The following is a 66312-nucleotide window of genomic DNA, read 5'->3' on the forward strand; positions in this document are numbered from 1 at the left end:
AGTAAAAAGGAATCCTTCAATTATTACACAAAACCTCTAGGGGGGTCTAGGGATAAAATAGCTTGTGTAGATGTCCATTAATTAGTAAGTCATGTCCAACATTTTTATGCAGTGGATAAATGATACCCTATATTACATGCTCAGGGACCAGATTATAGTAAAATAATGATGCCTTACAAAGGAGGAATACCTCAAGTGATACACTTGTGGAACACAATGGAACCTCTCAGTTCTTTCACCCCACCCGGGCAGTCACCCCTGCTTGATACCCTTTAAGGGGTGGTTCACCTTTAACTTAACTTTTTAGCTTTCAAATGAGGGTCACAAACATTTAGGGGCCGATTCATGAAGCTCGAGTGAAGGATTCGAATTAAAAAAACGTCGAATTTCGAAGTATTTTTTGGGTACTTCGACCATCGAATTGGTTAAATTCGATCGAATTCGATCGAATTCGAACGATTCGAACGATTCGAAGTAAAAATCGTTCGACTATTCGACCATTCGATAATCGAAGTACTGTCTCTTTAAAAAATACTTCGACCACCTACTTCGGTAGATAAAACCTACCGAAGTCAATGTTAGCCTATGGGGAAGGTCCCCATAGGCTTGCCTGTGATTTTTTGATCGAAGGATTTTCCTTCGATCGTTGGATTAAAATCCTTCGAATCGTTCGATTCGAAGGATTTAATCGTTCGATCGAAAGAAAAATCCTTCGATCGATCGATCGCAGGATTTGCGCAAAATCGTTCGACTTCGATATTCGAAGTCGAACGATTTTAGTTCCCAGTCGAATATCGAGGGTTAATTAACCCTCGATATTCGACTCTTGATGAATCGGCCCCTTAAGATATGTAAATCCGGCCCTGAACCCAATTGCTTATATTGCAAACCAGAGAGCTGCTGAATAAAAAGCTAAATTATTCAAAAACCACAATTAATAAAAAATGAAAACCAATTGCAAATTGTCTCAGAATATCCCTCTCTGCATCATACTAAGCTAACTCGAAGGAGAGACATGTTGGAAAGCACCTTTTACACCTATTACATAAAGTAAGGAGATTCAATACAAACATGCAATGCCATTAAAGTACATTGTGTGATTAATGTACCTTCAAAGTTTCTGGAATTCTATTATGGCCATTCATTTAAGTAATTTTGCTTTTGACTCCACAATAATTATAGCAACTGACCTCGGCTGCAACCTTACCTTTTATAGTAATCAGCACAATAAGGCAAAACTTTCCTCGGCTTCATAACTCTCGTTATCGTGCAGCCTCCCTTCTCTACATCACTGACAGAAGCTACACAAAGCAGAAAATTGGGTCGCCTCGGGCAGGTGCTTTCTGTCACTTGGGGGGGGAAGGCACTCTGGGGTGTTCACTACTTTGTTTTATTGGCATTTCTTTGTTTTGCTGTGAGCTGCATGTGTAAGTATAAGAAACAGATGACTTGGGAGCCGAGAAAGTGAATATTGAGCTCAAGTTCCAGTCCTATCATGCATATGTAAACTGAACTGTGGCCAAACCACCTACAGAGAACTGTTTCACCCATGTAATGCTCATCAGTGCAGGCAAGGGTTTCTGCTCAAGATCAACGAGGCACTTAAGCACATGGTTTTACACTAAATTAAACATGAAATACTCCCCATGTACAACTAGGGCCTGTCTTCTCTGTTTTCTCTTAAACAGACAGCAAGCTTATCCTCTGCACAGAACATCCATCTTCTTGCCCTGCTATATTGCTTACAGCAGCCCAGGCATTCTCCATAGGGAAAGTAAATTCACTGAAACTCATACAAGCCCTGATAGGTTATCCTGCTTAAAAGATCAGCATTCCTGTATGAGGGAGAACTGGGGCAGAGGAATTCTGGAAATAGAGGAATTGTTACTGGTATGACTTTTAATAAAGGCAAAAAGTTACTTCCCTATGTGCTAGTGTATATGGACACGATGGGGGTTGTTTACTAAAATCTGGTCTGGCTTTTTAGGTCAAAACTCAAATTTTTCTTTTTTCTTTTTTTTTTAATTTAAAAAACTCGATTTCAGATTTATTAAAGCCTGATTTAGTAAAAAAGCCTGAATCTGAAAATCTACCATCTCAGACTTGCCGATGTTGTGCAATGTCAGCGGTCCCTCTCCTATTTTGAAGTTTCTATGGTCTGCACTAGAATTAGGCCAAAAATCCAATCATTTTGGGCATAAATTAGAACAACTCAGGCTTTTTGTGAAAACCCCCCAAAAAACTTGTACGATTCGAGTATTTGCTAGACTGATTAAACAGATTAAATCGAGCTTTATTGAAATATATAAGGTAAAATCGGGTATGAGAGTTTGGTTGTGATTTTTTTATTTTAAAAATTAGATAAATTTGGGTTTTAGTAAATAGCCCTCCCCGTGTCCATATAGCACCACAGAGCAAATTAGTCCTGTCACTTCTCCAATGGGCAGGAGATATACAACAGGTTCTAGTTTTGAGCATGTCACCAACTTTGAGTCTATTGAAAAGACAGTTCTACAGTAAGAGGGAGGTGCTCTTCTACTAAACTCAAGCAACGACAAAAGGTAGGAAGAATCATTTCTCTGGAGAAAAAGGATATGGAAAATCCAGCATCTCAGACTTGTCGAGGTTGCATATAAGTCAATTGGAGAAGTCCCAATGATTTTTTGATGCGCGCTGGGTTTCATGCAATACCCCAAAGTTTTCTGAGTTTTTGGGCAAAAAACATAAGAAAAAATCCAAAAGAAAAATCCAAAAAAAATCGTGAAAAATCCTACGAAAAGTCAGAAAAATCTTGAAAATCTGGTTTCTCAAGATTTTTCAGGAAAGTTTATTAATAAATAAGCCCAAAAAACCCGTGTGGATTTGGTCAGAGTTTTTTTCAGAGAATATTGAGAAAAATTCGGACTTTGATAGATAACTCCCTAAGGGTCGCCCCCTAGGATTGAGTGCAAACAAAAAAAAAAAGGGCACACATACCTGTACATGTTAGATCACATGAGTCAATTACTGGACAAAGTTTTGTCTTTTACTCCCACGTGTCTTCCTGTTGCAGTTAGAGCTGCACTATTTCTGGCCAGGTGCTCTTTGAGGCATCACACAGACCATGTAAAAAATGTTAAAGGACAATATTTACTTAAATATGTATTCCAGTTTGTTAAGGTTCTTTAATAGGCAACTTAATATGTTATGAACTATAATCAGTTCTGATTTATTCATTCTTTGGGTATAGTTTTCCTTTAAATTAGCTCTTCTTGTCCAATTTACTAGAGTTTATGTACAGAGATGGTGGAGCTTATATTCTATCATAGGTTGTAAATCACCCATGTCCAGTTAGCTCCAGCCAGTAATTAGTTTTGATCATCCTACTAGAAGTCAGAGAATATAAGCAAGAAACTGATTGGTTGCTATGGGTAACTGCACTGATGCATTTTAGTATCTCTGTTAATAAATAAGCCCCACAGGCTTAACTGATTTATATTTCATTTCAAAATATTGGTTTGGAACCAATAATCTCCTGTAAGGTTTGGGGGGATGGGGAATGGCCCTAAAATGATTCTGCTTCTAGTAGCTTCTAGACACAGCACTGTTTAATATTATGTTGTTAAAGGACAAGGAAAGTCTAAAATAGAATAAGGCTAGAAATGCTGTTGTTTGTATTCTAAACATAAACATGAACTTACTGCACCACTAGCCTACTCAAACAAATGATTTATGCTTTCAAAGTTGGCAACAGGGGGCTGTCATCTTGTAACTTTGTTAAACATCTTTTCAAGACCAAGACTGTGCACATGCTCAGTGTGGTCTGGGCTTCTTAGGGATCGTCATAAATTATCAAAACAGGGAAACAAACAAAGCTCTCCCTGCTGTTATATAAGTATGATTGTTTCCCGGCCAGCAGTTAGGGACCGTCTGACAATTCCTATCCACAGCAGTAAATAAAGGGAGAATTTCACTGCATACAGTCAGGTTTCTTATAAAAACCGTACACATTTTTTAATTAAAGTATATTGGAGATAGGTTTCTTTTTCATTAAAGAAAGTAAAAACTGGATTTTATTTTTTTGCCTGTACATGCCCTTTAAAGGGAAACATTTTCACAGTATATTAAATGTATATATTCATAAACCCTAAAATAAATATGCTGTTGCTTAATGGATTTTACTGTAATATTAATGGAAAGTCATAGAAGAGGTATGAGACAGGGGCACCCTTTATTTCCACCGAACTCTAATCTGCAGCTGATCCTCTACTTATAATATTAGAAGACAATTCAGGCATTAAGGGGTGAAGGAAATTTAAAGCATGGCCTTTGTCGATAGATACATATCAGATGTCAGGCGGTCCCTATCAGTGATTACAGATCATTTCCAAAAATGTCTCTGTTTCAAAAAGAAAATGTGTCAATGTTAATTAATGGTGAACCTTCAGTTCTAAATAGTATCAGTTGTCTAGTAGTATTTGGTCCATGAGCTAAATAATCAGCATGGGGCAATATGTCTATCCCCATGTGTGGCACAGCTTCCAAACAGCCCTAAAACTGACTTTTGTATGGGAATGGGCAGCGTATATTTTTGGGCGAGCCCTTTAGCTTTACGTCGGTGTACAAAGTGGCTGTAAGTTGCGCCGGGAGATGTCGACAGTCTCTTATCTCCGTGCGTGTCTTGTCTAGGAAGTTGGTGCGCAGGCGCGCACTTCCTGCTATTGCGTCTGCTATGATGCTGAGCGTTGTGACATCACGAATAGGTGCCAGATTCGAATTTGGTGCCAAAACAGCTTTAAAGGTCCAGTCCTCCATTTTGTGAGTGCCCAAACGGTTTCAGTTCTACTGTTCCTGCCTAAAGCTGGCCATAGACACAACAATCCAATCGTACGAATCGTGGATTCGTACGATTTTCGGACTGTGTGTGGAGAGTCCCGACATTTTTCGTCCGGCAGAGATCGGTCGTTTGGTCGATCGAGCCTGCCGATAATATCTCTGCATGTATTGCCGATCGTACGATTTTCAGAGGGAGACTGTCACTAGCTTTATCAGACATAACTATCGTACCTTGCTGTCAGAGGTATAGATCTGTTCTTTTACTACTTTATTTGATCGGAATGGTAAGACATTGATCTCAATGATTAGTGGCTGGTCGGGAGATAGGAAAGTCTGATCGTACGTTGATTCGTACGATCGAATCTTTGCGTCTATGGCCAGCTTAAGCGTTTATTGTATTTGAATTCCTGGTTTTTGACTTCCACCTGACTTTTGACTCCAATTATTGCCGCCCGCCTTGAACCGTTGCCTGATTCTCGACTATGTCTATTCTTCATTCTTGCCGGTATCTCATTTACGGCTTATTGTTGTCACGCACTCTTCCTTGTGTTTTCCGAAGCAGAAAGCCCGGTGCCCCAAAAGGGCGTTGGTGAACACCGGAATTCGCAGGTTTACCCTGTGCATTGTGAGTGTACCCACCACCAAGCAATGTTCCTGATAACTAGAACGTTACAGTGACTGACGTCAAACATGTCAATAAAATATTTGTTTTTTATTTGACTAATTTAAGTTGTCATTTTTAGTTATATATTCTCTGTGTGTGGGCCCTTGTCTGTTTTATTGCTAGCATGAATTTATAAAATGAAAGCGAGGACCATTTAACACACACTTATATCGTCATACATTTCATTCAGGAAATAAAATATTAGGGCTGTACTATATTTATAAAGCCAAGAGTATATGTGTGGTTTATTTTTAGTGAGCTACTTACACAGTACATACTTTTGCACTTTATTGCTTACATTTCATTATATCCTCTCCCTAAGCTACATTACATTTGTGCCTTTCATATAATCATCTCTCTGGCTCTCTTGAAGAGATCCCTGACCCGGGATTATTGCAATATAGATGTTTTCTTTCTCCTTTCCATCTATGAGGGAATTCTATTCTAAGGAGAGGGTTGAGCTGAGCTTTATTATTGTCTTAGTATGTTAATAAAAATACATCTAAACTGCAGGGGGATGTGTGGCATAGGGTATAGCACCTATCATTTAAACTGATATAAGAATTACACTCATAGTAAAAAGTTCCATTTGTACAATGTGAATGTTTAAATGTAATACTGACATCCTGGGGGTTATTTAGTAATGCACCACTCACCCCTTAGTGCTTATTTACCCAACACTTGCTTCTAGGGTATTGCTGCCGTGCACCTCACATCAACATAAACATCTTGTATGGGTGCTCACCTTGTGCTTACCCTGCCATAAGGCTCCCTTACACCCTGTCCACTCTGGAGCACCCTAACTTGTTTATAATTCAGAGGCACAAGAAGGCAGATTCGAGCCTGAATAGGGACACCTACATTCCACCCCAGTCTACCCCTCATGAATACAGGCAGAATGATTACTTTTCTCCTATCAAGAAAGCTTACGGGCAATCAATGTGATAAATTTCTTAATCTCCTGCATCGTCACTGGGCATTACAGGTAAAGGTGTCATACTAATAATTAGATCAGAAATGCAACACTTGAAATGCAACATAATGCAATGCTATACTGGTGTTAATTTTATTGGCTAACAGATAATAATCATAGCAAGCTTTCAGAACATTGCAGTGCCTTTTTTGAGCTGAGTAAATGGGTATTGACCTCAGGCACATCTAGTGGTCACATTACCTAGAACAGGAGTTCCCATACTTTACTAATGCAAGGTCTGTTTTAAGTGATGTTGTCCCATTATGATCGACATCAATAAAAGCATTGTTAGCATTCTGTTCCATTGAAAACATTATTAAATATTATATTGATTTATGAGCAAATATATATTGCCGTGTTTAACAACTATTTATTATGTAACTTTATTAAAAGAACTGTAATAAATATCTTAAAGGACAAGGAAAGGCAAAAAAATAAAATCCCATTTTTACTTTCTTTAATGAAAAAGAAACCTATCTCCAATATACTTTAATTAAAAAATGTGTACCGTTTTTATAAGAAACCTGACTGTATGCAGTGAAATTCTCCCTTCATTTACTGCTGTGGATAGGAATTGTCAGACGGTCCCTAACTGCTGAGCAGGGAAACAATCATACTTATGAACAGCAGGGGGAGCCCCCGCCTTACTTACCAGCCATGCAGAACTCAAGCAGCTTTGTTTATGACAATCCCTAAGCAGCCCAGACCACACTGAGCATGTGCAGGGTCAGGGTCAGGCAAAGATGTTTAATAAAGTTACAAGATGACAGCCCCCTGTGGCCAACTTTAAAAGCATAAATCATTTGTTTGAATAGACTTTGTGGTGCAGTAAGTTCATGCTTATGTTTAGTATACAAAATACAGCATTTCTAGCCTTATTCTATTTTAGACTTTCCTTGCCCTTTAATGGAAAGAAAAAAACAGGAGGGTGATTTACTGTTGACAGTGTCTTGAGATCTATTGATCACCGGCTAAAGGTCTACTGGTAGATCACAATATACCCTTTGGGCACCCCTAACCTAGAAGATGCTGTTCTAATATATATATTTTAGTTTCAGCACTATCAGCCCTCCAGTTGTTCTTCAAACCCACAAAATGTCACCCAGAACCTGTAAGTTCTGTGCAATATTGAATGTGCCTACTTGGCACATTCAATATTGCACATAGTCAATGCACTACACTGTACAGACCCACTTGTAAATGTATATCCATTGCACATATACATTTGTAAATTCTAATTATACATTTTTATACATATGTCAATCCCTGATAAATAAACCTGTAAATTTTGTTCATATCTTTTGCATATTCATAATAACTGCAGCAACCTGTACATTTTTTCATCTGCTCGTAACTCCTGATTATAGTTAATACAAACTGTATATTATGTTCATATGACTGTAAATCCCTCTGTAAATATTATCCAGTTCATTCTTGTACATATCAATTATAATTTATACCTTATCCTGCACTTACTGCTTATTGCACTCCTGGTTAGACCTAAACTGCATTTCGTTGCCTTGTACTTGTACTTGTGTAATGACAATAAAGTTGAATCTAATCTAATCTAAAAGTGCTATTTCACTGCTGAATACACTGATTATTTCAATACCTAAGGGTCAGGGCACACAGGCAGATTCGGGGAGATTAGTCACCCGGCGACAAATCTCCTCTTCTTCGGGGCGACAATCTCCCCGAACTGCCTTCCCCCTACCTTCCCGCCGGCTAGGAGGAAGGCAGTTCGGGGAGCTTGTCTCCCCGAAGAAGAGGATTCTCCCCGAATCTGCCTGTGTGCCCTTACCATAATGATGAAGAAGGGGATTGACGATTAAATCCCATTACTTGCTCCACTCAACAATTTCCATGGGATGAGAGAAAGTCAGCTATAATTTCTTGTCTATTTGTTTTATTAAGTGATACAATATCTATAGTTTATTTATACAAATCAATAAACCGTGAGACTGCCTCTTCTCTTTAGTCTGTCAAGATGCTTTCAGCCAATCAAGAACCTGAATGCATGGTGGGTTTTTGACATTTTGGGGATAACAGCAAGATCATTTTATTCTCACAGTATGCGTATAAAGATTATAACAGGAGAAAGTTTGCTGGGCCATCTACAAAGGTTCATGCCCAAGGTTAAAACACCGGGGCAGCAAGCTGTCTTCTGATCTAGGAGCAGGAGATTTTCACTGCCATTTGAATCTCCCGCCAGCCCAGTCCCCAGTAGAGGCAATTATGCAGAAGCAGCAATGGTGGTAGATGCAAGTAGCAGCAAGATGCATGCAATGCCTTCCCCCTCACCCAGTTCTGTGTGTAAGTAAGCAGCAGGAGTGGAATTAGGGCTAGGCAGAAGAGGCATGTGGCTATGGCACAATGGTGGGGGGTGCTAGGCAGCATCGAACCAGAGGACTGGGGACACACTGGGCTGTAACAACAAGGGCCCTCCTGGCAGCCACCAGTGGTCGCCTTCCGACTTCCAAACTAATTCCACCACGCTCTCTCCATGTATATGCACCCCCCGTCATGCTGCATCACGTTTTATCATGCGCTGATAATCAGGGGCAGCTGATTAAAGGAACAAGCTTTTGACTGCCGGGGCCCACCGGGTTTTTTTGCTGTGTCCCTTTGCAGAAAAAAGTCGCTGCTGAAAAATTTGCTGCAACAAAACAGTTGCATGACAAAAAAAAAAACGCCCATTGAATTTAATTCATTTGGACAAAAAAGTTGCCAAAAGAAAAAAGCGCCCATTTACTTTAATGCATTTCGAGAGGAAAAAATGCTGCATGTGTCAAAAAATTGTCACCCATTTTTCATTATTTAGCTTTGCTGAAAAATGTGCGAAACTGCAAAAAATTTTTTGAAAAACTGCAAAACAATAAAATATGCACTAATAAAAAATAATAAAAAGAACACACAACGCTAAGGGGAGCTTACCCCTTTTAATGTGCGAGGAGCTTCTGCAGGATCAGTGTTTTGTCGAGCAGAACCCTCACTTTGTTAGGATTACTGATCAGTCTGCTCTGATGGTGAGGCCATTGCTAATGCAATTAGAAGTGCTAAAATTTTATTTGTCTAATAATAGTCTAATGAATGCCTATGCAGAAGGTTTTATCCTAGGCTACTGTTACAGTGTTAAAGCCTTTGTGGCAGTATTACATATTGCTGTTTCACACATGCCGATATGTGCACACAGAAACCAACCATTTTGAGCTCATTTTAGCTTTAATTTTTTTTTACTGATTTACCTGGATCCTTTTCAAAGGATCTGGACAAAAATTATGAGTTTGGCAAGCTTGTTCTGTATAATTGATGCATTTTTTGGGGTTTGCTTTGGTATTCAGCTGAATCATTTCAAGTGCACTTTTATTCAACCAAATCCAAATATTATGGATTCAGTGTATCCTACTAATTATTAGATAACCTGCTAGTTGCTACATGGCCTAGTGACTTGCATGAATTATATTTCCCCATCATGCCACGTTTTTTCAGCTCGTGTGCCAGGTGATAATGGCTATCAAGAGGTTGGCACAACTACAGTAAGTGGTATTCATTTGGATTGGTTCTTCACCCAACAAGGTGCTGTTCAACCCCCTTGGCAGAACTCCTTATACATCTGGCTAGTCAAATGGAGCTGTGTATCTGTACATTAACTAATATACCTTAGCCAATGTTGGCACATGCTTAATAAACCTGATGTAATAGGAAGCAGTGCAACAACTAACCTAGTAAATCTGTGACCACTTTGTAAATGATGTCTGGTGTTGCAAAGTGCATCAATTTCCACAGCTACTAGGTACTGTATAACTAAACTGCTGTCTGTTCAAGGAATTCCTGAGTACTATATGTTAGTCCAGGGGTCCCCAACCTTTTTTACTCGTGAGCCACATTTAAATGTAAAAAGAGTTGGAGAGCAACACAAGCATGAGAAAGTCCATGGGGATGTCAAATAAGGGCTGTGATTGGCTGTTTGGTAGCCCCTATGTGAACTGGTAGCCTACAGGAGGCTCTGTTTGGCTGTACACCTGGTTTTTATTCAACCAAAACTTGGCTCCAAGCCTGGAATTCAAAAATAAGCTCCTGCTTTGAGGCCACTGGGAGCAACATCCAAGGGGTTGGAGAGCAACATGTTGCTCGCGAGCTACTGGTTGGGGACCACTGTGTTAGTCTATCTGCCAAAGTTAATAATACCTTGGGTAGTGTGTACAATATGTAATTCTGCTCCTGATATACAGGTGTAAGTCATAACATAGAGAAAGGCACCATTTGTGTTTCTATCAGGCTGCAAATAATTGTAACTTATTGAGTTTCTGCTAGCTCCAATTCCGTTGCATCAGTGTCAGCCCATTGTATAAATACACTAACCAAAAGAGAATTCCCCAATTCCTGTTAATATTCACAATATTATGTGAATATTAGATCCAAACATTACCTGAAGATTTCAGGGCTCCTCTCAGAAGTTCAGGGACCCCTTGGAACCCACTCCGCGATGTGGTTAAACATAAATTCAGTGAGAAGTTTGTGTCACAGATCATTAGTGGTGATTTTATCTTTCTCCTGAAAGCCCTGTGCCCAAGATTGCAGTGACCAAGGCAGCATTTGAACCCTCCAAATTCAGGTTGCTGCCACGGGTACTTCTGTATCGGGACTCTGGATTACATAAAGATCCAGAGTCTGTTAGAGTCAAAGTGTCACTTCAGTAAGAGGAGATTATTTAGGAGAAGTAGAAAATGTGGGGAATGGAGTGTAGCAGGGCAAAGGACAGGGGGGTAGAGGGTGACAATATTATCTTATGCAATAGAAAGTTTTCTCCGCACACTGCCTTTGTCCTGCATAAAGGTATATCTACATGTAATAAATATGATTTGTTCATAGTACCGATGTACTATATGCTGCTCTTTGTAAAAGTTATACTATATTATATTTCAACTAAATAATACATTATGTAATCCAATTTATAAGGAATAAGTCATTCAGCTGTTTTGCTGCCTTTTTTTATTTTATACATATGTTGTACTGTATTGGATCTGTTATCCAGAAGGCTCCAAATTGCTGGAAGGCTGACTCTCCAATTTATCAAAATAATTTAGGTTTTTAAAAATGATTCCCTTTTTCTTTGTTTGAAAGCCTTGTACTTTATCCAAACTACTATATAATTAATCCATATTGGAGACATGATTTTCAAGTAGATTTAAGGTTTGGCGATCCGAATTACAGAAAGATCCATTATCCAGAAAACCCCACGTCCCGAGCATATTGGAGACAAAACTAGTCTATTGGGTTTATTTAATGTTTACATGATTTTCAAGTAGATTTAAGGTTTGGTGATCCAAATTACAGAAAGATCCATTATCGATAAAAAACCCCATGTCCGAGCATTCTGGATAACAGGTCCCAGATCTGTAGCTTTTTCTACAGGTCATTACTCTACGTAGTCTACTCTCTAAGTGGATTAACCTATTCTTGTAAGAGCTCTAGATCTCTTCCGGAAAGTAACAAGGCCGGCATTCATTCTAAGGCTCTCTTATGTCTGTGCTCCCTGCAGTTTGTACCTTGTGCCATAGAGTCAAAAGCAGACACAATCAGTAATTTCATGCAAGGCACAAAGCATGTACTGATAAAGTAATATTGTGAAAAGCTTTTGGAAGGAAGTGATTCCTTCCTTCCTGCATGTTATGGCAGTTACAGTATATTACAATACTAACTGTACATTGCTAAAGTCCATATTTCAGTGGCTTGGCTTGATAAGTAATAGAGACATGACTTCAATGAAGTCCCAACAAAACTTTTTTAAAGTTAAGTGCTCTAGGACTTACATTAAGATCAATATCTTGGAGAAGGGGTGCCCTGAGAAAAGGAATGACAAGTGGCACTATTCTTTTAGCCTTGTTGTCAGACTGAGTGTATCTAACCTGCCCCACCTAAAGTTCAGTTTTGGTGAGATTTATCGATTTTCTCTCGCAGATATGCCTAGAAGCTCAAATTTGAAAATGCGCAGGTGATACAGACAAAATGGTATATTGGTACATGGGGCATTTTCTCCACTGAGTAAAAACTGCAGGGGGATAAAGGGCAATCTAACCAGCACCAGGAACCACATACTCATGTGTATAGTTACAGGAATGAATATGATCTGCCCTCAAAGCACATGGGCAGATTTTGTTCATTAGTTCATAATTGGCTGACCCCAAGCCACCAATCAGTTGCTGCTGGGCTAGGGCTATAAAGGCCAGGTAATAGATTTTCCCAGCCCAGGTTCTTGCATTAGGTTGGAGTTTTTGTATTGTGCACATATAAATACTGGTCCTCCCTGCAATATACAATAACCACTGATATCAAGTTCCTACAGGCACATGAAAATAACTTTTCATTGCCAATATATATTCATATGGTATTTGATTCGTCTGAATCAAATGTTTTACCCATGCCGTTTGCCATTTCAATGAATAAAAATGAAAATTTTTGAATGCTTTGTAGCCTGTGGGGAGCTCCATTTCCCAGTGGGTGACAAAGGGCCATATGTGCTATCCCCCTTACAAACAGACAGTCATGACAGTGTTTGTATAGATAAACTGCCCAGAACTAATCTGAAGTGTGTAAGCACTGAAGTTAATTTTTATTTTTTGTTTTGTAAAAGGGAACTTTTTTTTAGGATTGTATACTATTTATGCAAAGTATAAGGCATGTTCAATCAATAATCATTTATTTAGGAGGAAGAAAATATCAGCAAAGTGTGATGGTGCCTGTATTTTGTTTATTATTGGGTAATGTCCCTAGCAGGCATGTATTGTACCGAACACTAGTGAGTGCCCAGCACAGTACATAGGGGCAGATTTACTAAAGGGCGAAGTGACTAACTTTGCCAGTGTTAAGTCTTTCAGGCGGCATTCATTAACGGATGCAGGTGAAACTTCGCCAGCGTTCAGCGCCCTGGACGCAACTTTGCATTTCAGTAAATTAGCGTTGTCCTGACGAATTTACGCCTGGCGAAGTGTTGCGATGGCTGCAAAGCAGGCGCTGGCAAATTTTCGCCGGTTAGTAAATTTGCCCCATTGTGTCCAAGACAGGACAAAACATCCACCCATTTATTAATGGATGCAGGCGAAACTTCGCCAGCGTTCGGCGTCCTGGACGCAACTTTGCATTTTAGTAAATTAGCGTTGTCCTGACGAATTTACATCCACCCATTTATAAACGGATGCAGGCGAAACTTCGACAGCGTTCGGCGCACTGGACGCAACTTTCCATCTCAGTGAATTAGCGTTGTCCTGCCAAATTTACACCTGGCGAAGTGTTGCGATGGCTGCGAAGCAGGCACTGGCAAATTTTCGCTGGTTAGTAAATTTGCCCCATTGTGTCCAAGACAGGACAAAACATCCACCCAAAGTTGACTTAAGTCCAACCAGTAAATTAACATTCCATGATATATTTACAGCACAGTAAAAGTTGTGCTTTTAAAGGACATACTGTATGCTCACAGGTGTTTGGAGCTATTTTCAGATTTCATTGAAGGTAGGTGACCACATTAAATTTATGCCCTACTATACAGTGAAGGGAAGATACTGTATATGCTGGCAATACATTTTTTTACAAACAGTGCCTGTTTATGACACACTTCCACACTACAAGAATATGACTACAGTGTGCTCCAAATGTTGTTTCAAATTGAGATGAAATGTCATAAAAGTTGTAAATAGAATACAAATTCTCAAATTAAGATTGGTATTGTTTACATTGTAAATCTAAATTGCACATTGCTTTTGCTTGAAGGTGCCATCATGTCAGTTATTAAGAAAGAATTTAAAGGGGCCTTTGTGGCGTGTATAGCTTGTATTTCTTTACATCTCATTTAACTTGTCTGACAGGCTACTTTAATCTTCATGCATGTTGCTAGGCAGAAGGAGTTCACATGTATAGAGATGTCCAGGTAAAATATAAAGCTTCAGCATTGGACATGCCCACCACATAGTAGGCAGATGGTTGCAGTGGTGGTGGTGGAACGTATTGATGGTGGTGGGGGGCGAGAGGTGTTTGGTGGTGGGGAGGGGTGGACAGTGGAATTCAGGTCCTCTGGTGGTCTTAAGGGTCTCCAGCCTGATACTGTGCAGCTGTAGGGGAGTCAGTCTCCTGGACTCACCAAAGTGAAGAGAAAAAGTAGCTCAAATGGAACCCAGAGGCCTGTAGCAATTCAGAAAAAGAGGATGGAAGTTTGCACACTGCCTTAGGGTTAGTTCACACGAGGAGATTCGGGGAGATTTTGTAGCCTGGCGACTAATCGCCTTGTCTTCTGAGCGACAATCTCCCCGAACTGCCTCAGTGTGTCTTCCCATATGCTATAATGAAAAGTCGCCTGCGCTAAAGCACACGCGGTGATGCATTTTCCAAAGTCCCCCAAAGTTTCCTCCGTGAGGCAACTTCGGGCGACTACGGAAAACGTAAGGTCGTTATGGAAATCTATAGACCTAACATACTCCATGCCCCAGATTGTTCTATGGCGAAAATTAGCCCCTTTAGTGAATTTGCCCCACTACGTGGATGGAGCACAAAAATAGTTTGTAATCCAATGTTTGTAATTGCTTTTGCATAATAAATATTTTCAGTTTGAGGACGATTTTTTTCCATACAAATATCTGGCATGTCAATGGGGTCCAATGTGGCCGTCATATGCAAACATTTCATGAATTAATTTAAAAAAAGTTTGTATACACCAATACATTTTTTAAGACTTTTAAAAAAAAAGAATAAGAATGAATTAGAGAGCATAGATCAGCGTTAATACAGGCAAGAGAAAACAAGTGGTGGCGGTCCATTTTATTGAGTGTGGACATACGTAGGGTGAATCAACTCAGATTTCAAATTGTTGAGGAGGAAATCAACTTTATAAGGAAGAATTTTAAATAAGGAATTTAGAAACATTGAAGGGCAAATTTACTTAAGGTCGAATATCGAGGGTTAATTGACCCTCGATATTCGACTGTTGAAGTTAGATCCTTCGACTTCAAATATCGAAGTAGAAGGATTTAACGCTATTCGTTCTAAACGAAAAATCCTTCGATCGAACGATTAAATCCTTCGATTTTAATCCATCGATCGAACGATTTTTGTTCGACCAAAAAAAGCTAGCAAAGCCTATGGGGACCTTCCCCATAGGCTAACATTGACTTTGGTAGCTTTTAGGTGGTGAACTATGGGGTCGAAGTTTTTTCTTAAAGAGACAGTACTTTGACTATCGAATAGTCGAACGATTTCTAGTTCGAATCATTCAATTCGAAGTCGTAGTCGAAGGTCGAAGTATCCCACTCGATGGTCGAAGTAGCCAAAAAAAAAACATTCGAAATTTTTTTCCTCTATTCCTTCACTCGAGCTAAGTAAATGGGCCCCTGAATCTTAAAATGGATTGTAGGAGAATATGCAATGTGTTATTTAGTATCTGTTGTAACAAACTGATTGCAGGTCAGCTACCAGGTAAAAGCATGACTGAGCCGTGTGCAGCAGGAAATAATGCTAGGTAGAGGGCCACCCTAAATATTTTAGGAAATCATAAGAAAATGAAACAAATGAATGAAAAATGCAGGTTTCCTATTTAAGCCATAAAGCATAATAATAACATTTCCTACAATATTTCTGATATTGTAGTCAGAGGTATGCCAAGTAGAAATACCATTTGCAGAGTCCTGCATTTCATTAGTCTGAATGGAACACATGGTTACAGGTGGATTTAGTGGCGGGTGTGGAACTACATGAAAATTTATTAAAATTCATCTCCGAATTAATTGGAAAAAATGCAGAAAGTGCAGTGTGTACCAGGGATAAACACCTACTGCATAGGACCCACAACCAAGGCACAGAGAGGCAGACCAATTGAATGGATCATAAGTTTATCAGTTGTGAAGCTGATACTCTAGTGGCCCGATATAGCACCTGTATATATTAAAGGGGTGATTCACCTTTAAGTTAACTTTTGGTATGTTTTTTTTTTTTTGCAATTTTTCATTTATTTGCCTTCTTCTTCTGACGCTTTCCAGATTTTAAATGGGGTGGGGGACACCTTCTAAAAAAAACAAATGCTTTGTAGGGCTACAAATGTATTAATACTTTTTACTACTCATCTTTTTATTCAGGCCTCTGCTATTCATATTCCAGTCTCTTATTCAAATCAACGCATGGTTGCTAGGGTAATTAGGACCCTAGAAACCAGATTGCTGAAATTGCAAACTGGAGATCTGCTGCATAAACAGCTAAATAACTCAAATACAACAAATAATAAACATGAAAACCAAATGCAGATTGTCCCTAAAAGTTAACTCAAAGGTGAAACCCTTTAATATTGTGAGAAGCGTGCAAAGAGTGATAATAATAATTTGATGAAGGAAGGGTACAGGCTTTGGGGACAACTTTAATAGTATTATAATATCCATCAAAATGTTTTGTAGCTTTGAATACATACATCAAAAAATAATGAAGAAGTTCTATACAAAGAGGAGCAATGTAGCAACTATATATATGAGTTTTTAATTTTCTTACATATTTTATTGTCAATTTTAAGACTAAAAATGGGCACGTCTTAATATAGTGCAGTGGCAGCCCTTGGTTCTTTTCAGGTCTGGAAATTATATTTTCAGCTTCTTCTGTTTCTACTTCAAAGTCTTGCAATAAAAATATATTGATATGTATATATACAGCAGGCACATGTGGGTCCAGTGGCCCAGGGTCAGCAGTCTCCCACAATCCAGTCCTGTTCCAATCACACGTCACATTCCACCCTGACACTGGGAAATGTCTCTGCCAGTCTGACCCGAGGGACTCCTGTTACATCTGGTGAGTGATAAAGGAAAAGTAAAGGGCTGGAGGAGGCGTGTGATAGAAACGAGAGGCTGAGTTATATTGCAAAGGTGTTATAAGAACTGGGTGGGTGTGGGTTTTTGTGATGAAGCAGATACTTTTCTAAAAACAGGGTATAATTTTTGGATGTGTAAGGGTCAGGGCACACAGGCAGATTCGGGAGATTAGTTGCCCGGTGACAAATCTCCTCTTCTTCAGGGCGACTAATCTCCCCGAACTTCCGCCGGCTAAAATGTAAATCGCCCGCGGGATGGCACTTGGATCGCTTCATTTTCTGAAGTTGCCCGAAGTTGCTGCTTCGGAAAACAAATTGCTCCGAGTGCCATCCCGCCAACGATTTACATTTTAGCCGGCGGATCTCCCCGAATCTGCCTGTGTACCCTGACTCTAACGCTGGCCATAGATGTTCAGATTTTATCCTTATGTCCAGGGGCGATCTGTGGGCTGCTGCCGCCTGAGGCAGCAACCCCGATGCCGCCCCCCCCTCCCGATCCTCGCTTAAAAGTTTAGCGTCGGAGCGGTTAAAAGGTGTTGCATCGCTAGTGTAATGAGCGCGTACTGCGCTTTCTGCACTAGCACAGCCGAATTTCTGGTTTAAAAAACGGAAATTTGGCTCTTTTTGCCGCCCCTTGTAACTGCCTGTTCCCTGCCGCCTGAGATAAGGTGTATACCTTCCCTCATGGCAGGAATGGCCCTGCTTATGTCTAACAGATGATCGTTCTTTGCAATCTCCTCACCTACAACGAACCACTCAGGTTAAATAAAGTAGTAAAAAGAACAAATCAGACGATGTTCTGGCCATGAATTCACAGAAAGCAATGGTACGACCGATCGCCATGATATGGAAATGTCGGGACAATCCACACATGGTCTGAAAATCGTACGAACCGTACGAATCTCTCCAGTGGCGTAACTAGATATTACTGGGCCCCACAGCAAATTATTTTTCAGGCCCCCAAAATGTTTAGAGGTTGACTTGTTTCTCCAATATTTATTGAAATTGTATATGAATTAGGGCCTCATGGGGCCCCTATACCTCCTGGGCCCCCCTGCAGCCGCAGGGTCTGCTTCCTCTATAGTTACGCCCCTGAATCTCTCATACTTTATCTTTGTGTCTTTGGCCAACTTTACTCTAGTGTTATAAGGAAAAAGGATATGCTGGTAAAAGGTAAACAAGGAATGTTCAGGATGTGGCTATTATATTTTATGCACACAGAATTTTGGTTGCGCTAAATTTAATAAAGATTCTGGTTGCTTTGTAGAGTTCTGATTGGTCAGAGAATACAGTGACCATATATTTTGGAAATCAGAATGAACAATTAGCTTTGCGAGTTGTTAAATATCTATTTAAAGGACATTTCGGTGCCCTTGAATGGTTATTACCCTAAATACAGATTCCCTTATATAACAACATTATGGGTAGAACAGGTATGGGATCAGTTATCCAGAAACCCGTTATCCAGAAAGCTCTGTATAAGGGAAAGGCCGTCTCCCATAGACTCCATTTTATCCAAATTTTGCTTGATCCAAACTAAAATATAAATAATCCTTATTGGAAGCAAAACCAGCCTATTGTGTTGATTTATTATTTAGATGATTTTCTAGTAGACTTAAGGGATGAAGATCCAAATTATGAAAAGATTCATCATCCGGAAAACCCCAGGTCTCAAGCATTCTAAATTACAAGTTTAAGTGTAGAAAACTTTTTTTTTTTTTTTACAGTCCAATTTTTTTTCCCACTTTTTATAGCATGGAAAATTGAGCATCATGGGGGACTAGAAATATAGAATTCTTAGAGCAGGTCTCAGGATCTAGGAAGGCATTATTTACAGACATCTGGTAGGCAATGACAATGACGATACATGTTATTCATGACTCTGAAGGGTCAGGAAGTCCCCATTGCATGGTTCTCTAATGAAATAAGACAAGTTTGGGCAGTTAGAAAGGGTTAAAAGTTGATCTGCTGCACACGGTAAATAAAGGATATTGATAAAAGGATGCCCATTATTGAGGCAGACTGCATTTTCAAGAGATAACAAGGGCTGTTATTAATCTGTACGTGTGGCCAGGTTTTTTTTTTCATTTTCTGCTTTATTTTGGCCGCATTACATACAAAATGTGCTTTGATTTCTGCTGGCAGTGCACTGGGCAGTTATGTGAGTTATGTGAGAAAATGTCGGTATTTTTCCCATTTATAGTTTCAGCAGGTCATTTCAAGCCTGATCTTCATATTCAGCTCAACACCACCCCCTGGAGGCTCTTTTAGTTCTTTTTTTTTTAATAAACATGGCCCTTAATTAAGAAAACTGTAGGGTCACTTACTTAATGCACGGCTGGGTTTAAAGTGCAAAAAAATGGCAAACCGGTATGTTCTTTACACTTTGCAGCCTTGTATTTTTAGAAAAAAAAATCTGCAGGTTTATGTGCTCCAAAATGAAGTGCACAGACCAGTGTTCCCCCTGTGAATTCAGCGCTGCCAGCACTGTATTCATGAAGACAGGGTTGGGAAAGGCACACATGCCCCCCCCCACCTGTCATTAAACATTAAGTTAGGGAGTGCAAGTGAGTACAGGCCAGATCTAGAGCTAGGCAGAAGAGAAACATGCCTACAGTGCAATGGGGCAAGTCATACCTTCCAACATTTTGGAAATAGAAAGAGGGACAAAAAGATTTGCCATTTTTCTGACCCCCCCCTAATTACCATGTTCATTTTGGCAAGTCATGAAAGTTTGAACACATTTCTGTGTTATTACAGTTTTGCTAATGAAGGTAAATTGCCTTTAAGATGCAAGTCACAGTTTCCCCAAGAGACCTGCTTATCTTAAATAATTACAATTGTTTGTAACAAATGTGTCTAAGTGCGTCTGCCCCGTAATCTGGTCTTTTAGAGTTTTAGAAACTTTTTATCTTTTTCTGGCTGTTCAGTGCCAGAGAAAGTCGGGACGTTTCAGTAACAATCCGGGTTGAGCTGTCGAAATCGGGACTGTTCCATGAAAAACTGGACAGTTGGGAGTTATGCATTAGGGTTGACAACTTTTTTGTTGGGTGATGATTTCAATGGATGGAGCGATGAAAGTGGATTTTGAAGGGATCAAAATGGAAAAGGTAAGATTTTAGCGGGCATTGGGGCAGAGCAGGGGCAGTTATTTTACTTGCTAGGCTCGTGAAATACTGGCTGGGTGGCAACCCTAGTGACCATGCTACTTACAATTTAAATTGGGTTGTCAATAAAAATTAGATACATTTTAAAATTGTTATCCCCACATTCCTCCAACCATACACTCTGCGAATTTTTTTGACCACGCCTATTTTTGTGACCCACAATTTGAGCCACGTGAAATCACATGATCACAGTGTCAGACTGAGGCACCGGGGACTGCAACTTCAAGGGCCCTCGATGCGGTACTTTCATCTGCGTGGCTGTGTTCGGGGGGAGGGGACAGTGAGGGCGGGTCCAGAGATTAAATTTATAATTTATATCATAAGTGGCCTATAACGAGTCTTGTGAAATTGCAATATGCAGATCATTTTATCTTGAGACACCATTTTATGATATTTTGTGTGCTCTCTCACTGATCACCTGACAGGAAATGCAGGTTCTACCTGTTACAGGAAGCAGGGTGGACATAAAAGACTAGGGTTACCACCTGTCCGGTTTTGACCCGGACAGCCCAGTATTTTGAAGGGCTGCCAGGATTCCCCATGATTGACACAGCATCACGGCCCTGTTCCCTCTATGTCAAGGCCTGCCCCCTATATGGTATGGCCCCGCCCCCTGCCCGGTCTCCTCCAGTTGAAAAGGTGGCAAAACTATAAAAACACAGCTCTGTCCATTCATTTTGTGATGTAATCTAGCATGTATGTGTATCCTTGGCTTGTGTAGTGGCAAACTTAGTAATGGGAAAATGGAAGAAAATTTGTGAAACCACATCAATTTAGGATGCACGTCCGAAAAGTCGCTTGTGTCAATTTTGACACCGGCGTTAAAGTCAATGGGTGTCCGAATAGTGTTGAAATGCTACGATTTTGACGTGCGCACCTTTTTTTTGCCAAAACACGGAAATTCACCATGAATTCGCACCAGGCGAATTTATTCGCCCTTCACTACCCACACTTACTTGAGTACCTTAAATGGCAGTGTTTCACTATTGGATTATCCAATGGCACATAATCATATTCTTAATTTATATGGAAGAGTGTTTTATTTATGAGCTATTTAGGTGATATATTTTTACTGAGACCTGCAGTGTCTGGGATATAGTTTTGCCTCTTTATATGTAATATAATTCCAGCACAATGAAAATAAAAAACAGCTCAGTCTTACAGTCAAACATCATTTCAACTCCGAAGTATAAAAAAACCTTAGTGCTGAGGACCTTGCTCGCAAGAGCTTATGTGATTTATATTTGATCGCTACAAAACAAGCTTTGTTTATGAGTTACAAAACTTTTTAAGCCAAGGTAGAATAAGGGTAAAAAGGTTTTCAGGTAGAAATAATCTGATGGATCTGTAACCAGCGGAGATTTAGAGATTTGCTTTTGAGATTTGTGCTAAAAGCCATGCCTGGCGAGGATACACCACTTGTGCCCTTAGCATTAGAGCTGCCACTATCTACAAAACACATAGCAGCCTTTTCTCTCAAATTTCATTTTAACTAATCCGGACTAATAAAATATTGTCCAGGTGGCAACCATATAATTTACACAGAAGTTCTACACAGGGGATCATACTATACCACACAGAGTAGAGAAAAAAATGACAAGAGCAATGCAAGACAGTACTTTAAAAAGGTGGTTCACCTTTATGTTAACGCTTAGTATGTTATATAATGACCAATTCTAAACGACTTTTCAATTGTTCTTCATTATTTATTTTTTATAGGTTTTTTGTTATTTGCCTTCTTCTTTAGACTTCTATTTAAATGGAGGTCACTGAAACATATTCTCTGTAAGGACTCTTACAGACGAGCGTTTGAATCTGCGCTCCCCTGCGTTCTGTTTTTATGCGTTCAGCCGCAGGGGAGCGTAGGAGTAGACGCATTCAGTTTTTTTCAATGGGGCTGTACTCACACAGGCGCATGTAGGCGCCGAACGCAGGTTGAGACTCAACATGCTGAATTTTTCCTGCGTTCGTGCCTACATGCGCCTGTGTGAGTACAGCCCCATTGAAAAAAACTGAATGCGTCTACTCCTGCGCTCCCCTACGGCTGAACGAATAAAAACGGAACGCAGAGGAGCGCAGCTTCAAACATTCGTCTGTAAGAGCCCTGAAGCTGGCCATACATGATTCACTCATTTACCAAGGTCGCCAAACAGGCAGATCTCTCCCCGATACGTTCACCTTGAGGTGGGGGATATCAGGCTAATCAGATCATGGACCCAACGATTGGATCACAACGAGGAGAGGAGCATACGGGTAGATCGAGGACCACATCAATCAACCGATGCACTCCTCATCCGACGAGACTTTTAAACATGCTTGATCGACACCCGGCTGACTTTCAACAAGATATCGATCGGAGAAGCCCATCCGAGGGCCCCACACACTGCCCAATAAGCTGCTGACTTATGTTTACTAACAAGTTAGATAAATATCTCTGGACATCTCCGGAGATGTTGCCCATGGCAATATCAGCAATTAGATTTAAACACTCACCTACAAGTTGGAAAACAAAGCAAAGATCTGATTGGTTGGTATGGTCAACATCTCCGGAGATCTCTGGAGATATTTATCTCCAATGTTAGTAAGCATTTCCCTAAAACTGTGTATGGGGACTTTAAGGCTACAACTGTATTGTTATTGCTACTTTTTATTAATTATCTTTCTATGGCGGCCCCCTCCTAATCATATTCCAGTCTCAATGCGAGTAATTTGGATTGCTGAATTGCAAACTGGAGAGCTGCTGAATAAAAAGCTAAATAACTCAAAAAACACAAATAATAAAAAATGAAAGCTAATTGCAAATTGTCTCAGAATATGGTTCCCCACAATATACTGAAAGTTCGAACAGAGATTCAGTCCTAAGCCCCAAGACCACACTAGATTTTAATTTGAGATTACAGTAACATATTTTCCCAATAGGCATTGCTTTGTATTTGCATTAAATCACAGTTTGGCTGTAGCTGGGCTAGGAGGGAGGATTACCTTAAAACCCCAATGTAGGGTTGGGTGAGGTAGAGGGGCACCTGCACACATGTTTATATCCACTATGTTGAATTATGGGACCAGCAAGAAAAAAATCCATAGATGTTTTGTAAGTTACTTAACAATACGAACAATTAGTGAGTCATCCACATTAGGGTCAACAATGTATTTTCCATATATTATCTTGGCTCCAGAACTACTCGCCGTGCTTCCAATTACCGTCATTGGAGTAACTCTCATCAATCCACAACATATTATAGTGCTAATCAAAAGCCTGGTGTGCTAATATGAGCTGCTTAACTGAAATGCCTGCATCCTTAACTATTTGTATTCTCTTGCTGAAAGGAGAAATTGACCCACAAAGATCTCTAACTGCCCTACAAATTGATTTCAACCTCTACTGTGAAACAAGCCATTGAAAATTTTGCTAAGAGGGCAGCAACCCAGCAACCAGAGTAGATCAATTGGGCCACTCAGTGAAATTCCACTTGCATTAAAGTTATCTGAGAGAAAGTCAGATTGGTCCTTTAAAAGGGGCTGTTCACCTTTTAGCTAACTTTTAGTATGATGTAGAGCGGAGGTCCCTAACCTTTTTTACCCGTGAGCCTCATTAAAATGTAACAAAAAGCTGGAGAGCAACACAAGCATGCAAAAATGTCCCAGGGTGCCAAATAAGAGCTGTTGACTATTTAGTAGCCCCTATGTTGTCTGGCAACCTACAGGAGTCTCTGTTTGACAGTATATCTGTTTTTATGCAACTAAAGCTTGCCTCCAAGCCAAGAATTAAAAAAAAAAAAACAGGTGCTTTGAGGACTCTAGGAGTAACATCCAAGGGGTTGGAGAGCAACATGTTGCTCATGAGTAAGGGCTCATCAGCCGCAGGGGAGTGCAGGAATAGACGCATTTCATTATTTCAAATGGGGCTGTACTCACACAGGCGCATGTAGGCGCCGAACGCAGGTTGAGACGCAACATGCTGCATTTTTTCTGCTTTTGGCGCCTACACGCGCCTGTGTGAGTACAGCCCCATTTGAAATAATAATATGCGTTTATTCCTGCGCTCCCCTGCGGCTGAATGCAGAAAAACGGAACGCAGGGGAGCGCAGGTAAAAACGCTCATGTGTAAGAGCCCTTACTGGTTGGGGATCACTGATGTAGAGAGTGATATTCTGAGACAATTTGCAAATGGTTTTTATTTTTTGTGTTATTTGGCTTTTTACTCAGCTGCTCTCCAGTTTGCAATTTTAGCTGGTTGCTAGGCTCCAAATTATCCTAGCAGCCATGCATTTATATGAACCACAGAATGGAATATGAATAGGAGAGGGCCTGGATAGGAAGAGGAGTAATTAAAGTAGCAATAACAATACATTTGTAGCCTTACAGAGCATTTATTCAGCAGCTTTCCAGTGTGGTATTTCAGCAGCTATCTGGTTGCTAGGGTCTTATTTACCCTAGCAACCAGACAGTGGTTTGTGTGAGAGATGGGAATATGAATAGGAGAGGTAAGTAATAACGAGTAACAATAAACCTGCAGCCACACAGGGCAATACCTGGTGGCTGCTAGGGTCAGTGACCCCCATTTGAAAGCTAGAAAGAGTCAGAAGAAAAAGATTCCCAAACTATACAAAATAAATAATAAAGACCAAGCGAGAAGTTTTTTAGAACTAGTGAAAGGTGAACCACCCCTGGGTGCAGAGCTATACTGTCCAATGGTCTAGAGACAGTCCCAGATAATGGATCCCACAATGGGTAGGTTTGTCACCTCACCCCTTTAATACCGGCTACATATGGAATTCACATGTTGCACGGCTAGTTAGCCATTAATTTAGCTACATAGCTGCACATATGAGTAATTGTAAGTACAGGTATGTGACATGTACCCCAGAATGCTTGGGACCTGGAGTTTTCCAGATAAGGGAATAATTTGAATTGAATAATGTATAACTCCATACCTTAAGTCTTCTTATAAATAATAAAAGATGAAATAAAACTAATAGGATTATTTTCCATTCAGTATAGATTATTTATATTTTTTAGTTAGGATGAAGTATAAGGTACTGTTTTTATAGGGGAAAATTATTTTTTTTTTTATTTGAGTTATTTGATTATAATGGAGTCTATAGGAGATGACATTCCCCTAATTTGGAGCTTTCTGGATAAGAGGCTTCTGGATAAAGAATCTCATACCTGTATCCCATTGTACTAAGCACAGTTATAGAGGGAGATTGTTTGTTATATCACATTCTAGGCTTTCCGTTGCATCTCTGTGTTTGCAAACTGGTGATACAGAAGTTCTTTTCCAATATGACTTCTGCTTGCTCTCTCCCTTCAGTAAATATTTAAAGATTTGTATTTATCTGTCAGATGGTTCCCTGTTATCTTTTGCAGATTAATGTGGTTTATATGTACATAAGCTTATCTGACTTGTCAGAGGTGTGTAAGTTGTTACCTATTATCTGTGTATGAATTAGTGTAGAGTGTATTTGTGCAACTTTATTCTTGTGTTACTGACAGAGGATGGACTCGGCACAGCTTTCATATGTATGGGGCTTTTCTGCATGAACAGGCCGCCGCCAAATGTGCCTTATTTCTAACAGCAACTACTCATGGCCTAATTTGAAGATTATCCGGCTGACAGATTTTTGGTCACTCATGCTTCTCAGACCTTCTGTGTACATTTGTACATATATAAAAATATTCCCTGTATATCTGACTAATTTAACATATGGGAGTTGCCATATTGTTTTGCTGTTTAGGGCTCTTACAGACGAGCGTTTCGTTTTTATGCATTCAGCCGCAGTGGAGCACAGGAGTAGACGCATTCAGGTAGCCGCCGAACACAGGAAAAATGCAGCATGTTGTGTCTCAACCTGCGTTCAGCGCCTACATGTGCCTGTGTGAGTACAGCCCCATTGAAAAAAACTGAATGTGTCTACTCCTGCGCTCCCCTGCGGCTGAACACATAAAAACGGAACGCAGGGGAGCGCAGCTTCAAATGCTCGTCTGTAAGAGCCCTAAGGGTAGGGACACACTGGGCGATTTGGGGAGTTTTAGTCGCCTGGCGACTAATCGCCGCGACTTTTCTCCCCGAATGCCTCCCCTCGCTCTGCGCCTGGCTAAAATGAAAAATCGCCTGCGCTAATCACACGCGGCGATTCGTTTTCCGAAGTCGCCCGAAGTTTCCTTGTGAGGCAACTTCGGGCGATTTCGGAAAACGAATCGCCGCGTGTGATTAGCGCAGGCGATTTTTCATTTTAGCCAGGCGCAGAGCGAGGGGAGGCATTCGGGGAGAAAAGTCGCGGCGATTAGTCGCCAGGCGACTAAAACTCCCCAAATCGCCCAGTGTGTCCCTACCCTTAGAGACATTTTCTTAACTGATCCCAATGCCTCATCTTTTGCTTAGACACAGGCCAGGATTTTAGGAGCAGTATGTTCCCCAGCCACATCCACTTTGGTTCTGAAGTGCTAGGATTGGAGAGCAAGTCATCTTACTATAGGTGACTAGACCTGTAGCAAACTTTACACCTTCTGTCCCATAAGCCCTTAAACTCCTGTTGGGTAAGGGCTCTTACAGATTTTTACCTGCGCTACGGTTTCATGCGTTCAGCTGCACTGAATTATTTTCAATGTGGCTGTACTCACACAAATGCATGGAAGCGCCAAATGCAGGTTGGGATGCAGCATGTTGCATTTTTCCTGCGTTCGTCGGTTACATGCATCTGTGTAAGTACAGCCACTTTGAAAGGAATTCAGTGCCTCTACTCCTGCGCTCCCCTGCGGCTGAACGCTTAAAAACCGGAGCGCAGGTAAAAACGCTCGTCTGTAGGAGCTACAGGGACCGGTAGAGTTGCCATGAACAGTCCAGTAAGGAGAAGACACACATGATGTGGTGCTGATTAGTAATTTATTCAGTTGCACAGCACATGGTTGCATAAACGAATGCAGGACACAGCATAATATAGCATTGTGTATTTTATAGGTTAGAAGGCTAATTTAGACTTTTAAGAAGCTTAGGTGGGAGAAAGGTTATTCTATTCTGATCTTGCAGAAGAAGGGTTAACTGGTGCAAGGAAGTGTGCAATCAGAAAAAAACTTTTCTTCACAGGGTCTTGTACAAGTAGTTTTCGGGAGTCAGACCTTCCTTTCATTCTGAACAGTACCAAACATTGGAGCAACATTAAGGAGCAATGGCTTGCCCCCTATACTTACACCATGTGTATCCCTCCTGGGGCAGGAAAAGGGTTAACTGATTCTCTGCAAGGAACAGGTTAAGTGGTGCTATGTAGGGCTCAGGCAAGAGAAGGGTTAATGGGTGCTATGTAGGGCTCAGGCAAGAGAAGGGTTAATGGGTGCTATGTAGGGCTCAGGCAAGAGAAGGGTTAATGGGTGCTATGTAGGGCTCAGGCAAGAGAAGGGTTAATGGGTGCTGCTATGGAGGGCTCAGGCAGGATGGAGGAGGGGTAAGATATTTAATATGTGCCTCCCCTTTCCTTGTGACTAACTGCTGTTCCGATACAGAATGAATATGGATCCCCTCTCCCTGCTACTTCAGCCGCCTGTTCATTATCCGGTTTGTGGGGTGTTACGGGCAGTAGAATCAGGGGCTAGGGGTGGTTAACCCATATAATTCCTGCCATGTGTGCTTCTTTCTGTAAGTACTTTAAAGGGAAAAGGCTGGCATTCGGAATTATCAGTATGTCATGTGATTTCATGGAGGCAAAGGAAAGGGGGGCACCAGCATCCCATCTTAAAAACTACAATAATGTCTTATAATGACACCACAGTTGGTCTCCATTATTATTGTTCTGTGGAACAATGTTCACTTATCATCTGCTCACGCATTTACAGTCTTCTTATTTACACCAGCATTTTTCATATAATTCTTGTGAGTTCTTTGGGGGCCTATGTAGTAAAAGGTGCAAAGTTTACTAAAGGCCCTATAGCAGGTAGCATTTACTGGTCATGTTTTTAAAAATAAGCAGTTTATTGGTTGCTATGGGTTAATGCACCTGGGAGCTTGTGCCCTTTATCACATTCCATTTATACTGATCCCAAATCTCACCCCAATAGACCTTCAAGCTGGGGTTTGAGGTGCGTCGAGGATAGCAAAGGGGTTGTCCACCTTTAGATTAACTTTTATAATGATGTAGAGTGACATTCTGAGACAATTTTCAATTGGTTTTTATTTATTTGTGTTTTATTAGTTATTTAGCATTTTATGTAGCAGTTTGCAATTTAAGCAATCTGATGGTTAGGGTGCAAATTCCCCTAGCAACCATGCATTGATTTGAATAAGAGACTGGAATATAAATAGGAGAGGGTCTGATAAGAAAGATAAGTAATAAAGTGTAGCAATAACAATACATTTGTAGCTTTACAGAGCATTTGTTTTTAGATGGATCAGTGAAAACAAATTAAAAAAAAAAAAACTAACCGTCAGATGTATAGTTCACCTGAGTTTGATAGTGTCCATCTCAACTGCTCAATAACTGTATTGTGTTATGCTTGGTGATAGCATGTGCCATATTTTCTTCCTGCCTAAATTGTACAGTCTAGTCTGCGAGTGTACTTATTGTTGTACGTATGATTGTTGCATGTGTTTAAAAATGAGAAATAAAACTTACCTTTAAAAAAAAAAAAAAAACTATAGAAAAACATAATGAAGATCAATTGAAAAGTTGCTTCGAATTAGCCATTCTATAACATACTAAGGGTAAGGCCCAGTGTGGCCTAACCCTTAAAGTTATCTTAAAAAGGTGAACTACCCCTTTAACTGACTGATATAACCTCCTGCTTTCAAACCCCGGCAGGAGGTCCAGTCCCACAATTTTGGAACTACTTTGTCCATACATTGGCTGCTGTCTGTATCCAAACCTGTGGTGGCCATAGAACAAATAGGAGCACAGACTTGGCTACAGCCACAGAGCCTGTCACTCTGGAATCTACATGGTAATAGTTATAGAAACAAATGACCTGTTTATAGAGTCATTATTGGGATTCAAGCTGGGAATTCACCATGGGCCCCTATTGTTTGCATGCTGTCCGTGTGTAGGACTGGGGTGATTGCAGCCCACTGGGGGTCTTCATCCAAGCAGGGCTGGAACATACCTAAGGCAGAACAGAGGGGAGGGGGCGCTGGCACTCACTTCTTCTACCTAACCCTTGTCAGGCCAATTTGAAGCTGCTTGAATCCTAATACATGATAGTAATGAGGGGGAAGCATCACTGCACATTGCAGACCCCCGGCAAACCCCCCACCCTTTAGCAACCTCTACCTCCTTGTCACTTCACTCTGGCAGGGGGTGGCGATCGAGAGGTGGGGGGCATGCATTGGACGCCACTTAAGCAAGGGCTCAGCATTTCAGACGAGGAAGCCCCCCTAGCCCATGAGGGCTAGAACCCCCAGGATTTGTAACAGTGCCTTACCAGCCCAATCTGACCCTGCATGCTGTAGAAATAAAGTAAAGAAATAATCAAGACCACATTGGCCATAGATATAACAATTACGATCTTTCTTGGAAAAGATCTTTCCAAGAAAGATCGTTCGTTTCAATACACAGGCTGAATCATCAGATATACAGGTAGAAACAATAGAATTCTACTTGTATCTGATGATTCAGCACTAACAATGGCCGATGTTTGGGTGCCTTCAAAATTTTCCGCCCAGCCCAATTGACAAGCCGACAGATATTCAAGTCTTCTGCCGATATTGGTCAGCTATTTTCCCAACATACACGCACTGAATATCGTACGAAAATTTGTTTTGTACAATATTATCTGTGCGTCTATGGCCAGGTGACTATAAGCCCCTGTGTTCTTGAACTGCTGCCTCCTGTATTCCATTAGCCAAAAGTGGTTATGCTATTCTGTGAGTTGTAAATCAATTACAACTAGACTTCTTCAGGTTGAAGAAGTAAAAGGGATCCAAATAAGGTACTGTACCCTGGGACAAACAGAACTAAGCGATCAGGAATTATAGTAACCTAAAGCTGTTTGCCGATGTCACCTATGAATGGTTAATTTGTGCAATTTGGTTACCTCGGTAGTGGGGCCCAGGGCAAACACTGGTGCAGATACATTATAAGAAGATCACATGAACAGTTTGATACACTCCTTGTCTGATGGGATATTTCAACAAACCTGAACTATATCAGAACAGACAATATCAGCTGATATATGGCCGGTAACTGTAAATGTTATCCCTGGTACTCTTCCAGGAAAAAGAAACATCATCTATTAAAGGGTTACCTCTTACTTATGGTAGATATATAACCGTAACTCTACAAAATACTGTGTCCCTGCAGGTTGTTCCCTACATGTGCACAATTTTTGGGGGTTTGCGTCCTGGAAAAATGGTTCTTGTTCAAGGCAGAGTCTCTGGCACAGCTAATAGGTGAGTCAAAATGTGTGTTCCAATCCGCAAAGAACACTGGCATTAATAGAGGTAGTTTACCTTTAAAGGAGAAGGAAAGGTTAAAACTAAGTAAGCCTTATCAGAAAGGTCCATCTAAATATACCAGTAAACCCCCAAAGTAGTGCTGCTCTGAGTCCCCTGTCAAAAGAAACACTGCATTTCTTTCCTTCTATTGTGTACTCATGGGCTTCTGTATCAGACTTCCTGCCTTCAGCTTAAACCTCATTGCCCTGGGCAAGAGCATGCTCAGTTTGCTCCTCTTCCCCACCCCCTCCCTTTTCTACTGTAATCTGAGCCCAGAGCAGGGAGAGACTCAGGCAGGAAGTGATGTCACACCATGTTAATACTGCAGCTCCTATCCTAAACAAACAGAGAGTTTCTAGAGCTTTTTACTCAGGTATGGTAAAACATTCGACAGAATAAATATAGCATTCTAGATTGCACTATTGCAGCTAATCTATTGGCAATAAAATGCCTCCGTAGCTTTCCTTCTCCTTTAAATTAACTTTTAGTATGATGCCGATATTTGCATTTCGTTTTAATTCTTTATTCATTTTTTTCAGTTATTTTGATTATTGTTCAGCAGCTCTCCAATTTGGTATTTCAGCATCTATCTGGTTGCTAGGGTCTTATTTACCCTAGCAACCAGACAGTGGTTTGTGTGAGAGATAGGAATATGAATAGGACAGGGCCAGAATTGAAATATATAACGATATACGTAATAACGAGTAACAATAAACCTGCATACTATGTATGCATTATGAGTTCAGGTTCTGGGAGTTGTAATTTACATTAGCAAGAAGGCCCAGGCAATATAACAACATTTGTTACAGTCAAAATATTGCTTCACAGTACATACTAACAAATCCATTTAACTACAACTTCCAGCTATATAGATCATGATACATAATAATAAAAGTTTTTTAAAACTCTCATCCTCCCATCAACTCAAAATTCGAATAAAAAAAGACCAACCGAAATGTATTTAAAAAAATAGGCTGTATTTGATGTGCGATTAAAAACAGCCTTTCACTATTTCAGGCCACTGTACCGCCAGTATACAGACAGAATGCCCCTGGATTTAATTGGTTGGCGTTATATGATTCAGAAATACTGTATCTTTTGTCTATCTCTCCCTAGATTCCAGATAGATCTACAGGTGGGTTGCAGCACAAGGCCACGAGCTGATGTGGCTTTTCATTTTAACCCCCGATTCTCTTCCTCTGAAACATCAGTAGTGTGCAATACTCTGCACATGGAACAGTGGCTTCATGAGGTCCACCATCCTGGTCCTCAGCTTCGCAAGGGGCAACCATTTTTGTTGCTCTTCCTTTTTCTGGAGGACAAAATCAAGGTGAGAAGAAGGTGGGAAGGCATTGATCCTGTCGTTGGTATCATGATACAAGGAGGTGTCTCTCATGTTTGATACAATACTCTGCAGCAACTTATTCTATTCTCCATCAGGTCAGCATTAATGGCCAACACCTTCTAGATTACCCCAACCGTCTCCCACTGTGTGATGTAGACACAATAGGAATACATGGAGATATCTCAGTGCAGGGGATCTCTTTCCTGTGCAGAAATGTAAGTACCACAAAGGTGTGTAGTAGTAATCACTGGGACTCACATTACTATTATGTATTTATAGACTTTTTTTGATGTGGCAGATTATCAAGATAATTACAATTCCTTTGTTCGATATTAAGAGATATTTAATGGAGCCACCACTTGATAAAGGGGGACAGTCCCAAAAAGTTAAGATGCCAACTTTGATTTGCTTGCTTTCCAAAATCTGTTAATAGTGGGCTTCTCTTGCACTTGGGACCTAGACCCATTTTAAGACTCATGGGTACAGTCAGGTTTCTAAATGGGGTTGTTCATTTTTCAATTATGTGGTGTAGAGAGTGATATTCCGAGACAATTTGGAATTGGCTTTCATTTTTTATTATATGTGGTCTTTGAGTTATTTTGTGCAGTTTGCAATTTGGTTGCTAGGATCCAAATTACCCTAGCAGCCATGCACTGATTGAAATATGAATAATAGAGGGCTGAATAGAAAGATGACTAATAAAAAGCAATAACAATACATGAGATATATATGAGAGAGAGGTACCTAAGGGCCTATCGTATGCCTAGTGTGGCAGGGTTAGGGGTGTTGTCCTCGAGCACCTATATGATAAATGTAGTTTTTCTAGAAAAAAATAAAATTTCCTCCTGAAGTCACCTCCTGAAATTTTCTGTGTAAATCCAGCAACGGAGCTGGATCGGTGAGGGGTACAGTACCTGGCTCAGTATTGGCAGGGGTGACCTCATGCATTGACAGATGTGACTGACTTGCTGCCAAACATGACATCACATGCATGCACATATTGCCATCGGGGGGAGGTGCTCTAAAGACTAGTGCCTATTGTTGCAAAGGACGAAAATACATCGCTATCAGTGATCCCCCATCTGAAATCTCGAGAGTTCGAAGAATAATTAACAAACTATAAAAAAGAAAAATATAAGGACCAATTGAAAAGTTGAATATTACTAGCCATTCTATAACATACTAAAAGAAAAGTGAACCACCCCTTTAAAATAAAATAAACTGCAGTGTGGAAGGGCCCATAAGCAGTACATAGATGCAAAGATAAAATTGCACGAAAATTTTGTTTAGTTAAATTTTCGGACTGTGTGTGGATTGTCCCGACATTTTTCGTGCCATGGCGATCTGTTGTTGTAGTCTTATCAGATTTATATTGGCTACCGATCAGATCTCTGCATGTATTGCCGATCTGACTATATCAATTAGAGATTGTCACTACTATTTGTCTGACTTTTGTACACTTGCTGTCATGGCCAGAACATCGACTGATTTGTTTTTTTACTGCTGTATTTAATCTGAATGATTAGTTGCTGGTCGGAAGAATGTATGAGGCTAGAATCTGCATGTCTATGGCAAGCCTTAGACATATGGGGGCAAATTCATTTCGCCGCACTTCGCCAAGCGAAGTTTCGCCATTCATTAAAATCCGAAGTTGCGCTCAGGGAGCCGAACGGTAGCGAAGTTGCGCTATCGTTAATTCGTCAAGCAAAGTTATGCTAGCGATGCCTAATTTGCATACGGCGCTAAGTTAAAGTACAATGGACGTATATGTTGCAGCAAATACATTACACTACACAAGCCTTGGAAATCTTCATAAAATAAAGTTGTTATATTGCCCTACACATGTGCCCACTGTATAGTTTAGGTGCCATATGTTAGGAAATGTAGGGGAGGGGAAGGAGGGTACCCCCCAAAAAAATGTACAATCTTTTTCAGCCCATCACCCTTAAAAAAGGAAAAGACGCCAGCGTTTTTTGCGACTTAGAAAAAATTTCAACTTTTTTTGAAGCAATCCCTATTTACTCTATTGCACTTCGCCTGGTCTGAGGTGAAGAAGGCAAGTCTGGCGCAAGAGGTAACGTTCAGTAAAATGCGCAAGTTAGTGAATTAGCGTTTGAAAATTATGGGGTAGGGTGCGCTAGTAATTGCAGATAAAATATTTCCAGGGACCTGTGTGGGGAGACAATATATAGAGTAGTACGCCCAAAAGAGAAACCTTTACAGACTTTCTATGGAACTACTCACATATTTGAAGTACAAATGCGTGTATATCGTCTTCGATGTAGTCCTGCAATACAGAGGCTTCAAATGGTGTTATATCGTCGGAACCGCAAGTATCGCCCTGTGGTATATTTTTTCGCTTACCAGATCGTAGTGAAACGAAAGCTTATAGTCTAGCGTGTATTCCTCAGGGTGCGCTCCCTTGTCGGCGGACAGGGAACTGTATCGTCCACTTGGAGTAGCTGCTAGACCTGGTGATTACAGCTCGCCTCGTGTGCTGGCGTAGTTACGTCTCTTCGCCATAGCGCAAGTTCACCTGTCGTAAGGGTGCGAAGCCCCAGCTATTGCACTGAATGTCCGCTTGAGAAAGTCAGCTGTGGCTGGATACATTGCTCTACCCAGATCTATGTTCATAAAGATTTGTGACATTTTTGTTTTTAGAATTTGTGTAGAGCTATGGAATCTGTTACATGGAAACTGGTTATCCAGAAAGCTGATTTCTGTGTAATAATAAAACAGTACCTTGTAATTGATACAAACTAAGATCAAAACTAGCCTACTGGGTTTTTTAACATGATGTTTTAGTACACAAGGTATTGTGATCCACATTATGGAAAGATTCCTTTTCCCGACAACCCCAGGCATTCTGTATAATATATCCCATACCTGTGTAATGGTCATGGTTATTCTTGGTCACTTTCTCTTCTGTGAATGATACTCTTTTATTTACCCTGTGCTACCTATACATTTATCCTGTTTTATTTCTGTGCCCTCTTACTAATCTCAGTAACAGTCTATCTTGTTTGCTTCTTCTATAGCCTTTTAGTGACAGTATCACAGAATATCCAGTGTGCCAGGTAATAAACAAGGAGACACATAAATCCTGCTTTCCAAAATTGTATACATTGAGATTGTACCTTATTGGGAAATTGCCTGACTTTCTTATACACTGTGTAATCTTAGGTGGTGTATGAATGATTCGTCTTTCTATTCTTTTCTTGCAAGTTATGTGATTTTAGCACATACCAACATCTTTGTGAGTCTGAATTGCTATAATGATGTTTCCAGTAGGCATTGTCATTGGGGCCCCCTTAATGGGAAACTCCAGCGTATAATGTTCATTTATTTAAAATTTTGGGAAGATGTTTAGACACTTGTACTTTGTACATCAGTCACTAGGTGGTAGGCTTGCCTTTTTAAAGTTCCTGTAAAGTACATGTGAAATGCTTCTATAATCATGAACCCCACTTACTGCACCAGTAACAAAACTTTAATTCATCACTTAATCACATAAATTCTTTTTCTCTTGTATTCCAGCCCCTAAAACTTGGCAATGTGGCGATGGTAAGTTTACAGTGCAATTGTGGATGTAAATGGATTTCTTACATCTTTATAAGATTTCATGAGAAACCTATGCAAATAGGTGAAAACTTGCCCTTTCTGTTTTTGCCACCTTGAGAACACAGGCCTAATTACCCCAAGTTCACAATGCACCACTTCATACAGACAGGGGTCCCAAAGGAGCAAGCTGGAAGTCAGAGGAGTGATAGGGGCCATGACTTGGGGATGAGCAGGCCCTGTTATGGGGTGGTGGCAGGATGGAAAATGTAGTTTGGAGAGAAGGACAGAGGTGGGGTGTAGGAGCCTATAAGAAAAGATTTTTAGTTTGGCAAGTAATCTTTGGTAAGTAATTGCCGTATCGGCGCATGCACAGTTGGAGTCTTCTGCTTTGTGATAACTGCGCATTTGCCAAAAGTGAAAAAAATTACCGAATTGCCAGAAGACCTGAAGATTATGGAAGCACTGGAAGATGGAACCAGTGAGCTCCACTGCGCTGACTCTGCAACAAGGGGTAATTAACGGCTTAGCGGCATTTACAGTTTAAAGGCCCCTCCTAAAAAGTTATTGGACCTTCTTGCCATTGTAATTCCATAACGTATGTTCAGTATTTTGTTAACCTCATACATTGTCAAGCTGTTCAGCTGGAGGTCCAAAAACTGAATGTGGCCCTCCCCAAGGTTTTATAATTGACCCACTTCACTAGGAAAAAGTGCTCTCAACCTTTTCTTTTATTTCTCTTCACAGACTACACCCCTTTCAAAGACTTTACCCAATGGTATCTCAGAAGGCCACATGACTACCGTGCGTGGTCTAGCGTCAGCCAACCCAGATGAGTCAGTACTATGTCTGTTTTACTACATTTATATCTTACATTTTGGGGCTTGTTTATTTGCTAGCTCTGCCCTGCTCAACTTACTTCCTGATCTAGAGGTGTACCCGTGGAACAATATGATAAATTCAGCATGTGTTCCCAAGTATATGGTTTCTTTGAGAGGTAGACTATGTTGAGGCTACCTAGTGGGTTGAGCTTTTTCCATAAGCAATAGATAGAAGGTGAACTTAGGCAAGCCCAATAATACATGAGTAATAGCTAATTTGAAGTAAGAGGTAGTAGGGTCCATACCCCACTAGGGATAGCTAACAGTACAGGGACAATCAGTATATTCTGGTCAGTGCATCACAGAGTATAAAGTAGCCTACGGTGGTATTACTGATTTTGTGTTTAATAAATGGTTTCCATCCAGAGTGTAGTGGGCCAAAATGTAACCTAGTTTATGGTGTTAGCAGCCTATGTTGTAATTTGAGCAAGTGTTACTGATTGCCTGTTGGCCAACATTCTCTGCCTCATAAAATGCAAATTAATGAATGTGAAATCTATCTGACCAGTGCTCACTTAGGGGCCGATTCACTAACTTCGAGTGAAGGATTCGAAGTAAAAAAACTTTGAATTTCGAAGTGTTTTTTGGGCTACTTCGACCATCGAATGGGCTACTACGACCTACAACTTCGAATCGAACTAAAAATCGTTCAACCATTCGACCATTCGATAGTCGAAGTACTGTCTCTTTAAGAAAAAACTTCGACCCCCTAGTTCGCCATCTAAAAGCTACCGAACTCAATGTTAGCATATGGGGAAGGTCCCCATAGGCTTGGCTAACTTTTTTTCATCGAAGGATATTCCTTCGATCGTTGGATTAAAATCCTTCGAATCGTTTGATTCGAAGGATTTTATTGTTCAATCGAAGGAATAATCCTTCGATCGTTCAGTCGCACTATTTGCGCTAAAATCCTTTTACTTCGATAGTCGAAGGATTTTAATTCCCAGTCGAATATCGAGGGTTAATTAACCCTCGATATTCGACCCTTTGTGAATCGGCCCCTTACTGTCTGGGAAGCAGGGCCGCTCCGGCCATGAGGCAAGGTGAGAATCTTGCCTCAGGCGGCATGGAGCGGCCTGTTACCAGGGGCGGCAAAAAGCCGCCTCTGGTAACTTTAAGAGCTGAATTTCCGTTTTTTAAAACGGAAATTCGGCTCTTCTAGCGCAGCGAGCGCAATAGCGCTCACTGCACTAGCGATGCGGCCCCTCCTCCACCCGCTCCGACGCTGGTATTAGAAGAGCGGAGCAGGAGGAGGGGCGGCATTGGGGCTGCTGCCTCAGGCGGCAGCAGCCCCTGAAACGTGCCCTGAAACGTGCCTGCTGGGAAGAGTTTATGGATTATCTCCAGGTCTCCTGACTGCCTGGCTAATGCTAATGGCTGTCCTGCCAATGGGGGTTTATGAGGGGTGGAGCAATCCTTACGGCTTTGGGATTCAAAGTTGGGTTTCCGGTATGCAATACAGGTATGTTATCCCTTATCTGGAAACCTGTTATCCAGAATGCTCCAAATTATGGGAAGGCTATCTCTCATAGACTCCATTTAATCAAATAATTCTAATTTTAAAAAATCTTTTTCTCTGTCATTTCCCATAGACTCTATAATAATGAATTTATCATTTTAAAATGTTTCCTTTTTCTCTATAATAATAAAACAATACATTGTACTTGATCCCACCTAAGATATAATTAATCCGTATCACACCTCAGATATAATTAATGCGTATCAGAGTAAAAACAGTCCTATTGAGTTTATTTAATGTTAAAAGAATGTTGTACTAGATTTAACATATGGAAATACAAATTATGGAAATTATGTCCCGAGCATTCTGGACAACTTCTGGTATAATATTACAGAGTGCAAACTGATAAGGACTTTCAGCACAATGAGATTAAAATAATTTCAGAGGCCACCAAAACTTAGGTAATAAGATATTTTTCTTAAAACTTCTATACATCATTCAGTGCCCCGGTGTCTTCTATAGCTTCATGGCACTCCAGTAGTCACAGGGTCTGCTTCTCTATACTATATAGGAGTCTGGTTCCTTTGGATATGTATCTTTTAAAAACATAAATATCTTTCAAGCCAGAGCATAGGAATCTTCTCAAGAATAAAAGTCTAATAAAACTGCATTATACATTTAACGTTTCCATAGGATTAATATTTTTGGTTTTTTTATAGGATTGTTATCCTGTTAAAATCTGCTGACTTCATTCCTTTCAAGCTAACTGCCAGCTTTAGAGACCAGACCCTGCTTTACAGTTACCTAATGGGCCCACGGTGGGCTGAGCCCCAGGAAATTCAGACTCCATTTTTCTTGTTTCATGCAGAAAGATTTGTTCAGGTAATATTTTATTAGATTAGAGAGGATAAACACTAAACACTGTGGTTTCCTTATGCGTCTGTATGATTCTATCCATATTTAAATATCAAAAGTCAACTTTAAAAGGCACTCGTAACCAGGGTACCTGAATGCAGTCCATACAGAGTACATCTATAGAATTACGCACACAAATGTTACATTTGAGAACAAACCAAATCTTTCAACTAGGTCCCAACAAAGTCCTGTAAATGTGGATTTCTATAGATGTGTTTCATATATAAAAGTCCATGATCATTTGTAACTATTGAGTAGTTATTCTGGGCCCTCAGTTGAAAGTTCTCTGGGGCGCTGGCTGGCCAGTCCTTCCCTTATAGCTGGATATCAAGGTACCCTTCTTACAGAGAAATAGGAATTGAGTACGTATGTATCATTGCACAGTTACGCAACAAGATTAAAAATAACCTTAAATAACAGGATGTCATTTTTATGTTTGTTTGTTTTTTACCCCACAGATACACATCTTTTCTGAGACTAATGGCTTCAGGCTTGCAATTAATGGGGTGCCACTGGGTGTATTCTGTCCTCCTGTTCTGGACCTGAAATCCATTAATGAGATACAGATCAATGGCAGCATCAAAATATACAGTTTTATATGCTGACCTCATTCCATCACATTGCCCATATATGATTTTCTTGATAGTTGAGACTTGCCTTCCACTATCTTTCCTGTTCTGCGCAGAACAGCCCCCTACTCTAGCATGCTGCAATCTGTTTATACTGGATCATCTTGATGAATAAATGATGGAAAGGTCTAGCCTGTGCATTATGGCTTATTATGGCTTGTTAGTTGTATGCTCTTTCTAACAACACTTTTATGGAAAGCAATTATACGCTTAAGGGGCCATGTAATAAAAAGGTCTTAAAGGGTGGTTCACCTTAAGTTAACTTTTAGAATGTTATAAAATGGCCACTGATGGAGTCACTGACTCCATCAAAAAACCTACCTAAGTCTACAAATGCATTATTGTCTCAGAATATCACATACTAAAACAGCATTTAAACGTAAACGACCCCTTTTGCTACCCAATCAGCAGATAGCATTTACACATCAGTTGTTGAAAGACATCGGAGTGGTTGCTGGGCAAACAAAATACTTTATTGCATTAACCATTTGTGTGCAACAGAAGCCTCTTATGACACGTATTACTGTCTATTCAATGTCAATGTTTATTTCATGGTGGTATTGGTTATTAACACACTTTGTAACGTGTTGTTGCTCCTGTCTTCATGCAAACTGAGGCTGAGGGCTTGCCATCTCTGTCTAATATTCAATGTTTTTACATACAATACTCACAGATCTTATTCCAGTTCTATCCCAATGCAGCGTTATCTTTTGGTGAGAAGTGGATTATTAAAACATGAGGCAGATGTAGATAAACTCCCAAAGTTTTGCATCAGGTCCTTGGATTTTATGTTTGCCGTGTTACACCAAATGGCATTTCATGAGAATTACTATTTTAGATTCTACCCTATGCCTCTTGTGGCTCCAGATGAAGTGCAGTATTGCTCTTTCAAGGTCCATAATGCTCTGCCTAGGTATTGCACGCTGTATCAAAAGAGGAAATTAGGCCAAAACAGAGAGGTTATATCTGTTCCACTCTAGCATTAGAAATTCTATACATTTTTCATAACTCGCTGCATAGAGTGTCATAGGGGCAGATGTATCAAGGATAGAATATCGATGGTTAATTAACCCTCGATATTCGACTGGCGAATTAAAATACTTCGAATATCGAAGTCGAAGGATTTTGCACAATTCGTTCGATCGAACAAACCATTAAATCCTTCGAATCGACCGATTCAAAGGATTTTAATCCATCGATCGAAGGATTATCCTTTGATCAGAAAAAACTTGGAAAGCCTATGCGGACCTTCCCTATAGGCTAACATTGGCCTCGGTAGGTTTTAGGTGGCGAACTAGGGGGTCGAAGAAATTAGTACTTCGATTATCGAATGGTTGAATAGTCGAACGATTTTTAGTTCGAATTGTTCGATTTGAAGTCGAAGGTCGTAGTCGAAGTAGCCAATTCGATGGTCGAAGTAGCCAAAAAAACCATTCGAAAATCTAACAATTTTTCCTCTATTCCTTCACTCAAACTTAGTGAATGTGCCCCATAATGTGGGGTAAGCTTTATTCCCAGATATGTAATAGACGTATGCTGCCAATTATAGGGAAGGTTTTAGTTTCAAACAGGGAGTCGGACATACTAAATGGCATCATTTATTTTGTAGCCAGATAGTGTCTCGTATCACATTAATACAGCGAGAAAATTTGGAGAAGTTTGAGAGCAAGTCATAAATTACATTGTCAGCATACATAGAAATCTTATGTTGTCTCCCCTGGACGGATAAACCATGTATATCTGAGTGGCCCCTAATATTCTGTGCCAGGGGTTCAATTCTGAGGGCTGGGGATAACACCTGCCTGGTTACATTAATAATATTGATAGGTTGGGAAAAGTTAGATTATATTTTAAGTTCAGTACTTGGTTGCAGTAAAGAACAAAAGATGATGGTACCTAAATCCATGGGGACTATCGGTCCCTGACTTGTATTATTATTCCTTAGCAACCAAGGAGAAACAGGTGATTGGATGGCTTTCACTAATTCCACTGCCCCCAAATCCAGACTTTCCTCCGGGGCTCATCCCAGCTAATAGGGAAATATTAGCAGAACATTCAATTGTATAGGAAACTTTCTATGGTTGTTGATAGGGATGTAGCGAACGTCGGAAAAAAAGTTCGCGAACATATTCGCGAACTTGCGCAAAAATGCGAGCGGTTCGCGAACGGTTCGCGAACCCCATAGACTTCAATGGGAAGGCGAACTTTAACATCTAGAAAAGACATTTCTGGCCAGAAAAATGATTTTAAAGTTGTTTAAAGGGTGCAACGACCTGGACAGTGGCATGCCAGAGGGGGATCAAGGGCAAAAATGTATCTGAAAAATCTGCCTGTGTGTGCTTGGAAGAGATAGTGTAGGGGGAGAGCTGTTAGTGATTTCAGGGACAGATGATAGTAAGTTTGCTGGCTAGTAATCTGCTTGATACTGCTCTGTATTGGAGGGACAGAAGTCTGCAGGGATTTGAGGGACATTTTAGCTTAGGTAGCTTTGCTGGCTAGTAATCTACTGTTCTCTTTAAACAACTGCCATACGTTGACCTTGTAGGCATTGTTTGCCCAGTTTTTTTGGACGCAGCCACTGAAGCACAGTTGCCAGAAAAAATATGCCATATAAATGCTGAAAATAGTCATTTTTCGCCATACGTTGACCTTGTAGACATTGTTTGCCCAGTTTTTTTGGACGCAGCCACTGAAGCACAGTTGCCAGAAAAAATATGCCATATAAATGCTGAAAATAGTAATTTTTCGCCATACGTTGACCTTGTAGACATTGTTTGCCCAGTTTTTTTGGTTGCAGCCACTGAAGCACAGTTGCCAGAAAAAATATGCCACATAAATGCTGAAAATAGTCATTTTTTGCCATATACGTTGAGTCAACGTATGGCAAAAAATGACTATTTTCAGCATTTATATGGCATATTTTTTCTGGCCTCTGTGCTTCAGTGGCTGTGGCCAAAAAAACTGGGCAAACAATGCCTACAAGGTCAACGTCGTTGACCTTGTAGGCATTGTTTGCCCAGTTTTTTTGGCCACAGCCACTGAAGCACAGAGGCCAGAAAAAATATGCCATATAAATGCTGAAAATAGTCATTTTTTTGGTCGCAGCCACTGAAGCACAGTTGCCAGAAAAATTATGCCATATAAATGCTGAAAATATAAATTTTTTTGGTTGCAGCCACTGAAGCACAGAGGCCAGAAAAATTATGCCATATAAATGCAGAAAATATGCATTTTTTTGGTCGCAGCCACTGAAGCACAGTTGACAGAAAAATTATGCCATATAAATGCTGAAAATATAAATTTTTTTGGTTGCAGCCACTGAAGCACAGAGGCCAGAAAAATTATGCCATATAAATGCAGAAAATAGTCATTTTTTTGGTCGCAGCCACTGAAGCACAGTTGCCAGAAAAATTATGCCATATAAATGCTGAAAATATAAATTTTTTTGGTTGCAGCCACTGAAGCACAGAGGCCAGAAAAATTATGCCATATAAATGCAGAAAATATGCATTTTTTTGGTCGCAGCCACTGAAGCACAGTTGACAGAAAAATTATGCCATATAAATGCTGAAAATATAAATTTTTTTGGTTGCAGCCACTGAAGCACAGAGGCCAGAAAAATTATGCCATATAAATGCAGAAAATATGCATTTTTTTGGTCGCAGCCACTGAAGCACAGTTGCCAGAAAAATTATGCCATATAAATGCTGAAAATAGTAATTTTTTTGGTTGCAGCCACTGAAGCACAGAGGCCAGAAAAATTATGCCATATAAATGCAGAAAATATGCATTTTTTTGGTCGCAGCCACTGAAGCACAGTTGACAGAAAAATTATGCCATATAAATGCTGAAAATATAAATTTTTTTGGTTGCAGCCACTGAAGCACAGAGGCCAGAAAAATTATGTCATATAAATGCAGAAAATAGGCATTTTTTTGGTCGCAGCCACTGAAGCACAGAGGCCAGAAAAAATTAAACCAGTAGGGTTTGCACCCTAGTTTGTAACGGTGGCGGAGGGAGGAGGAGGACGCTAAAGGACAGCTGTGTGTGGAGTCATGAGGCTTGAAGAGAAGGACAGCTGCATAGAAGTCAGAACAAGTCTTCCGGCGTGCAGTAACCCTCCGAGATCCACCCCTCATTCATTTTAATAAAGGTCAGGTAATCGACACTTTTGTGACCTAGGCGAGTTCTCTTCTCAGTTACAATCCCTCCTGCTGCACTGAAGGTCCTTTCTGAGAGCACACTTGAGGCTGGGCAAGACAAGAGGTTCATGGCAAATTGTGACAGCTCTGGCCACAGATCAAGCCTGCGCACCCAGTAGTCCAGGGGTTCATCGCTCCTCAGAGTGTCGATATCTGCAGTTAATGCCAGGTAGTCCGCTACCTGCCGGTCGAGGCGTTCTTTGAGGGTGGATCCAGAAGGGTTGTGGCGCTGCCTTGGACAGAAAAACATTTGCATGTCTGACGTTACAGACTGGCCAAAGGGCTTTGTCCTTGCAGGTGTGCTCGTGGCAGGATTACTGGCACCTCTGCCCCTGGAATGTTGATGAGTTCCTGAAGTGACATCACCCTTAAAAGCATTGTACAACATGTTTTGCAGGCTGGTTTGTAAATGCCGCATCTTTTCGGACTTGTGGTATGTTGGTAACATTTCTGACACTTTATGCTTGTACCGAGGGTCTAGTAGCGTTGCGACCCAGTACAGGTCCTTCTCCTTAAGCCTCTTGATACGGGGGTCCTTCAACAGGCATGACAGCATGAAAGACCCCATTCTCACAAGGTTGGATGCAGAGCTATCCATCTCCGCTTCCTCATTATCAAGGACTGCATCATCCACGGTCTCCTCCCCCCAGCCACGTACAAGACCAGGGGTCCCCAAAAGGTCACCACTAGCCCCCTGGGAAGCCTGCTCCTGTTGGTCCTCCTCCTCCTCCACAAAGCCACCTTCCTCCTCTGACTCCACTTCTGGCACCTCTCCCTGCGTTGCAGCATGTGCCTGGGTTCGTTCTGGTGATTCCGACCAGAAATCGTGCGCTTCCAGCTCCTCGTCACGCTGGTCTACAGCCTCATCTGTCACTCGTCGCACGGCACGCTCCAGGAATAAAGCGAAGGGTATTAGGTCGCTGATGGTGCCTTCGGTGCGACTGACCATATTTGTCACCTCTTCAAAAGGTCGCATGAGCCTGCAGGCATCGCGCATAAGCACCCAGTAACGGGGGAAAAAAATCCCCAGCTGTGCAGATCCAGTCCTACCACCCAGTTCAAAAAGGTACTCGTTGACGGCCCTTTGTTGTTGCAGCAGACGTTCCAACATAAGGAGCGTTGAATTCCAGCGAGTCTGGCTGTCAGAAATCAAACGCCTGACTGGCATGTTGTAGCGCTGCTGAATGTCAGCAAGGCGTGCCATGGCTGTGTAGGAACGTCTGAAATGGGCCGACACCTTTCTGGACTGGGTGAGAACGTCCTGGAATCCTGGGTACTTGGAGACAAAACGTTGGACTATTAAATTTAACACATGTGCCATGCAGGGCACATGTGTTAAATTGCCTAGTCTCAACGCTGCCAACAGATTGCTTCCATTGTCACACACCACTTTTCCGATCTGCAGTTGGTGTGGGGTCAGCCACCGATCGGCCTGTGACTGCAGAGATGACAGGAGTACAGATCCGGTATGGTTTTTGCTTTCCAGGCACGTCATCCCCAAGACAGCGTGACAACGGCGTACCTGGCACGTCGAATAGCCTAGGGGAGCTGGGGGTGCACAGGTGTGGAGGAGGAGAAGGAGGACCCAGCAGCAGAGTAAGAAGAAGAAGAAGACGAGGTAGAGAGCGATGGAGGAGTAGAGGTGGTGGCAGAACCGCGTGCAATCCGTGGCGGTGACACCAACTCCACTGTTGTTGTTGAGCTACCCATTCCCTGCTTCCCAGCCATTACCAAGTTCACCCAGTGGGCAGTGTAGGTGACATACCTGCCCTGACCATGCTTGGAGGACCATGCGTCAGTAGTCATATGGACCTTTGGCCCAACACTAAGTGACAGAGATGCGGTAACTTGGCTCTGCACATGTTGGTACAGGTGTGGTATTCCCTTTTTAGAAAAAAAATTGCGGCTGGGTACCTTCCACTGCGGTGTCCCAATTGCTACAAATTTGCGGAAGGCCTCAGAGTCCACCAGCTGGTATGGTAAAAGCTGGCGGGCTAAGAGTGCAGACAAGCCAGCTGTCAGACGCCGGGCAAGGGGGTGACAGTCAGACATTGGCTTCTTACGCTCAAACATGGCCTTCACAGAAACTTGGCTGGTGGCAGATGACTGGGAATGGGAACAGGTGGTCAAGGTGGAAGGCGGAGTGGAGGGTGGTTCAGACGGGTCAAGGAGAGCAGAGGTAGAGCAGTAAGATGCTGGACCAGAAGGAGTGTGGCTTTTAGTTTGCCTGTTGCCTTTGAGGTGTGTTGCTCCCAAAGTGCTTTGTGCTTGCCGCTCATGTGCCTTCGCATAGAAGTTGTACCTATGTGGCTGTTGGGCTTACCAAGGCTCAGTTTCTGACTGCACTCATTGCAAATTACAATGCTTTTGTCAGAGGCACACACATTAAAAAAATCCCACACTGCTGACTTTTTGGAAGTGTGCGATCTGGCGGTAACAGTAGAAGTTGGCGGAGTTGGCGGTATTGGCGGCAATGGCGGGTGCGTTGGCCGGCTGAACACAGGTGCCGATACATGTTGTTGCCCTACTGATCCCTGCGGGCTGTCCTCCCTGCTTCTTCTAAGTCTTATTCTCCTACTGCCTCTCTGACTCTCCGTCTCTCCATCTGAACTACCCTCCTCTTGCTCTCTTCTACTAGGCACCCACAAAACATCAATCTCCTCATCATCATTCTCCTCAGATGCATCAATTTCTTCTGACACATCACAGAAGGAAGCAGCAGCGGGGACCTCCTCCTCATCACTCATTATGTCCATCTCTATCGTGTTCTCTGCCAGAATTAAATCTGGTGTAAGGTCCTCATCTCCTTCATCTTCTTCTGGCAATAATGGTTGCGCATTACTCAGTTCAAGAAACTCATGGGAAAATAACTCCTCTGACCCCAGTGAAGAAGGGGCACCGGTGGTGGAGGAAGTGTTACGTGGGGTGGCCATAGCAGTGGAGGATGAGGAGGATGTTGTGGTAAAGTTAGAAACGGTAGAGGATGGGGTGTGCTGTGTAAGCCAGTCAACTACCTCTTCAGCATTTTGGGAGTTCAGGGTCATTGGCTTTTTAAAACTGGGCAATTTGCTAGGGCCACAGGATTGCATAGCAGCACGGCCCCTAGCACGGCCTCTGCGTGGCGGCCTGCCTTTGCCTGGCATTATTTTTAAAAAAACAACAACAACAACAAAAACTCAGTTGGTTTTTCTGGAAACGATAATACACACAGCTAGATGGCGGGTTGAAGAAAACACTGTGCAAATAATGCCTACAAAGTCAACGTATACACTACTACAGCGGTGGATACGGATTACGTAAAATATATGAATGCTGCTTGAAAAAAAGTAACTCAAGTGGTTTTTCTAGAGACGATAATATTATCAATATTTAGACAAAATGTGAACAAGCTCACACAGCTCGATGGCGGGTTGAAGAAAACACTGTGCAAATAATGCCTACAAGGTCAACGTATACACTACTACAGCGGTGGATACGGATTACGTAAAATATATGAATGCTGCTTGAAAAAAAGTAACTCAAGTGGTTTTTCTAGAGACGATAATATTATCAATATTTAGACAAAATGTGAACAAGCTCACACAGCTCGATGGCGGGTTGAAGAAAACAGTGTGCAAATAATGCCTACAAGGTCAACGTATACACTACTACAGCGGTGGATACGGATTACGTAAAATATATGAATGCTGCTTGAAAAAAAGTAACTCAAGTGGTTTTTCTAGAGACGATAATATTATCAATATTTAGACAAAATGTGAACAAGCTCACACAGCTCGATGGCGGGTTGAAGAAAACAGTGTGCAAATAATGCCTACAAGGTCAACGTATACACTACTACAGCGGTGGATACGGATTACGTAAAATATATGAATGCTGCTTGAAAAAAAGTAACTCAAGTGGTTTTTCTAGAGACGATAATATTATCAATATTTAGACAAAATGTGAACAAGCTCACACAGCTCGATGGCGGGTTGAAGAAAACAGTGTGCAAATAATGCCTACAAGGCCAACGTATACACTACTACAGCGGTGGATACGGATTACGTAAAATATATGAATGCTGCTTGAAAAAAGTGACTCCGGTGTTTTTTCTGGAGACGGTAATATTATGGATATTTAGACAGAATGGGAACAAGGTCACACAGCTCGATGGCGGGTTGAAGAAAACAGTGTGCAAATAATGCCTACAAGGCCAACGTATACACTACTACAGCGGTGGATACGGATTACGTAAAATATATGAATGCTGCTTGAAAAAAGTGACTCCGGTGTTTTTTCTGGAGACGGTAATATTATGGATATTTAGACAGAATGGGAACAAGGTCACACAGCTCGATGGCGGGTTGAAGAAAACAGTGTGCAAATAATGCCTACAAGGCCAACGTATACACTACTACAGCGGTGGATACGGATTACGTAAAATATATGAATGCTGCTTGAAAAAAGTGACTCCGGTGTTTTTTCTGGAGACGGTAATATTATGGATATTTAGACAGAATGGGAACAAGGTCACACAGCTCGATGGCGGGTTGAAGAAAACAGTGTGCAAATAATGCCTACAAGGCCAACGTATACACTACTACAGCGGTGGATACGGATTACGTAAAATATATGAATGCTGCTTGAAAAAAGTGACTCCGGTGTTTTTTCTGGAGACGGTAATATTATGGATATTTAGACAGAATGGGAACAAGGTCACACAGCTCGATGGCGGGTTGAAGAAAACAGTGTGCAAATAATGCCTACAAGGCCAACGTATACACTACTACAGCGGTGGATACGGATTACGTAAAATATATGAATGCTGCTTGAAAAAAGTGACTCCGGTGTTTTTTCTGGAGACGGTAATATTATGGATATTTAGACAGAATGTGAACAAGGTCACACAGCTCGATGGCGGGTTGAAGAAAACACTGTGCAAATAATGCCTACAGGGCAAATAATGCCTAAAAGGTCAACTTATACACTACTACAGCGGTAGTAAAATAAAAAAAAGTAAAATAAAAAAAAAATGAATATTAAAAAAAAAAAATTAAAGTTGGTGCTGCTGAACTACTAGGAGCAGCAGATTAGCACACCAGTCCCACTCCCCAACACTGCTAGACTAATAGCACTGGGCTCTTATAGTAGTAGTAGTAGTAGTAGTAGTAAAACAACAAAAAAATAAATAAAAGCAGTCCTTACAAGGACTACTGTTATTGCAGCAGTCAGCAGATGAGATCAGAAGCAGGACAGCTGCCCACTGCAGCTACATACAGAGCACTGCAGTAGAAGGTAGATTACTAGCCAGCAAAGCTACCTAAGCTTAAATGTCCCTCAAACCCCTGCAGACTTCTGTCCCTCCAATAACAGAGCAGTATCAAAACGATTACTAGCCAGCAAACTTTCAACTGTCCCTGAAATCACTAACAGGCAGCAGCTCTCTCCCTACACTATCTCTTCAGCACACACAGGCAGAGTGAAAAAACGCTGCAGGGCTTCGGTTTTTATAGGGAAGGGGAGTGGTCCAGGGGAGAGCTTCCTGATTGGCTGCCATGTACCTGCTGGTCTGGGGTGAGAGGGCAAAAAAAAGCGCCAACAATGGCGAACCCAAAATGGCGAACGTCGCGCGACGTTCGCGAACTTCCGGCGAGCGCGAACACCCGATGTTCGCGCGAACAAGTTCGCCGGCGAACAGTTCGCGACAGCTCTAGTTGTTGAACCTAACCATATATTTTATTAATTTTATTTGCAACTGAGACTTTAACAGTATTTCCAAAGGCACATCTCCTTCTACCTCACCCAATCACTGAGCTGTGTAGACAATTATTATTACAACAAGGACAGTGGTATATGACTTGATGATATTCATTTTGGGAAATAAAACCCCAAAATTAAAAAGTTGCTCACAAAAAATGGCTAATTATATTTTGACGGCAGAAAGGGGACTGATATCGAAGAACTGGAAATCATCTATACCCATGGCCTGAACTAGGGATAGTCAGAAGAAGCATGTGCCTAGGGTGCAACTTAAGGGGGGATTGCTAGAGACATACCTTACCTAGTCTGGTTAAGTCCTGCTGCCAATCTGTTGGCCTTTTTAGGTCTATGCCCTACCCGCCACAACAACTTGCCTTTTATCTTAAGAACATGGGAAACGGCTGGTTTACTTGGTGTCCTGAATGTAGGAATTTTTTCTTGCATTGCCCTGTGAATCCTTTTCATAAAATAAAAAAATGTGTGTATATGTATATATGTATGTGTGTGTGTGTGTATATATATATATATATATATATATATATATATATATAATCAAGAAATCCTGTGCATCTATCTATCTATACACACATATACATTTTAGTACCCTATTTGTATGTGAATACTGAAGAAAAATAGCTAAATAGCATAGAACATTTTGGTAGCCCATTTACTAACAACTGAAATTCGATTTGTTTCCACGAATCTCAAAAAATTTGTGGTTTACTAATTTTTGTAAAAAAAACTCTAAAAATTCAAGATTTATGATATGAAGTGTAAAAACCACAAAACATCTAATACAGAACTTTGCCATTTAAAAGTTGTCCAGGTCCTATCATGGGTGCAGCTCTGATCCTTTTGGACTGTTTGAAATCAATTTGGATTTTTAGAGCTTTTTATATATTTTTTTTTTCAGCTAGAAACTGTCCAAAAAACTCAAATCTTTAGAGGTTTTCGAGGTAGTATTTTTTAGCGCAGAGATCAATTTAATTTTCCATTCATACTATTTTTATTCAGATTTATTAATAAATCTCATGACATTTGTAGTGTTAGGGTTTGTGAGTTTAGTTGTGGTTTCAAAAACCACTAAAAACATGAAAATGCGACTGTTGATAAATAGGCCCCTTAGTGATTCATTCTTGAAGATGAATTGACAACACTGAACTGTAAGGAATCTCATCTGCTGTGGCTTTTTTATGTGTTCCATTGCATTGCAAGGAGTGCAGTTTTTCCCTATAGAATGTACATTCACAATAGGAAAGAATGAACTCCGTTAACTCATAAGTTTCCTTGCGGTGAAATGCATCAAAAATACTCCACAGGAGAAGCCATGAGAAAGTGCTTGCCTAACAGAGTCCTTAGTGGCAGGGAAAAGGTTAGACAATATTTCCACCCCCCTGTTCCCGAATCCTAGTTAATTATCCCTAATCGGCTTTGTGGCGTCAGACTGCAGCAAGGCAGATTACTTAAACCCCTTGCAGCCATAGGACGCCACATAAGGGATCTAAACAGGGAAGAAAAACAGCAGGCCTCTACCATTCAAGGAAAATACTTCCTTTCTATAATGGTGTTTTCTTCCATTTAAATGGAAAATGTAACCTGTTAATAGGCAGCCTTTACATCCACTTTAGATTGCTTTATAATTGATTTATAAATATTTTTTGTGCATATTTATTAATAACAGTGGGTGCTGCCAGCATTACGCTGAATAACCTAATCCAGACATTTTAAGGAAACTGCTGCCCTAGTACATAACTTTACTTAAACAAATTCATCTCAGTTGTTTGCTCCTCTGTGAAAAGTCCTGCAAAGCAAACACAGTTTTCACACTCAATAACTGGTCAAAATGTCCCAATAATTTCCCTGAGCCTATTGTTCCCAAATACTGTTTGCTTCTATACCTATCAGGTAAAACTACCTAAAGGGATAGTTGCCCTTCAAGTTAACTTTCAGTATATTATAGCGTATCCTTTTCTTAACAGCATTGGTCTTTATTATTTATAGTTTTTGAATATAGTGTGTTTCTCTAATAGAAATTAAATTAAAAGGGTGTGCTATTCTTAATATATTATTGATTCCAAAACACACCAGGCCTTGAGATTTAAAGTTTATTCGAAAACATGGTTTAACTATATGTATGTGCCCCTCTAAAATCTCCCATTAACATCTCCTTACGCCACTGACCGACTGTCATCACTAAGGGTAATGTCACACCTGGAGATTCGGGGAGATTTAGTCGCCCATCGACTAATCGCCTCTATTTTGGGGGTGACTAATCTCCCCAAACTTTTTTTTTTTTTCACTGCTACAATGAAAAAACGTCTGCGGCATGGCACTCGCGCCGCTTCGGTTACGAAGTCACCCGAAGTTTCCTCGTGAGGCAACTGACACTGACAACACTGAGGATGCAGTGTTTAAATTGAGATAAAGACTTCCCCCGCAATCTTTCAATTTGATCAAATATATTTATCTTGCCCTTTAGGACAATTAAAAGATACTCTGGTATATGGTACCTGTAAGGTTATCAAAATGGAACCCTAATCTTTCCCCAAACTGCTTCCTTGGTTGTGGCACCCTAGGAACAATGGTGGGATTCTGTCTGTGGGATTGGCCATTTGTAAGGAGACTGTGGATAATCTGTTATAATACACAAAAGCCATGAATATCCTGTAAATTATATCCTTATAAACGGTGAGTTCTGATGTCATCAGTTATAAACGGTGAGTTCTGATGTCATTTCTGTCACATGACTCACTGAAATTTGTGTATTATAATAAATAAAGTACCCCCAGTTGTAAAATATGAGGATATTAGAAGTTACCTCGGAGTTCCATGACCTGTATAAAAACACTCGGCCTTCGGCCTCGTGTTTTTATATGGTCATGAAACTCCGAGGTAACTTATAATATCCTTATATTTTACAAGAGGGGGTACTTTATTCACTATATATATAATATCCTAGGTACCAACAAAGCAAAGATTCATATGAAGCTTTATTGAACAAAGCAATGGAATTAATTACAGGTCCTAAGTTTAAACTTTGCACCTATATTTATTATAGCAAAACAAAAGTAATATTCACTTGCCAATGTGTTAGGCACCCACATGAACATAATCACTAACCTTAGACGGCGCTCCTATTCGATGAAAACCGCACAGGCCCAGGGGACTATTCCTGTTACACTGAGCCACCATCTGTGCCAATACTCCAGTTAGGGTAGGACTGGGCCAGCAGGACACTGGGAAAAACACAGTTTGCCCCTGACCTCGTGGGCCCTGCTGACCCATCAAGGATTGTGGGTGCTGCCAACAATTCCCCACCCCCACAGAAGCAAGGAGGTGAGTATGTAAGGCACATCATCATACAGGGGGACTGCAGCATTAGACTGGGGTGTGCAAGGCCCACCAGGGCTGCTACTCACGGGGCTCCCTCACCCACTCACCTCCTGCTCCTTTTCCCCTTTATACTTACTTTGCTGCAATCAGAGAGGGAAAGGAGCAACAATATTGCAGGTGAATATCAAGTCAGAGGGGCCCACAAGGCTCGGGCCCCCTCTGGCCCAGTCCAACCCTGAGGGACTGGGGTAGCATCAAGTTCTATGTGGAGGAGCATGCGACTGGGGTGGGGCCCTTAAGGTGGCTACTCTGGTGGGCCTCGCATACTCCGACATTGACCCAACGATCCTCTTCGGTGTCACCGCAAATGCCCAGTAGAATAAACATCGGGGGGTATAATGGCAAAGTTGGGAATTTTACTATATGCACAAGCATGCTATCAAGACAGCGCAGATAATATCTGGGGTATTGGATGAAGGTGGCAGATTGCAGTAGGAATAGAAGAACCCAAGGACAGTGACCCTTTCAGCAAACAGGAGGTCCAGACCATGGTGTAAGACTAGAGAATATCATCAGTCTAACATATTGGTACCCCCCAGTGAATATCACTTTACTTTATAGCTAAATCAAGGGTGTACAATCTTATTAGATCTCAATCTTGTTAAATATAGATTGAAAAAGGTTATGTAATGGAACAAGTACCTGCAATCATGAATGACAAACCCACCTTAATAAAACCTGAACACCTGTGGTGTAACTCCAGAAGAAGCAGACCCCACGGCCAAAACTTTTCACATCACGGGTGACCTGCGTTTTTGACTGGAGAGGGATGGGGGCCCAGAAAACAAACTCCATTACTGAACACCATAGAGTAATTGGTCTTCTGGTTCATCCCCTCTCTCTCCTACCTAATCACAATAAATAATATAATTATAGCTAATCAATGAATATGTATAGATACACTTTAACATTAAAGATCACAGGTTAGATGTAAATCTGGAGACTGTATATCATCTCCTGTTTTGCTGTGTATTTATTGAACCCCTACTGAAATTTTTTCATGAGAGTTTTGATGCACATTTTTACTATGAGGAATGTATACACTGAAAACTAGGGATGCACCGAATCCAGGATTCAGTTCGGGATTCGGCCGAATCCTCCTGCCAGGCCGAACCGAATCTGAAGGGTTTGGATTCGGATCGGTATTCGGCCAAATCTTTCAAGAAGGATTCGGGGGTTCGGCCGAATCCAAAATAGTGGATTCGGTGCATTCCTACTGAAAACAGATAAAAAGATCGGAGGAAAAGAAAAAAAACTTCTGAAATATCATATATAGGCATCTGCACTGGTGGAATTTAGCACATTTTCGTTAATCAGCCCCAGATATTTATATTCCCACGAGCACAGGAGTCCTTTTCTTATGACCGTAACTTATTAAAGGGGTAGTTCACCTTCCAGTTAACTTTTAGATGTTATAGAATGGAAAGCAACTTTTCAATTGGTCTTTATTATTTTTTTTTTTTATAGTTTTTTTAATTATTTGCTTTTTTCTTCTGATTCTTTCCAAAAGGGGGTCACTGACCCCATCTAAAAACAAATGCTCTGTAAGGTTACAAATTTATTGTTATTGATACTTTTTATTACTCCTCTTTCTATTCAGGCCTCTCCGATTTATATTTCAGTCTCCTATTCAAACCAATGCATGGTTTCAGATTGCTGAAATTGCAAACCGGAGAGCTACTGAATAAAAAGCTAAATAACTAAAAAAAACACAAATAATAAAAAATAAAAGCCAATTGCAAATTGTCTCAGAATATCCCTCTCTACATCATATTAAAAGTTAACTTAAAGATGAACAACCCCTTTAAGAAGACGGTTAAATGCAACATCTTTTCTGAGCTGAAAGAATACCTACCTGCCTTTTTTGTTACATTTTATTTCTTTATTAATGGTATGGGCAGTGAGTATCGTTATTAACAACGAGGCCTTACAAAAACAACACAGCAAGAAAATGATATGTGAATGAAAGGGTTAAAATAAATGGTGAAGCTGAGTCTGGATAATCACTAAACTGCCAAGACAGCAGTCTGAAATAATCACTAAATCCTCATCTGTCCTGTAATGAAGGTGCATGCCATTATTTTTGCTCACTGCTGCCCCCTTGTTCTGAGAAAGGTATTTCTTTAAGACCCTATAGCTGCCATGTTATTGAACTATGAATGATGCTCATATAGTCAGTGGTTTAAATGATGGGGGTTGAAGTCAAGTAACTATGGTAAGGTTACCTGATCATGTGCAAAAGTCTAACAGCTGCAGCTCTGAATATTTTGTACAAGGCATGAAGGGAAATAAAAGGTGTAAAGGTTGAACCAATTCTAGTAACCTAAGGACACCTCCCGAAAATAAAAATCATGGGTCACTTTGATTTTGTTTCCATCGTGGGTCACCTGCTCTCCCCTTTCTCCCACTGACTGCCTGTTACCCTGGGCCCCCAGGTCAACAGACAATCCCATTTCACCTAGGCCACAACCCTGACTATGCTCCCTTCTCTGCTTGTTTCAGAAGATTTAGGTGGGCTTTAGTTTCGGTTTCCAGTATTGTTTTATTTACAAATTTACAGTATATTTTGCTTAAATAAATCATATCCAACTGGCAGCTAATGCACAGGAAGCAGGGGTGTAACTACAGAGGAAGTCCAGGAGTGTAGAGGGCCCAGCAAGGTTCTAATTAGTGAGCAAATTAAATATTTCTTGATAGAATAGGTCAACTTACCAATTTTTTGGGCCCCAAAATTGAATTTGCTGTGGGGCCCAGTAACAACTAGTTATGCCACTGTCAGGAAGGTAGGAAAAAAACCCATCTGAAGCTGTAGTTGTACTCATTGGGGGCGGGGAGAAACCTTCCAAACCACCCTAAACCCAGTATTACCTAACCCTCTGAACTCTAACCCTCTGGCCAAGGAAAGTGAGACCTGTCAGTTATATTAGGCTTGAGGTCAGCACTAATCTCCAATAAGATAGCATACTATTTGTATTTTATTGAAGCATTGTATATCAATTTTGTGTATGAAAAACATCCCAGGAATATCTTAAACACCTATGAAACCTGGAGCATTCATTCCCCCATAACTTAAAATTAGCCTTTTAAGCTAGGCCAACGACATTCATATTTATGGTCTCCAAGGGAGGGCAACTCATAGCTTCGGAACAAAACTGGTTCAATGTAAACAAAGTCCGAGAAATAAAGAAGAGATCAAGAGAGTGAAACAGAGTTTAATCCGTGACATAAGATGATCTGTTATTTATAAACATTGTCTCTTCTGACTTAAGAGCTGCAATATAATTCCCTCCTCGAGTGAGGGAGGTAGGCATGTTAGAAGTAGGGAACTATAAAGAAACTAGCAGTAGTGAAGTTAGACTTCCTAAAAACATAAAAATGGGGAGCAATATTTTGAATGTGGCTGATGATTTTTTGTTTCTATGTTGTTTCCTTTTTTTTTTTACTTCTCACAGTTGTTTGCTCAGCTTCCGCACTTGCCTTTCTCTGGCTTCAAAAGCCACCTTGGTGTCCATCAGCTCATTGACTGAGCGCTTGACCTCGGCAAGGTCCCTTTCAGCCTGGCCAAAACGCTCTACCAGGTCCCTGTTCTCATTCCGCATATCTTCACAGAGCTGCCGCATTTCATCACTTTGCCGCTGACACTTTGCTCTTAGAGACTCGGCCTCTCCCAAAAGGGCCTCCACTGTGCGAACTACTCCTTCCAGCTGCTCTTTTGACATGTCTACAGTTACATAAACAAAGGTCTAAACAAGGTGCTTTAAAGTCAGGGTTCCTAGTTGACATAGACAAAATATCAGTGTTTTTACTAGAGGTGTATAGGTATGTACTGTAGATAAATTAGGCTAAGCCTCCAACTTGCAATCCCTATCATCAGTGCCCACCATTCATTACACCATTTTTCCTGAGATTCGCCCTTGCTTTGCTTACTGCCACCCATCTGCCTACACCACAGTTATGGCTACTATTTTGTATACACAAAGTAAATATTTCACCTCTTTAATTGCTAGTTCAGAAGAATGTGTAACCCCTCCTACAACAGACCAGTAAGGCAAAAAAAGTGAAAGCAGATCCTATACGCATGTTAAGAAGATTTGTCCTGTAGCCACAATATTTCCTAATATTTCCTAATGTTCCAATATCAGGAGATATTAGAAGTTTAATTTTAAAAGTGGTCTTATTAGAATCTACATCTACGTACAGGACAATGTATAAAAAAAAGTCTGAACTTCTGTTTTATATAAAGATTCTTAGAAGAATATTATCAACTCTCTACAGGACTTTTGTAGTAGCAATGCTCTGCAGCAAGGTTACATTCTAGGTATTGGAGTAAATGTCTGCAGGGAGCAGGATAATGAATCACTGCTTTGTAGGCAGAGGGATGTGCTGCAGGAATGCTAGAAAATTATAGTTCTGCAGGCAGATGAAGGAACAAAGTTGTAAGAAGAGATGTAATGTGTGGTCCATTAGCTTAATGGAAGTGGGTAGCTTAAGGTTTAGCTCAAAGATAGAATTACGTTGGACACAGCAGGGAAGAACAAGGCAGAGAAAGTGCTGAATTGGTGTTTCGTGGGGAAAATTGAGGTGTTACAAAAAGCACAACTTACCGTAGAAGCGGCTGCTCTGCTTCAGGTAGATATGGAGTTGAGTTAAAGGGTCCAGTGTTGTGAGAGGGGTGGTCACTCGGTCTATAAAGCTTCTCTCTCTTCTCAGTTCTCACTCTCTCTCTCTCTCTCTCTCGTCCTCTTCTGTAACCTCTTTTACCTCAGACTCTCCCCCTTGATGTCACAATCCTTGCGTCACTTTATAACGTCACCCGATGTGTCACTTTCTCAACTGCTCTCTATATTTATCTCTGATCGCTTCTCTGCTCACTATGTTTAACACTTTCTCTGAGCCTTAATAGCCTCTATTTCTTCTCTTTTCCACCTCACTATCACTATCTAATATATGGTCACCCTCTTTTGGTCTAGCACCCTTTCACATGCTCCCCTTTTTCCCCCACTCTACTGTACTCTTACTATCTCACCTTTCTCTCTCATTCTGTGTCTTTGGGATAATGCTGTAGTTAATCCCCCTCCCAATCCTAGTAAATTCCCAGCTGTTCCCTCTGTTTAGATGTTCGTCACTCAGGTCCTAATCACTCCATACCGTCCTTGCTCCACCTCTCGTCTCTGTCTTCATAGTCACAAGCACTTGCCACATCTTATGATGAAAATCAGATAATTACCTGTAACCCACAGGCTTATTAAACTGTCCATAGTGTAGCTTGTTATGTACTATGAGGTGACTGATTGCAAGCCCTCTGCAGCTACAGACAAGAAATACCCAGAAAAAACTAGTGGAAAGAACCATGTCGGATAAAAGTAAGACTGGGAAATGCAGAATAGCCCCATATCTTTTGTAGGCTATGAATGCAAAATTCCGTGTGGGCCAAACAATGCTCTACTCAATTTATTACATAGCTGAGTTACCTCTTCATCATCAGGCATGACTACACCCATTTTTATTAATAAGCACAATAACAAGTATTAAAACACATCACATACTGTATGAAATAAATGTAAAACTTTTCATGAATAGGGTATATTTCCCTTTAGAGCTGCCACAACAAGGCCAACATTTAGTTATACAACCGTCATGGCCAATGGTCAAGTTCCAGTACTGTTGCCACATACAGGTATTGAACCTGCTATCCTGGATGCTCAGGACCTGGGGTTTTCTGGATAACAGATCTTTCAATAATTTGAATCTCCATACCTGTCTGTTAAAAATAATTCAACCATGAAAAAAACCCAATAGGTTGTTTTGCCTCCAATAAGGATTAATTACATCTAAGATCACGTACAAGGCACTGCTTTATTATTACAGAGAAAAAGAAGTAATTATGAAAAATGTGAATTATTTAATTAAAACAAAGTCTCTGGGAGATGGTGTATGAAGCAGGGTTCTTACCCTATTTAATGAGCCATAAACAGCAGCTACATCGTTATGGGGAATATGAAGGGAGATAGTAACCCCTGAAAACTTTGATTTAGCAATAGAGTCGTCACCGTCTGAAAATGATCTTATCAGCCAGGTTGTGGTGGTTGGGTGGTGAAGCAAGGGGGCACCACATTAAGTGGTGGGGTGATAAGGGCAGAGCAATTAAACAGAGGGTCGACCATGGGGGGGGTTATGCAAGGAACAGGGATGACAAGGGGTAAAACAGAAGTAGGATTAGGTCCTCTACAGTCTGTATTAAACCCTGCTGCAAGAATTATCCTCTCATCCAAAAGGGTACAGGCCCCTCTGCTGCTGAAGTCCTTATCATGGCTTCCTATAAAACAAAAGAATAACTTATAAACTCCTCCTTATAACCTTCAAAGCCCTTCATTCCTCTGCACCTAACTACATCTCATCTCTTGTCTCTCTCTATATGTTCCTGCCCAAACCTCCGCTCCTCTCAGAGCAACCGCTTGGTTGTACCCCCCACTACTACAGCTGTTTCCCGCATCAAACCCTTCTCTCTTGCGACTCCTTATATTTGGAATGCCATTCCTGAAACTCTCCAGAGAGAATCCTCCTTCAATGTTTTTAAAACAAAACTCAAAGACTACATCTGGGAGCACCTTTATAACACCTGAACTGGCACTTATATAACAGTGTAACAAACTGTAACCAACAGCACCTTAATACCCCTCTGAATTGTGTCTGTATGTTACCCTCCCATTTAGACTGTAAGCCCTACGGCAGGGATCCCCAACCTTTTGAATCTGTGAGCAACATTCAGAGGAAAAAGCAGTTGGGGAGCAACACAAGCATGAAAAATTTTCTTGGGGTGCCAAATAAGTGCTGTGATTGGCCATTTGGTGGCCCCTATGTGGATTATCAACCTACATTGAGACTCTGTTTGGCAGTGCTCTTGGTTTTTATACAACCAAAACTTGCCTCCAAGCCTGGAGTTCGAAAATAAGCAACTGCTTTGAGGCCATTGGGAGCAACATCCAAGGGGTTGCAACATGTTGCTCGCGAGTTACTGGTTGGGGATCACTGCCCTACGGGGTAGGGTCCTCTAGCCTTTTGTTTCCTTGACACTGAGCACTTTATCTGCATTGTAATTATATTTTATATTTATGTGAATTGTATTCTAATAATGCACTTATTGTTAATTATTATTCTGACCCCTTGTTTGTTACTACTAATTTATTGTTTTTTTGTACAGTGCTTTGCCCTCAAGGAGCGCTTTACAAATAAAAATATATATACATATACATACATTTGAGGTTTAAGTGGGCAAAAAAGCTGAAAGCTACTTACCTACTCCTACCCCAAAGAGGTAAGTGTGAAGTGGACGAGGTGGCATCTGGATGGAGCTGCTGCCTCAGGCCTAAAAACACTTCTGGTAAGTGGAACAGGGTCAGAAAAAAAGGAGATTTACTGGTAAATTTACTGGTAAATGTGTAATAAAAGCACCGGCCTAGGCAAAGTGTTTTAATGGCTAGGCAAGTAAAACACCTACAGGGTGGCAACCCTATATATTAAAGACCCAATGGATCCATTACTTTTATTAAAGATAATCCTTAGTAAGACTGTGTCATCATAACCCCATATTGGCCTGATCAGTCCCAGCTGACAGCAGTCATTATAATACTCTAGTGTAGGGGGTGTAAGGTGTGGGGCTGTATTTTGTAAAGGTGTATGGGCAAGCAGCACAGACAACACGTATTGCAGGGAGTTATACGATTGCCCTATGCAGTCAGTAGCCTTCTAGACAGACAGAGATTTGTATTTTATTGCTGTGCATGGCATGTTTTCTCTTGCTGGCCTGCAGAAGGTGGACAGACTTTCTCATTTAAACAGACTAGAGAGATGAGAGCTGAAGACCAACGGCATTGGTAGGAATAGCATATTTTATGACATACTTAAATCTAATTTAAATGTGACCCACCCCTTTTATATCTTGTTTCTGGCAACTCTCATCACACTAGTGTAACAAATGGAATCCCTTATAGCAGTGCTGTCCAACAGGTGGCCTGCGACCCCCCTTGTTTGGCCCCCAAATGAAAGTCTGCGCACTGTGACTGCTTACCATGTTTAAGCTTTAAAAGGTATCAGTACTGAGATTAACTGGCCCCTGCATTGTTTGCAACTCAAATAAAATACTGCATTGTTCACACTTGTAATACCCCATGCATCGTTCACGACTATAACACTTTTGTAAATACTGTATGTGTAAAGCCCTGTACTGTTCAGGGCCCACATAGTTCACCTGTTCATACCTAATACAAAATGCTGAATGGGCAACAACATTGTGTCACTGTATGTAGCGCAGTATGAACTGTACATCTTAGACTGGTCCTGTCTCCCGCTGTATTCTGCCTGTTCTGTGTGTTCCATACGCTACCTGCCCTATGCTTACACTTTTGGTGATATCCTCTCACAGTTTGCTTCAATAAAGGGTTCCTCTCCACAGAGTAATGGCACCACCAGAGCCATCTAATTTCAGAAGTCAGCATAAATTTCACTCTGGAGAACCACAAAAAATGCAGTGTTGCTTTAGAAAAAAATATTAAAACAGCACAGATTTTTTTTGTGGTTTCCAGAGTGAAATGTATGCTTCCCTATGCTTCCTGTGTGTGCCATACTCTGCCTGCTCCATGCTCCCATTGTGTGTGCCATACTCTGCCAATCATATGCTCCCTGTGTGTGCCATTCTCTGCCTGCCCTATGCTCCCTGTGCGTGCCATACTCTGTCTTTCCTATGCTCCCTGTGTGTGCCATACTCTGCCTGCCCTATGCTCCCTGTGTGCCCTATGCTCACTGTGTGTGCCATACTATGTCTGCCATATGCTCCCTGTGTGTGCCATACTCTGCCTGCCATATGATCCCTGTGTGTGCCATACTCTGTCTGCCCTATGCTCCCTGTGTGCCCTATGCTCACTGTGTGTGCCATACTCTGTCTGCCCTATTCTCCCTGTGTGTGCCATACTCTGCCTTCCCTATGCTCCCTGTGTGTGCCATACTTTGCCTACCTACTCTGCCTATGTGGGCCATACTCAGCCTGCCTTATGCTCTTTGTGTGTGCTATACTCTGCTTGTCCTATGCTTCATGTGTGTACCATACTCTGTCTTCCCTATGTTCACTGTGTGTGTCATACTCTGCCTTCTCTATGTTCACTGTGTGTGCCATACTCTGCTTGTCCTATGCTCCCTATGTGTGCCATACTCTGCCTTCCTTATGCTCACTATGTTTGCCATACTCTGCCTGTCCTATGCTCATTGTGTGTGCCATACTATACTTGCCTTATGATACCTTTGTGTGCCATACTTTGCCTGCCCTATGTGTGCCATACTTGCCTGCCCTATGCTACCTGTGAGAAGTGAGCCTGGTAGCAGGGGCGTAACTATAGAGGAAGCAGACCCTGCGGCTGCAGGGGGGCCCAGGAGGTATAGGGGCCCCATGGGCCCTAATTCAAATAAAATTTCAATAAATATTGGAGAAACAAGTCAACCCCAAAACATTTTGGGGGCCTGAAAAATAATTTGCTGTGGGGCCCAGTAATATTTAGTTACGCCACTGCCTGGTAGGGTTTTGTTCTGGGGGTTTGTTGCATTTGGAAATTGCTTTTTGTGGCCCCTAAGGTGATTGATCGTGTGCTGGGGGCAGTGTTATCCACAGGGGAGACATATGCATTTAAAGGTACGTTTTAACATGACTTAAATTATTTTCATATGAGTGATATCCCTGCAGTGAGCACCAACCATTGGGGTATTGGGGTGCTGTCATCATTAATGTGAACATGGTCTTAAAAGTTCTTGTGTTAATGTGGGTGAGGTTTAAAAAAAGGGAGTGGTCAACACTGGCTTCCATTGTCGGTCCTCCACCACATGGACCAGAAAAATTCCAGCCCTCGATACCACAGAAGTTGGACAGCACTGCCCTATAGGTACACCCCTGATGTAAGATCTATACAGAAAGGAGAGTGATCTAAATGAAAATTCTGAAGCGCTAGCTCCCTCTTGTGGGAACAGCAGAAAAGAAATGATGAATTCTGCAGTAGTTGGTAATAAATTCTATTTAGACTAACCTAAGGTATTTATGAAATAATAGACGGGGGAATGCAGGTAAACAGCATGGCACTGGGCATCCCCACAAAAAAAACTTCATAGGGGCCTGGTGTGCACAGCAACATATCGATGCCCCACTCCCCACCCCATTACAGGTGTCTGTCTGCTGCCTGGCAGATGGTGAATTGGCAGATCAAAGGAGGTTCAACTAACAGAGTGACGGTCACTGACCAGTCACCTAAAGTTGCACTCGTAGTGTATCCTGCTTTCTCTCAGCAATATTTCTCATAAAGGGGCAGTAAAGCTTGCCACAGTTTGCCAAAGTCAAATTCTGCAACTCCCTGTAAAATTTCTAGGGGATTTTTAAAGGCGCATTAGAGTGAACTCTCTTATTTTCACCTACTGACAAATGTTCTCTCAAAAAATCCAACTGAAAAGAATAGAGTGTAAGAATTTCACTCTGGCGAACTGTGAAGTGCTCTTTATTAAATGACGTTTTGGGGTCTAGATACAACAACAAGAATTGCAAGTTTGTAAGGAAGTGACTATTATACAATATATAAAATAATTTATATATATATATATATATATATATATATATATATATATATATATATATATATATATATCTATATAGATATATAGATATATAGATATATATATATATATATATATATATAGATATATAGATATATAGATATATAGATATATAGATATATAGATATATATAGATATATATAAAAATGTAGAATTTATCAGCACTCACCAATCAAGTGACAATTTGCCAGGTGCTAACCAAAATTAATAATAGCAGTCCATGAAAGCACTCACAGCAGCCGCCATCAAGCGTGTAAGAGAGTGAATTGTGTTGTGGGTGGATGAAAGAGTTCATATGCCCCTAGTGGTAAAAATCATCAAGTTAGCACTTATCACTTAAATCCACTTAGTTTTATGATGTCGAATGTCATAGATGAGTAATTAAAGATTTTCTTGGCACTGTAATTAGGGTGATACAATGATGTAAGATATGATTTTGTTGCACTGTTAAAGGGGTTTGTTACACTAACACGATACACATTTAATTTATACATACACACATCAGCTGTGCAGCTTCAGACACCCATACGAGCAGGAAGGTGTCAGTGTTTGTCCGTTTAGAGTAATGGCCATAAGAGATAGTTGCAGCCACATGGGGTGTAAATTTGAAGAGGGTATAACAGACACATTATAGTGGGGTGCATAAGGGGGTTTGGTGACCCCTTATATTTTTGTACGGTTTTGATGTAGTTATCTAATTAACATCTGCAGGGATTTGAAGTTACACATTGGTGGGTAGTAGTCCTTTATTTAGTTTGCATTTGGTAGTACTAATTTATATACACGGAGGATAGATTTCCAGGGCAGGCTTGTCAACTACGCTCAACTGATATGTCTTTGCAACATTGTTTAACACTGTGATAGTGTCAACAAAGTGATACAGTATATTGAAACATGGTTACAGAAGACTGTGATTTTAGCAGGAACTACATTGGTTAAGCTTAGAGATTATTAACAGAAATCATATATGTGCTATGCAATTTTTATACATTTTTCTGTATGTTTGTAACATTACTTAATTAACAGTTGGGTTTTGGGTGATGTTGTCAATACGTCATATCCTATATGTCTGGTTTCCCGCCAACTCTTGTATTTAGGGCATTCTCACAAACAATTTGTCACTTTGAGAAAGGCCTCGGAGGAGGCCGAAACGTTAGGCTTACATCTTTGCAATAAAACTTTTTTTATTTTTCATCTAAGACCTGTGAGTGCGGATCTCTTCTGTTGGTTGTCTATCGAAATAATTTTGATACTGCACCCAGGCAATTTATACTATTTATCGTGAGTGCTGGCTTTTTCGTGGACTATATATATATATATATATATATATATATATATATATATATATATATATATATATATATATATATATATATATATATATATATATATATATATATATATATATATATATATAAATATTGATTTACATAGATATTCCAGATTGGAGATGTTGCAGGCCCACAGGACCAATATAATGGAGTGGGCAAAGGTTTATTCTTTTGGTATAAGAGCCCTGCTCAAGTGGCAAGGCTGTTCCTTAGTAGGTGCTAGCTAAGGGTTAGTGAGACCTAATTACTTGCCTTAAAGGTAAGAGGCAACTAGGACAGCCTGTGGCTCCCATAAGGCATTAGTGTGCAGGGGAAGACCACAGGCGACTGTGCGACAGTTAGGGAAAATAAGATTGAGGTGTTAGTTAGTTAGAACCTATGGGTACTGCAAGTGGCGGGAGCTCACCAGCCACAGGTAGTCCTGTTATAACTTGGCAGAACTAAACACTTTTTGACTGCTCCAGACTTTTAATACACAATCTCCATATTCAGAAACACTGGATGTGAGAAGTGACAGGTTTTAGCCATACATTAAATAGAACATTCAGAATGTTCCAATGTTACATAGGTGCAGTACACAACAGCTGTTACATATGATAAAGGTAATCAATGAGGCACCTCCCACACCAACATTCCCCATTATGCATATTGTAAAAGTTAATATTCCCATTGATTTATCAGAAAGGTTGATAAGAATTGTTATTTGCGTAAGAGTTTTTACTTTTCTGCCCTTTCCAGGCAAGTACTGCTGATTATTTTATCTCTCCATTATTGACACGTATGGCAGTATCATTTCCACATTGCATTTAGGAGCCTACCTTTCTGTGTCTTTATTTGTCTAAATACACAAATATCTCAATACCATCCAAAGCAACATAAATATAATATTTATTAATTAATGGTATTTACAAAAATGTAGTGTATACCCTAGGGTTGCCATATGTCAAGTTTTGAAAGGAACGGTTTGGTTTTTCTGGGGGCTGTTTGGTTTTACACTGTGAAACCCAAACAGAAATCTAATGCCACTTGCCTCTGATATCACAGGCCCACCCCATATGTGTCAGAAACTTGCCCACACATATCTCCACCCTGACCCCATAGATCATCATTCTATCTTTATTTTCAGTGCTTAGCCCACTGATATCATTTGCCCACCACACTAATACCATCAGGCCCACCCTCTTGTTTGGTTTTTGCCAAAAGTGGCAACCACAGACTAAGCATCTAACTACTACATACTCAACATATATTCATACACATACATGGAACAGGAGAGAAGGAAAGAGGGAATTATATATGAAAATGGTCTATAAATACAGGTAACTCTGGCTTGTCTTTTATGT

The 66312-nt window shown here is 40.8% G+C and overlaps 1 protein-coding gene and 1 long non-coding RNA gene across 5 annotated transcripts; one reads left to right on the forward strand and one right to left on the reverse strand.

Moving 5' to 3' along the window:
• The first annotated feature begins 27875 nt into the window (after window positions 1-27875).
• On the forward strand, window positions 27876-39789 carry lgals12.L (galectin 12 L homeolog). 4 transcript variants are annotated; one of them, XM_018257555.2, is made up of 9 exons: window positions 27876-27895; window positions 30740-30828; window positions 31990-32203; window positions 32314-32433; window positions 35257-35295; window positions 35756-35782; window positions 36524-36612; window positions 38836-38998; window positions 39490-39789. In XM_018257555.2, exons 2-9 carry the CDS (start codon window positions 30752-30754, stop codon window positions 39634-39636), a joined length of 876 nt encoding a protein of 291 aa, XP_018113044.1. In that variant the 5' UTR covers window positions 27876-27895; window positions 30740-30751; the 3' UTR covers window positions 39637-39789. The 4 variants fall into 4 exon arrangements, with proteins under 4 accessions (XP_018113044.1, XP_018113041.1, XP_018113042.1 ...); XM_018257552.2 differs by lacking the exon at window positions 27876-27895 and adding an exon at window positions 27909-28005; XM_018257554.2 differs by lacking the exon at window positions 27876-27895 and adding an exon at window positions 27949-28086.
• A 16401-nt stretch (window positions 39790-56190) lies between these two features.
• LOC121402842 lies at window positions 56191-58148 on the reverse strand. The gene is made up of 2 exons (XR_005966812.1): window positions 57599-58148; window positions 56191-56715 (listed from the first exon to the last, which is right to left on the reverse strand). It is a non-coding gene; the product is annotated as an uncharacterized LOC121402842 (long non-coding RNA).
• Between the last annotated feature and the right edge of the window lie 8164 nt (window positions 58149-66312).

This window comes from Xenopus laevis, chromosome 4L (assembly GCF_017654675.1).
Source record: "Xenopus laevis strain J_2021 chromosome 4L, Xenopus_laevis_v10.1, whole genome shotgun sequence".
Lineage (NCBI taxonomy): Eukaryota > Metazoa > Chordata > Amphibia > Anura > Pipidae > Xenopus > Xenopus laevis.

Bases quoted from the DNA above. Each gene is read 5' to 3' on its own strand.
- lgals12.L (XM_018257552.2), top strand. From the start codon at position 27,955: ATGAATATGGATCCCCTCTCCCTGCTACTTCAGCCGCCTGTTCATTAT. The intron at 30,829-31,989 runs GTGAGTCAAAAT...ATCTCTCCCTAG, and splicing joins GTCTCTGGCACAGCTAATAG to ATTCCAGATAGATCTACAGG. The intron at 38,999-39,489 runs GTAATATTTTAT...TTTACCCCACAG, and splicing joins ATGCAGAAAGATTTGTTCAG to ATACACATCTTTTCTGAGAC.